The 72,089-nt window shown below is 32.4% G+C and overlaps 4 protein-coding genes and 1 non-coding gene across 5 annotated transcripts; 4 read left to right on the top strand and 1 right to left on the bottom strand.

The window, feature by feature from the left end:
- Positions 1-2,723: 2,723 nt before the first annotated feature.
- Positions 2,724-2,826, bottom strand: LOC131621170 (small nucleolar RNA R71). Its single transcript, XR_009289497.1, has one exon. It is a non-coding gene; the product is annotated as a small nucleolar RNA R71 (small nucleolar RNA).
- A 20,823-nt stretch (positions 2,827-23,649) lies between these two features.
- LOC131618032 (probable polygalacturonase At3g15720) lies at positions 23,650-26,344 on the top strand. The gene is made up of 8 exons (XM_058889300.1): positions 23,650-23,829; positions 23,909-24,040; positions 24,241-24,405; positions 24,873-25,080; positions 25,340-25,421; positions 25,580-25,688; positions 25,778-25,882; positions 26,002-26,344. Exons 1-8 carry the CDS (start codon positions 23,686-23,688, stop codon positions 26,221-26,223), a joined length of 1,167 nt encoding a protein of 388 aa, XP_058745283.1. The 5' UTR covers positions 23,650-23,685; the 3' UTR covers positions 26,224-26,344.
- A 13,740-nt stretch (positions 26,345-40,084) lies between these two features.
- On the top strand, positions 40,085-52,748 carry LOC131619833 (probable polygalacturonase At3g15720). The gene is made up of 8 exons (XM_058890883.1): positions 40,085-40,231; positions 49,048-49,179; positions 50,958-51,122; positions 51,272-51,479; positions 51,675-51,756; positions 51,925-52,033; positions 52,271-52,372; positions 52,518-52,748. The coding sequence occupies exons 1-8, from the start codon at positions 40,085-40,087 to the stop codon at positions 52,746-52,748; spliced, it is 1,176 nt and encodes a 391-aa protein (XP_058746866.1).
- Positions 52,749-59,448: 6,700 nt separating this feature from the next.
- LOC131619832 (probable polygalacturonase At3g15720) lies at positions 59,449-61,715 on the top strand. The gene is made up of 9 exons (XM_058890882.1): positions 59,449-59,595; positions 59,715-59,846; positions 59,957-60,121; positions 60,261-60,468; positions 60,667-60,748; positions 60,943-61,051; positions 61,304-61,405; positions 61,488-61,572; positions 61,633-61,715. The coding sequence occupies exons 1-9, from the start codon at positions 59,449-59,451 to the stop codon at positions 61,713-61,715; spliced, it is 1,113 nt and encodes a 370-aa protein (XP_058746865.1).
- Positions 61,716-67,229: 5,514 nt separating this feature from the next.
- LOC131619831 (probable polygalacturonase At3g15720) lies at positions 67,230-71,051 on the top strand. Its single transcript, XM_058890881.1, has 7 exons — positions 67,230-67,315; positions 69,327-69,420; positions 69,570-69,777; positions 69,973-70,054; positions 70,225-70,333; positions 70,574-70,675; positions 70,821-71,051. The coding sequence occupies exons 1-7, from the start codon at positions 67,230-67,232 to the stop codon at positions 71,049-71,051; spliced, it is 912 nt and encodes a 303-aa protein (XP_058746864.1).
- The last annotated feature ends 1,038 nt before the right edge of the window (positions 71,052-72,089 follow it).

The following is a 72,089-nucleotide window of genomic DNA, read 5'->3' as shown; positions in this document are numbered from 1 at the left end:
TCTTTAACTGGATATTAGACATAAGACATTAGTTTTAAGGATGGCGAAAGCGTATTAAAACTAATTAGAAACTTATTTATTTTCAAAAATTATTTTTACACCCGAGCGGGATGGCGAAAGCGTACGTTAGGGATATTAGCATGTTCTGAGTCAACAGAGCGAAAGTTTGAGATTAGGAGATTTAAATAGATAACAACTTCATAAAACAGGCATTTTATTAATTACGTTGTTTCCAAAAAGCTTTTCTAATATCTAATGGGAAGGCGAAAGCGTAAAGACACGTAAAGTCGCGATCAAGTTTTTGGCGCCGTTGCCGGGGACTATTTAAGTCGATATCGTAACTCACTATTACACCGTAGAGACTAGGGCAATTCTTTCTTTCTTTTTGAACGATTGTATGCCAAATACTCGTTCACAAGGAGGAGATTTAATACAACGAATTAACGAGATCGAACGTTTCATTAACGTCAAACGTCGAGCTCGCAATCTTCCCGAAGTAGCACCAATTCCGATTAATCAGGAATTGACCTTTACTAATCAAATCAATCAAACTATCCCGAAGTTAGAGATGGCTGCTATTCGTCCTCTTAGAGACTATGCCGCTCCTTCACGCGCTGAACCGCACTCAAGTATCGCACCACATGCGATTGAGGCAAACAATTTCGAACTGAAACCTTCGTTGGTCCAAGCTGTTCAACAGAATCAATTCTCTGGAAGCCCTGCAGACGACCCCAACCTCCATTTATCTGTGTTCGTGCAATACGCCGACACTGTCAAAGCTAACAACGTTTGTTCCGAAGCTATTCGATTACGTCTCTTTCCTTTCTCCTTGAGAGATAGAGCAAGAGCGTGGCTTCAATCCCTGCCTTATAATTCCACAACTACATGGGATGAATTGAAGAGAGTATTCTTAGCGAGATACTTTTCGCCTAGCAAAACTGCTATGTTAAGAGGTCAAATCAACGGATTTATGATAACACGATTTTATATCGTATATTTAGCTTGAAATCCGTAGATATTTATAGCATTTTCCGTTTATTATGTTGATTTATTATGATATTACGCGAGTTTTTGCTTTGTTTCAGGTTTTACACTCTTATTACGACTATTTATGAAAAGGAGAGGAAATGGAGCTAAAACGACCACTATTTAGGCCTAAAATATGATAAATGGGTGCTGAAGTGAAAAAGAGGAACAAATAAGGCCCAAATGTACTAAAGAAGATCCTAAGGCCCAAAAGAAACAAGCCAGCCCACTGAGAATCAAATGTGCGTGGCCCAAACCACACAAGCAAGTGGAGACGCACGTCTCCAACGTCTCATTGGCCACGTCAGCAAAAGGGAGACGCACGTCTCCAGTCCCCTACTTTTTCTCCACTTGAGACGCACGTCTCAAGTCATTCAAGGGCACTTCCTGAAGAAGCGGAGACGCACGTCTCCAAGCCCAGTTTGAAAAGCTCCCTATTTTCACGCAACGTCACAGCAAAACCTCCCCTATAAATAGAACCTGCTACCTCAGTTCTAAATGTCCGATTTCCTGCTAACAAAGTGCTGCCAAAATTGTACCGTGCTTTATATTTTCTGCCTTCTTTCAATTCAAACAGTTATTTTCTCACAACGATTTCTACACTGGAAATTGTTGTGAACCTTTTATAAATCTAGCCTTACGTTAGATTTATCGCTTTTATTTTCCTTGTTTTATTTTCCGTCCATTTAAATTCTGAAGAACGATCCAGCCAACCTGTGGTGGAAGTTCAGTACTCGAAGATTCAATTGCAATTTATTTAATTCAGGTTTAATATTTACCGCCTTTATTTATTTATATATTTATTTGCATGATATATTATATGCCAATTAACATGCCTTTTATTATAAGCCAAATTAATTCATGCATGCTTAACTGTATTAATATGTCTGGCTAAATTACTAAGGCATCGGTATGTAAAGTAAGTTAACTGTGGGATCCGAAATAAATTGGCTTAATTATGTTTTGTTAATTATCACTTGTTTTTGGTTTGTATGTCTAATTTAATTAGTAAGTCTTAAAACCAATAGAGCGAAAGTTTGAGGGTTTAAGACGGTCAAAGGTTAAAATCAATAGAGCGAAAGTTTGAGATCTTTAACTGGATAGTAGACATAGGACATTAGTTTTAAGGATGGCGAAAGCGTATTAAAACTAATTGGGACTTATTTATTTTCAAAAATTGTTCTTACACCCGAGCGGGATGGCGAAAGCGTACGTTAGGGATATTAGCATGTTCCGAGTCAACAGAGCGAAAGTTTGAGATTAGGAGATTTAAATAGATAACAACTTCATAAAATAGGCATTTTATTAATTACGTTGTTTCCAAAAAGCTTTTCTAAAATCTAATGGGATGGCGAAAGCGTACATTAGGATTAGGATAGTAATCTAAATCAACAGAGCGAAAGTTTGAGACGAGGATTTTTAACCAATTGAATTAGTAAAGATTTTTAATTAAATTATGCAAAAGCCAATAGACCTTCGGATCACCTTAAGTTAAACGAAATACATACTGATATCTGTCTTCTATTATATTTCTTATTATTCACAATCACTCTCCCTTAGGAACAATCAAAATATTAGTAGCCTTAGCTTTACATAGTAACTTTAGATAACGGTAGATCGATTCATAGTCCCTGTGGATTCGATATCTTTTAAAACTACACGACACGACTGTGCACTTGCAGTCATCAAATTAATAGACACGTAAAGTCGCGATCAATTTACCCAGAAGGATAACGAATCACTCTTCGAAGCTTGGGAACGTTACAAGGACATGCTTAGACTATGCCCTCATCATGGACTCGAACCATGGCTGATCATCCATACTTTCTATGGTGGTCTCCTATATAACACTAAAATGACTATAGATGCCGCTGCTGGCGGAGCATTAATGGACAAACTTCATGATGAAGCATACAACCTCATAGAGAACATGGCACAAAACTATTACCAATGGGGTGGAGAATGAGCCACTCTAGAGAAAACCCAAACCAAAGGAGGAATGTACGAAATAAGTGGTATAGACCTCGTTAACGCTAGAGTAGACGCTTTAACTCAAAAGATCGAAAACCTAACCATCACTCCATCAGCCACCGCTGCTGCTGTAGCACCTAACTGCGAGATTTGTGGATTGAGTGGACACGCAGTCGCCGAATGTCAACTCTTGACTGGAGTCCCATCTGATCAAGTAAACTATGCTCAAGGAAACCCTTATTCTAACATGTACAACCCTGGATGGAAAAACCATCCGAACTTTTCTTATAAAAACAACAACGCGTTGTACGCGCCTGGACAAGCACCTGCTGTGCCTCCTGGCTATCAAAAAGCGCCTGTAGCTGCTCAAAACGCCCCTAGGAAGTCGAATCTTGAAATCATGATGGAAAACTTTATAGCTTCCGAACAACAAACCAATAAGGACTTCCTAAATCAAAACATCCACAATAGCAAGCAACTAAAACAAATGTCGAACAAAGTAGATGCCTTAGCTACGCATAACAAAATGTTAGAAATTCAAATTTCACAAGTAGCTCAACAACAAGCACCTACTGCTGCCCCTGCTGGCACGTTTCCTGCTCAACCACAACCTAATCCTAAAGGACGTGCGAACGCGATAACACTACGAAGTGGAACAAACTACGATGGACCTATTGATCCTAGAACTCAAAACGCACCCATATCCCAACAAGAGCCAAAGGAAACCCAAAAGACATCAACTCATGATCAAACTGCTAAGACTAATGAGAACAATAACGAAGTGGAACCTGAAAAAGAAAAACCTTACGTTCCACCACCACCTTATAAGCCACCAACTCCTTACCCTCAGAGATTAGCTAAATCAAAAACCGAAGCGCAATTTAAAAGATTTGTAGAACTTCTGAAACAATTAAACATAACCATACCGTTCACAGAAGCCATAACCGAAATGCCTTCGTATGCTAAGTTCCTAAAAGAAATCCTATCAAACAAAAAGAAACTCGAGGATAACGAAACTGTAACGCTTACCACTGAATGTAGCGCTATCATCCAAAACAACATGCCTCCCAAACTGAAAGATCCTGGTAGTTTCTCTATACCCTGCGTAATAGGAAAAACCATCATAGAGAAAGCCTTGTGCGACTTAGGAGCCAGTGTTAGTTTGATGCCTCTTTCAACCTGTAAAAAGCTAAATCTAGGTGAGCTTAAGGCAACGAGAATGTCTCTTCAACTAGCCGACCGCTCAGTTAAATATCCTGTAGGAATGTTAGAAAATATCCCTGTTCGTGTAGGCCAATTCTACATCCCGACTGACTTCATCATAATGGATATCCAAGAAGATTCTAACATCCCGATCATATTAGGAAGACCATTCTTAGCAACCGCTGGTGCAATTATAGACGTCAAGCGAGGAAAGCTTACTTTCGAAGTAGGAGAAGAGAAAATAGAATTTATTCTTTCCCAATTCCTAAAAGCACCCTCTATAATTGACACATGCTGCTCTGCCGACATAATCGACGAGTGTGTTAATGAAATAAAATCCGAACCAAATAAGGAAACCGAGATCCTAAAAATTCCTATACCGCCGATCTTTGAAGATGGCAACTGGCGTGAGGAATATCAAGATGACCACCTGAGTGAATGTTTGGCATTAACTCCTGATCCTATACCTGGACCTAAGAAACCTGCTATAGAACTAAAAACACTACCTACCGATCTTAGGTACGAATTCCTAGACGAAGAACAAAACCGACCAGTTATAGTTAACGCCGATTTAGGACGAACCGAGACTGAAAAATTACTTACTGTCCTAAGAAAATACCCGACCGCTTTAGGATATAACATATCAGACCTGAAAGGAATAAGTCCTTCTCTCTGTATGCACCGCATTATGCTCGAAGACGATTGTAAAACCTCTAGGGAACATCAAAGGCGAATAAATCCTATTATGAGCGATGTGGTTAAAAAGGAAATCCAAAAATTGCTAGAAGCCGGAATAATATATCCAATATCCGATAGTAAATGGGTTAGTCCTGTTCATGTCGTACCAAAGAAAGGAGGAGTTACTGTAATCACTAACGCAAAAGGCGAATCTGTAGCACAACGTACCCAAACTGGATGGAGAATGTGCATTGACTATAGGAAGCTAAACAAAGCCACCCGAAAAGACCATTTCCCTTTACCTTTCATAGATCAGATGCTCGAACGCCTAGCTAAACACTCACATTTCTGTTATCTGGATGGATACTCCGGATTTTTCCAAATTCCTATCCACCCTGACGACCAAGAGAAGACCACGTTTACCTGTCCTTATGGTACATTTGCTTATAGACGAATGCCTTTTGGACTTTGCAATGCACCCGCGACCTTCCAAAGATGCATGATGGCAATATTTGCCGACTTCCTGGATGGAATAATGGAGGTCTTTATGGACGACTTCTCGGTCTGTGGAGGAAGTTTTGAAAAATGCTTAGAGAACCTTGAATTAGTACTTAAACGATGCGTAAGCGTAAACCTAGTCCTTAATTGGGAAAAATGCCATTTCATGGTTCGACAAGGAATTGTACTTGGACACATCGTATCCGATAGAGGAATCGAAGTAGATAAAGCCAAAATCAAAATTATCGAAAACCTTCAACCTCCCAAAACTGTTAGAGAAATAAGAAGTTTTCTAGGACACGCTGGTTTTTACCGACGTTTCATTAAGGATTTCTCTAAAATAACCAAACCCTTAATCGAATTACTAATGAAAGACGCCGAATTAATTTTTACCGATAAATGCACTGAAGCATTCCATACGCTTAAACAAGCATTAATCTCTGCGCCAATTATGCAACCTCCCGACTGGAACGAACCTTTCGAAATAATGTGTGACGCAAGCGATTATGCTGTAGGAGCCGTTCTAGGGCAAAGTAGAAGTATCTAACCGCGAAATAAAACAAATATTGGAGAAAACTGTTGCTATATCTAGAAAGGATTGGTCAACCAAGTTAAATGAAGCTTTATGGGCTTATAGAACAGCTTTTAAGACTCCAATAGGAACTACCCCATTCAAACTCGTTTATGGAAAATCATGCCACCTTCCGGTAGAGTTAGAACATAAGGCCTATTGGGCCATTAAGAATTTAAATCTAAACTACACCGCCGCTGGTGAGAAACGACTTCTACACATAAACGAATTAGAAGAACTTAGACAAGACGCTTACGAAAACGCCAAAATTAATAAAGAGAGAACGAAAAAATGGCACGACAAGCGTATATCTAGAAAAAAATTTAGCATAGGCGATAAAGTACTTCTATTTAATTCTAGATTAAAATTATTTCCTGGGAAGTTACGATCTAGATGGTCTGGCCCTTTCGAAATAACTAACATATTTCCGAGTGGAGCGATAGAAATCAAAGGAGAAACCGTCAAACCTTTTATCGTAAATGGGCAACGTCTTAAGTATTACCACCATCTCGAACATGATGAAAACATCGAACTTTTTAAACTTGACGAGCTACCCGCTCATTCGAAAAAATAGTTTTCTATTTTTAAATCGTCGAGCTTACGACATAAAACAAAGCGCTTGGTGGGAGACAACCCACATTTACTTATTCTTTTATTTTATTATTATTTTTATTTTTATTTTTAACTTTTTATTTTTATTTAAATAATCTATTCTATTTTGAATTATTTTTATTTTAATTTTAATCATTTTTATATTTTTCCTACATTTTATAATAATTACAATAATTATAACTGCTATCTTAATTCGAGAAAATATTTCCTTTTTATAATTATATTTATTATTATAATTTGTTACATTTTTATATTATTTTTATTTTTATTCCTTTTAAATCAACACTAGCCTAGTTCTAACTTAATCTTAATATTTTCAACTTCTAGGTTTTCGTAACTACTAACTAATCAAGATGCAAGAAGTCGATAATATGGAAGTTGTGTTCCGTGGTAGAGGACAAGAAGCAAGATTTGATAAGCTGGCTGAAAGACAAATGGATTTGACTTGCTATCCTCACCAACCGACTATGGAAAGACTTGGTATTGAAGAGAGCGTCATGCACTTGCTGAACCAAATCGGTTGGACCGGTTCTCACCTGTTCCGCAAGTTTAGTACCTACCGGAAGCTCACTCTGGAATTCTTGAGTTCCTTGACCTATCTTCCTAACTGTGGACAAGGACTGAAGAAAGGAGTCATCCTCTTTCGACTCTTTGGTATGGAATTTAACTTTTGCATCCGAGATTTTGCTGAAATGCTAGAACTACCTCGTGGATCAGATGCATACACCAAAGTAGCTGAAGACAGTCTTGCATACTGGGAGTTGGAAAGATATTGGGGCAAGATCACTGGAAACGATAACCCTGAAGAGAACGAATTCCAATCTGAGAACATCCACAACCCTGCTTTCAGATACTTTCATAAGATCATTGCTCACTACATCTTTGGTAAACCCGATAATGTCACTGAAGTTTCTAGAGAAGAGTTATTCATCATGTTCTGCTCCTCTCAGAATCGTCCGGTCAACGCCATCGCATTCATGCTAACAAACTTCGAGCGCATCACGCAAGACGAAGTTTTACCTATTAGGATCGGCGGATTTGTCACTATGATTGCTAATGCTATAGGACTGAGAATACCTCTACTTAGATTGACACCTCTGGGTTCCCACAATTCTATGGACGTTCACTTCTGCTTTAACCGAGGTATCATCGGTAACCTTGGACCTGATCAGTTCGATTTACTCATTGATAATAAAGTATTGGATCAGTTCACCTTACCGAGTCCTAGGACGAGTGTGCACAACCCTGCTAACTGGCTTTACTATGGTCAGATCCCTGAGAGAGAATCCTAACCTGAAACCCCACAAGCTTATGAACATTTTGATGAGGAAATGCACGTATCGGAATCTGAACCTGACACTCCTCCCGGATACTATGAACCTCTTCCTGAAGATGAACCCATTTCCGAGTATGAGCCTGAGACTCCTACTGATGATTATACTGTTGATATGACTGATGTCGAGCTTGAACCTCAACAACCCGCTACATCCACCGCATCAGTGAACCAAAGAATGCCTAATCAGAACACACATGAGCAAGCCATCAATGCACTGCAACAAGATGTACAACATGTGCGCAACGAGCTACACACTTTACAAATGCACTTCTTCGATTTCATCGACACCGTCAATGCTCAATTTGACGAAGTTTTCAAACACATTTATTCTAATGTGCACAACAATAGACGTGGCTAGATGTTACCGTTTAGATTATTAGATTTTATTTCTAGTTTTAGCAATTTCTAATTCCTAGTTTAGAATTTTAATTTTTTGCACTTTTACACTCTAATTCTGTCAACATCCAGTACCAGTTTTTAATTTGAAATGCAATATTTTATTCATTACTGCTACTGTGTTATAATATTCTGCTGCCTGACTGCTATATATTTGTGAACGCATATAACTCACTCAGTCTGGTATTCTGCTGTTTATAGTAACATCCCATATTCCAATCTATGTTATTCTCTAATAAATCCTATGTCAGAACTGGTCCACACCCATGCACGCGTGACAGCCACCTGCCTAAGCATGGAGACGCACGTCTCCAATCATGTGGGACCAGCACACTGCACGCAAAGGACAGGAGACGCCCGTCTCCATGCCCTGTCCCCCAGCAGACTGACTGCCTGAGACGCGCGTCTCCCAAGGCTAGCAGTCTGCGTTTGACCAGGCAGCAGAACCACCATAACTCCATTTTGAATTTTGAATTTGAATTTCAAAATTCAAACTTCTTCATACTCCCCATTATTTCTTCCATTTAAACACCATTAACCTCATTCATCCTCCATCATTCACCTCTTTAACTCCACATCATTTCCCATTTCTCCATTCCATTCAAACTTCAAACACCACCATAATTCCATTTTAATTCTCCATTAACCACACCATTTTCAAACCTCACTATAAAACCACACCACCACCACTCTTCTTCTTCACAACCTCCAAACCATTTTCTACTCTTCTACTCTCCATATTATTTTTCTTTTCAAACTCATCATGCCTCCACGTTCAATCATCCGTAGTGTGCGTCCAGAGAGGCCACCTCCTAACCTTGCAAATACTATCTTTCGAGAGGATGACAACGATGCTCAAAGAACCAAATACCTTGCATTCTATGAACGTTCGGTTGTTCCCACAAAATTTGTGAACATCGAATGTCTAGAAAATCTGGGTCTCATTGATGGTGTCACCCGTTTACTCACTAAATCTAGCCTACACCATCTTTGTACCGAACCCGTACCAACTTATGAGCCGCTCGTCTTAGAGTTCTTGAGCTCTTTCAACTATGACACTCCTTCTGATCAACCACTCTTAACCGGTAGCATCCAATTTAGGATGTTCACCCGTGAATTTACTCTGGATCAAGAAGTCGTGGCTACGTACTTGCATTTTAATAAAGCACCCAATGCTCTCCGCACAATCTTTCAAGAACTCAATGGCCGATCTTGGGAAGAACTTGCTTTCGAATTTTGGTTTAATCTTACTGGCGAAGTTCCTACTGGTTGGAGGGCTCTACATGCTTCTCACATTCAAAACCCCGCTATACGTTATTTTCAACGTGTTTTGGGGCACACTATTTTTGCAAGATCCAACAACCACAAGGTAAACCAAAATGAATTATTTTTCCTCTACTGTGCGCTTAACAATATTCGTTTCAATGCCGCACCTTTTATGCTCCAACACATCCAAGGCTGCATCAACGCCCCCGCTACAAACTCCTTTCTGTTTGGCGGAATTATTACTTCCTTGGCCTGTGCCTTAGGTCTTGGTGATGACCTCATCTCCCTCTCTCATCTCATGATGCCTGCTCAATCACTCGACCTCACCTACTTCCGTGACTCCCACTTGGTTTCACCCCGCCATGATGGCCACTACACTTTGGTCGTCAACAAAGTTCTGATTCCTTATGTCATCCTGCCATGCCCAGAACAAATCAACATCCGTTATGTTCAGCGTTGGAGGCTCATTAATGAAAATCCTCAAGAAAACCAACCTGAACATCCTAATGAACCTGTGGATGCAAATGAAGAAGAACTCAACCAAGAACAAGCTGATGTTAACCAACCTCCTCAAAACAACCCTCCGCCTATCACTCTTGATGCCATGTATGCTGCAATTCAACGCCAAGATCAACTCTTTCAAGCTATGCAGACAAATCAAATTGAAACACTAAGGCTCATTCGAGAGATGCAACAAGAGCACCGTGACTATGCTATTAGGAACGAAGGTCAATACACTGAAATTGCTACACAATTGCATGATCTTAACATCCGTGTAAATGGCTCTCCTACTGATAGACGTCGCCGTGTTCGTACAAGAGGCGCGAGCAGTTCTCGCAACCGCAACACTGAGGAGTAGTTGGCATGCATTGAGGACACTGCATCATTTAAGTCTGGGGGAGTCGTATTACTTGTTTTAGTTTTATTTCCTTTTAGTTTATTTCCCTTCCTTTCAGTTTTATTTCCCTTCATTGTAATGTTTTTCTAATTCAATAAAGAATGTTTATGGAATTTCAAGTCTTATATGTATAATTCCGTAGTTATTACAATTTCTTCCATTTTCTTGAGCCATAACAAAATTTTTACTCCAAAACGATAAACGCACAACCCCACACGCTCGAGAAATACGAAGCTACTCAAACACTCAACGCATAGAAATTGATAAAGATTCAAGTCAATATCCTTATTGTCCCAACACTCTAAAACCCCCAAGTATGCGCAACCGATTTGAATACCCTTTATACCGAAACCATCGACTTTAATTTTTGAAGTAACCCTTAGTAGTTTATTCTAGCAGTCGGCACCGTCTTAGATACCAACTACGCAGAGAGTCGATGAATATAAGTGTATGATCCTCATAATAATAATTATGTGCTTAACCGCTAAAAAGAAATGTGCTTACTAAGTAAGGTGATCCTCACAAGATCATTTAACCTAACGGTCACAAATCTCAAATACAAAGAATTTAAAAACTCATTGTTGATTGGTTTAGATGTCATCTGGTACTGAACTTGGTAGGAAGGACTATTGTCCGATTCCCCACAATCTACAAATGAGCGCTAAGGAGTATACCACATAATTGTGCCAGAACTCCATAAGAAGGATCATAGTCACTAACCGACTACTCTGCTATGTGCGTGTCAAGATAAAGGGCTTAATGTGATTGCGCGCGAATGAAAAGGGTAAAACATGATGACGAGTCAAGGTCAAGCTATAATGGCATGATTCGGATTGGTATGCATGCTGGGAGTTGTCTAGTGTCGCTACTATTAGCTTATTGCTAGGATCTGCAACATTATTTTCAAACAAGAACACTATGTAGCTGAGTATGACCGAACGACATGGTGGAAGCATATTTCATTTCGCTGTCCTCCTATCTTTATTTTATTATTTTGCTTGAGGACAAGCAAAGGTTCAAGTCTGGGGGAATTTGATAACACGATTTTATATCGTATATTTAGCTTGAATTCCGTAGATATTGATAGCATTTTCCGTTTATTATGTTGATTTATTATGATATTACGCGAGTTTTTGCTTTGTTTCAGTTTTTACACTCTTATTACGACTATTTATGAAAAGGAGAGGAAATGGAGCTAAAACGACCACTATTTAGGCCTAAAATATGATAAATGGGTGCTGAAGTGAAAAGGAGGTACAAATAAGGCCCAAATGTACTAAAGAAGACCCTAAGGCCCAAAAGAAACAAGCCAGCCCACTGAGAATCAAATGTGCGTGGCCCAAACCACACAAGCAAGTGGAGACGCACGTCTCCAACGTCTCATTGGCCACGTCAGCAAAAGGGAGACGCACGTCTCCAGTCCCCTACATTTTCTCCACTTGAGACGCCCGTCTCAAGTCATTCAAAGGAGCTTCCTGAAGAAATGGAGACGCACGTCTCCAAGTCCAAGTCAGCTGAGCTTCCTCTTTTCACGCATCCCAACTGCAGAAGCTCCCCTATAAATAGAAGCAGTCACCTCAGTTCTCAATGTCCGATTTCCTGCTAACGAAGTGCTGTCGAAATTGTACCGTGCTTTATATTTTCTTCTTGCTTTCATTCAAATAGTCTATTTTTCTCACAACGAATTCTACACCGGAAATTGTTGTGAACCTTTTATAAATCTAGCCTTACGTTAGATTTATCACTTTTATTTCCTTGTTTTAATTTCCGTCCGTTTAAATTCCGAAGAACGATCCAGCCAACCTGTGGTGGAAGTTCAGTACTCGAAGATTCAATTGCAATTTATTTAATTCAGGTTTAATATTTACCGCCTTTATTTATATAGTTATTGCATGATATATTATATGCCTATTAACATGCCTTTTATTATAAGCCAAATTAATTTATGCATGCTTAACCGTATTAATATGTCTGGCTAATTTACTAAGGTATCGGTATGTAAAGTAAGTTAACTGTGGGATCCGAAATAAATTGGCTTAATTATATTTTGTTAATTATCACTTGTTTTTGGTTTGTATGTCTAATTTAATTAGTAAGTCTTAAAACCAATAGAGCGAAAGTTTGAGGGTTTAAGACGGTCAAAGGTTAAAATCAATAGAGCGAAAGTTTGAGATCTTTAACTGGATAGTAGACATTAGACATTAGTTTTAAGGATGGCGAAAGCGTATTAAAACTAATTAGAAACTTATTTATTTTCAAAAATTGTTTTTACTCCCGAGCGGGATGGCGAAAGCGTACGTTAGGGATATTAGCATGTTCCGAGTCAACAGAGCGAAAGTTTGAGATTAGGAGATTTAAATAGATAACAACTTCATAAAACAGGCATTTTATTAATTACGTTGTTTCCAAAAAGCTTTTCTAATATCTAATGGGATGGCGAAAGCGTACATTAAGAGTTAGGATAGTAATCTAAATCAACAGAGCGAAAGTTTGAGATGAGGATTTTTAACCAATTGAATTAGTAAGGATTTTTAATTGAATTATGCATTAGCCAATGGACCTTCGGATCACCTAAAGTTAAACGAAATACATACTGATATCTGTTCATTATTATATTTCTTACTATTCACAATCACTCTCCCTTAGGAACAGTCAAATTATTATCAGCCTTAGCTTTACATAGTAACCTTAGATAACGGTAGATCGATTCATAGTCCCTGTGGATTCGATATCTTTTAAAACTACACGACACGACTGTGCACTTGCAGTCATCAGATTAATAGACACGTAAAGTCGCGATCAAGTTTTTGGCGCCGTTGCCGGGGACTATTTAAGTCGATATCGTAACTCACTATTACACCGTAGAGACTAGGGCAATTCTTTCTTTCTTTTTGAACGATTGTATGCCAAATACTCGTTCACAAGGAGGAGATTTAATACAACAAATTAACGAGATCGAACGATTCATTAACGTCAAACGTCGAGCTCGCAATCTTCCCGAAGTAGCACCAATTCCGATTAATCAGGAATTGACCTTTACTAATCAAATCAATCAAATTATCCCGAAGTTAGAGATGGCTGCTATTCGTCCTCTTAGAGACTATGCCGCTCCTTCACGCGCTGAACCGCACTCAAGTATCGCACCACATGCGATTGAGGCAAACAATTTCGAACTGAAACCTTCGTTGGTCCAAGCTGTTCAACAGAATCAATTCTCTGGAAGCCCTGCAGACGATCCCAACCTCCATTTATCTGTGTTCGTGCAATATGCCGACACTGTCAAAGCTAACAACGTTAGTTCCGAAGCTATTCGATTACGTCTCTTTCCTTTCTCCTTGAGAGATAGAGCAAGAGCGTGGCTTCAATCCCTGCCTTATAATTCCATAACTACATGGGATGAATTGAAGAGAGTATTCTTAGCGAGATACTTTCCGCCTAGCAAAACTGCTATGCTAAGAGGTCAAATCAACGGATTTATGATAACACGATTTTATATCGTATATTTAGCTTGAAATCCGTAGATATTTATAGCATTTTCCGTTTATTATGTTGATTTATTATGATATTACGCGAGTTTTTGCTTTGTTTCAGGCTTTACACTCTTATTACGACTATTTATGAAAAGGAGAGGAAATGGAGCTAAAACGACCACTATTTAGGCCTAAAATATGATAAATGGGTGCTGAAGTGAAAAGGAGGAACAATTAAGGCCCAAATATACTAAAGAAGATCCTAAGGCCCAAAAGAAACAAGCCAGCCCACTGAGAATCAAATGTGCGTGGCCCAAACCACACAAGCAAGTGGAGACGCACGTCTCCAATGTCTCATTGGCCACGTCAGCAAAAGGGAGACGCACGTCTCCAGTCCCCTACATTTTCTCCACTTGAGACGCACGTCTCAAGTTATTCAAAGGAGCTTCCTGAAGAAGTGGAGACGCACGTCTCCAAGTCCAAGTCAGCTGAGCTTCCTCTTTTCACGCATCCCAACTGCAGAAGCTCCCCTATAAATAGAAGCAGTCACCTCAGTTCTCAATGTCCGATTTCCTGCTAACGAAGTGCTGCCGAAATTGTACCGTGCTTTATATTTTCTTCTTGCTTTCATTCAAATAGTCTATTTTTCTCACAACGATTTCTACACCGGAAATTGTTGTGAACCTTTTATAAATCTAGCCTTACGTTAGATTTATCGCTTTTATTTCCTTGTTTTAATTTCCGTCCGTTTAAATTCCGAAGAACGATCCAGCCAACCTGTGGTGGAAGTTCAGTACTCGAAGATTCAATTGCAATTTATTTAATTCAGGTTTAATATTTACCGCCTTTATTTATATAGTTATTGCATGATATATTATATGCTTATTAACATGCCTTTTATTATAAGCCAAATTAATTTATGCATGCTTAACCGTATTAATATGTCTGGCTAATTTACTAAGGTATCGGTATGTAAAGTAAGTTAACTGTGGGATCCGAAATAAATTGGCTTAATTATATTTTGTTAATTATCACTTGTTTTTGGTTTGTATGTCTAATTTAATTAGTAAGTCTTAAAACCAATAGAGCGAAAGTTTGAGGGTTTAAGACGGTCAAAGGTTAAAATCAATAGAGCGAAAGTTTGAGATCTTTAACTGGATAGTAGACATTAGACATTAGTTTTAAGGATGGCGAAAGCGTATTAAAACTAATTAGAAACTTATTTATTTTCAAAAATTGTTTTTACACCCGAGCGGGATGGCGAAAGCGTACGTTAGGGATATTAGCATGTTCCGAGTCAACAGATCGAAAGTTTGAGATTAGGAGATTTAAATAGATAACAACTTCATAAAACAGGCATTTTATTAATTACGTTGTTTCCAAAAAGCTTTTCTAATATCTAATGGGATGGCGAAAGCGTACATTAAGAGTTAGGATAGTAATCTAAATCAACAGAGCGAAAGTTTGAGACGAGGATTTTTAACCAATTGAATTAGTAAGGATTTTTAATTGAATTATGCATTAGCCAATGGACCTTCGGATCACCTAAAGTTAAACGAAATACATACTGATATCTATTCATTATTATATTTCTTACTATTCACAATCACTCTCCCTTAGGAACAGTCAAATTATTAGCAACCTTAGCTTTACATAGTAACCTTAGATAACGGTAGATCGATTCATAGTCCCTGTGGATTCGATATCTTTTAAAACTACACGACACGACTGTGCACTTGCAGTCATCAGATTAATAGACACGTAAAGTCGCGATCATTTACTAAAGTCTCAACACTAGGCAATGTTTATTATATAACCATTGTTGCATGTTTATAAAAGATGTATATTTTTTTTGATGAATCAACTATTATTATTGATCCAAACCAATTGTCTGTAACATCACATCATATTTATAATTCCAAATTATAAATTTTATACCAAAGTTTTTCAGTTTGGCTTATCCAATTTTGTTCCATATGTGCTATTCTATTTTCAGTTCTTCTTTTATTGGTTTCATACAAGCTGTTGGGGTCATCGGTTGTTGATTCCATAGGACTTCATTCCTATTCCTCCATATGTGGTTATATAAATGCAACTATGGGTGACAATTGAATCCATCAAGACAAAATCCATCCAATCCACCCACCACTTAAAAAGTAAGTTAATGGATTTGACAAAGTCCATCCATTTATATACATAGATTAATCCAATCCATCCATCATATTTTAATGATCCAATGAATTATTGTTATGATATATTTTAAATCCATTACATCACTTAAAAACTTGATTTTACTCTATTTTAAAAAAACGTGATTTTAATGTGTTTGAAAAACTTGATTTTACTGTATTTTTTTTTGAAAAACTCAATTTTATTGTATTTTCAAAAAACCTAATTTTACTATATTGTCAAAAAACTCGATTTTACTGTATTTTTAAAAAATCTAGATTTTACTGTATTTAGAAAAACGATATTACTATATTTTTAGAAAAACCCATTTTTACTGTATTTTTGGAAAAACCAGATTTTATTGTATTATCAAAAAACCTGATTTTATTGTATTTTCAAAAAACCTGATTTTAATGTATTTTCAAAAAACCTGATTTTACTGTATTTTCAAAAAACTTGATTTTACTGTATTTTCAAAATACCCGATTTTACTGTATTTATTTTAAAAACTCGATTTTACTTTATTTTCAAAAACCTAATTTTACAGTATTTTCAAAAAACTTGATTTTACTGTATTTAGTTTTAAAAACATGAATTTTCCGTATTTTCAAAAAACTAGATTTTGCTGTATTTAAAAAAACAATTTTACTATATTTTTGGAAAAATCCGATTTAACCTAATTTTTGAAAAAATTGATTTTACTGTAATTTAAAAAAAACTCAATTTTGTAGAATTTTCGAAAAATTAGATTTTATAGTATTTTTAAAAACTTGATTTTACTGTATTTTAGGAAAAATTCAATTTTACTGTATTTTCAAAAAACACAATTTTACTGTCTTTTCAAACAACTTGATTTTTCTATAATTTTAGAAAAACTTGATTTTACTGTCATTTTGAAACAAATTAATTTTACTATATTTTCAAAAAATATGATCTTACTGTAATTTTGAAAAAACTTGATTTCACTATATTTTCAAAAAACATGATCTTACCGTTTTTTTAAAAACCAGATTTTAATGTATTTTCCAAAAAAATTGATTTTTGTGTATTTTCAAGAAACTTGATTTCAATGTATTTTCAAAAACAACATTTTACTGTATTTTCTACAAATAGAGTTTTTCTCAAAATATAGTAAAATCAAGTTTTTTCCCAATTACGATAAAATCCTGTCTCTCCAAAAATATAGTAAAATCATGTTTTTTTAAATACCATAAAATCAGGTTTTTTGAAAAACAGTAAAATCGGGTTTTTTGAAAATACATTAAAATTGAGATTTTCTCAAATACAGTAAAATCATTCTTTTTGAAAATATAGTAAAATCGAGTTTTTCTAAAATTACAATAAAATCAAGTTATTCCAAAATTAAAGTAAAATCAAGTTTTTTAAAAACACAGTAAAATTAGGGTTTTTGAAAATACATTAAGATTGAATTTTTTGAAAATACAGTTAAATCGAGTTTTTCCAAAATTACAGTAAAATCAAGATTTTTGAAAATACAATAAAATCGAGTTTTTCTAAAATTACAGTCAAATCTAGTTTTTCCAAAATTACAGTGAAATCAAGTTGTGTGAAAATACAGTAAAATCGAGTTTTTTAAAAGACAGTAAAATCTAGTTTTTGAAAATACAGTTAAGTTGAGTTTTTTTTTCAAAAATACTGTAAAAGAGTTTAATGGACTCAAGTGCCACCCATAGTGTTTTCTCTTGCATCCCACAATGGAGACAACAAGACTCCTCTATAATCCCCATCTTTTTTAGTTTATCTTTGATCTTCAATCATGCACTTCCAGCCAAGCTATGAAACTATGTTTTGGCACATTTGTGGTTGCCCAAGTAATTTTCGTCCAATGCATCTTCTCCATCTCACCTGTTAACAAGCTTGTTGTCATCTTGATGCTATACTCATGACTTGTAAAATTCTGCCAATCAATTTTACTTTTGATCTTTTCTTTGGCCTCAACTATCTTCTTCTTATAATCCCACCAATTATTATTTTTTAAGTAAACATGGTGGACCCACTTGACCCACAAATTTTCTATGTGAATTGCTATAGACCATAAATGTTTTCCAATTGCAACGATATTTTACCCATAGCTATTTTTGTAACCAATGCCTCCATTATGTTTTGGTCTACACATGGACTCCCATGCAATGCTACTTGAACTCCAAGAGGTTGTTTTGCATGTCTAGAGGTATGCCCTACAGATGGAATTTATGTCTTTCAACACTCTTTTAAGAATGATGCAGATTTGACACCAGTAAGTGTGTATTGTGAGGAGTACAACATTCACCAAAATTGACCTGCCTGCAAAGGATAAAGTTCTAGAACTCCAAGTCCTTATTCTAGCAGTCATTTTCTCAACAAGTACTTGTCAATCTATATCAGTTATTCTCTTAGAATTTATTGGCATAACTAGATATTTGAAAGGCAGATGACTTTTCTTGAAACTAGATGCTTCTGTTATTCTTTGAATTTTTTGGTCCTTCATTCCACTACAATATATTTCTAATTTTCCTTTGTTAGGTTGGAGCCCTGATGTTTTGGGGAAGAGGGTTAGGCCTTGCATCACGGTATATATTGAGGTGAAGTCTCCCTTGCAGAATAACAAGACATCATCAGCAAAGCTCAGATGATTGAGCTTTAAATCTTCACATCTCTCATGGAACTTGAAAGTGTCTATGTCACCAATTTTCTTTATAATTTTAGATAAGTACTCCATACCAATCACAAACAAGAGAGTGGACATGGGGTCCCATTGCCTTAATCTTTTCTTGGTATTGAAGAAGTCATTCATGGTTCCATTTATCATTATGGAGAATTTTGGGGTTCTAACATATTGTGTGATGAGAGCTATGAATCTTCTAGGGAAATTGAGTCCATGTAATAAAGTCCCATATCAGTGTCTTAAGCTTTCCTGAAATCCAGTTTAATCATGCAATTAAGTTTACTATTTATTTTATTTTTTATTTGTAAACTAAATGATCTATCCATTATGTTTTTGTAATAATCGAGGGATAAGATAATCATATCTTACTATAAAAGCACTCATTAAACAAATTTTACTATAATCCCAACTTATATTTAGTCGTTCCAAACTCGTATGCATCATTCTTTGGGATGAATTGCAAGTCAAAAAAATCTTTAATGTTCAATGTTCTTCTATCTTGTACAAAATATCTTTTTGTCCTTGCATTCTATCTCACGTAATAGTGCTGATGTTGTTGTATTTTTAGAATAACCTTCATTTGTTGTCAATCAAAGAAAACATCATTGCTTTTCTCGGTTGACAACATTGAGAAATTTATTCCTAAACATGCTGTAAATTGCAAAAAAAATGGTGAATGGTAAAAAATTAAAATGGAAACATGATATGTTACTTTCAATTTTTTATCATTCACCATTTTTTTGTTGAAATTTATTACCTCTGTTCTTTACTAAAACTAAAAGATTTCCTTATTTTATTTTTTAATTAAAAATGAAAATACCCTTCCCCTCAGTTTTAAGACAGAACCGAGGGGTTTTGTTACACAGCTACAACAACGAATCTATACCACATATTCATAAAGGAACAACGCTCGAGATATTGCCAAGACATCAATCCACAACAAACTACCTACATCCACCATTTGCTCAAGATAATAAATTCTTGGATCTTAAAGAAACTTGAAAAAGTTTTGTATGATGATTGCAAGTGCAGAAAAAACATTTTTTAATAGTTAGAACAAATAACTAATCAAAAGTTGTATGCATTCAATTCATTGAACTTTAAACAAATGATATGCAACAAAATCTAGATAACAACAAAGATTTGTTGTACTCCAAGAATAACAACGACGATGATGAATCTGGATTTGTTGTAATCAATGTATTTTAACATTTTGTATAAACAATGTAATTTTTAAAAAATAAAAATAAAAGAAAAGCTTATTCACCTCGATTATATTAACTGAAACTGAGGGGTATGTGAAAAGAAATACTTTTTACCTTGGTTTTTGTCATAACCGAGGGAATATTTAAGCGTGTTTATTGAAGATATTCACCATCGTTAAACAAATATTTGTCGTCCATTTAATAAGTATTAACGCTCAAGACAATGTCATTAATTATTCGCGTGAAACATGAAGCGTAAAGACGCTTGGAAAAGTATTTGATTTTATTTGGTTTTAAGGTTTATGTTTTTAAATATTTGGTTTTAATGTTTATGTTCTTAAATATTTATTAGAGTAGAAAATCATATAACTTGAATATTTATTTTATTTATCTAATTTTTTTTGTTTTATATCAGAAACAAATGCAAACAAAAGTCATTGAGAATATACTCACATCCAACATTTTTTTTGATAAGCAAATGATTCAAATGAGACTACTAGGGATACTCCAAGCCGAGTATAAAGATAGTCTACGACTCCCACCGACTAAATTATTTTAGATAATCAAGTGGGCATTTGCACCACTCATAGAAATTACAATGAAACATACTTTTGGTACCTAGAACCAGCCACCTCCAAGATAATAATTTAATCCTAAAAACTAAATCATCAACATCTAGTATTCCTTCGTTGAAAACCACCTCATTCCTTGCTGTCCAAATACACTAGTACACAGCCAAGCTAATCATCCCAACCATATCTTTTCTCACTTTTTCTCGAAATCTAAATATACATAACAAAAAGTTTTTGCAACAATCATCACCTACCATAAATACCGTATCAAGCCATGCTTGAACTATCTCCCATATCCTCATAGTAACTTGACAATTTAACATCAAATGCTCCAAATCTTCAGCATGATCATAGCAAAAGTAACACACCAAATCAGGATCGTTATGAATGATTTTCCTTCGTGCTAGTTGGTTCTTAGTAGGAAGCCTGTCATTAAAATTAAGATTCATTGATTCGAAGATCCAACATATTACCTTCACTAACAAATTATTTTTACTTTAATATTTTGTGTAAATAATATAATTTGTAAGTAAATTAACTTATTAATATTTTGTGTAAACAATCTAATGAGTATTTAAAAAAAAGAATTTATTTTTACCCTCGATTTTGTGCATAAATCAAGTGAGTTTTGAAAATATAAAAAAGTTTTTGCTGAGGATCAATTCATGTGCATAAAATTTCCCCCCTAGATTTTTTATAATCGATGGGTAAAGTGAAAGCTTTTTATGACGCCTTTTGTTACCTTGCTTTTGTAGTCGACGTAAAATTCATTTTGCGTTCGAGGTTAAATGTATTTTTCGTAGTAGTGAAAATAATATCTAAGACAAATTAAAAGTATTAACACAACCACAATCATGTCTTATTCCACTAGTCGACTAAATGGATCAACTTTCGGCATGATATTCTATTCAATACAATGTTTCTATCAAAATCACTAATCTTGAGATCTTTTTTAATAACTTCTCTTATAATATTTTAAACTCTTCTTTTTCCTCTATTTGTTTGAATTCACTCCATCTATTATACTCTTCTAACAACAAAATCTACTAATCTTTTCTCTACCTATCCTAACTATCTAAATCTAAGTCTATTTTTCAACATTCTCTACTAATAAATAAATATTAAAAAAGAAAATTAAATTACATCATACTAATACATGGGGTAGAAAACTATGGTAATTTAAAGATATTTGTTCCTTTTCAACGTTAGATAAATGTCCTCCAATATCTTATTTATTTATTTTATATCTTTAAATAAATATTTAACTTTAAAAAAAGTTAAAAACAAATATAGAAAACAAGGACACCAAAAAAGATTATATATTTTCCATAGTATAGTAATTTAAATGATTATAAAAATAATTAAAATTTCACACATTAAATATTTTCTATCTATTATTGAGTTTTTCAATAACTCAAATAATTTTTTCGATTACTTTTTTCCTTGTCTTTTATATTCTTAGTAAAATTTAGTCCCTGCATTTTCTATTTTACCCCCACACCACTACGCTATTTTCATCACAAATAATCATGCAACTCATAATCTTGGTAGATTTATTTTCCACCCCAATCAACATGCAAAGATTCATTACTTATATTTTGATTCTTTGTTTTATTTCATCTAGTCTAAGTACACTATCAAATGTTGGAACCACAAATGATATTTATAATGTGATGGAGTATGGTGCAGTTGGTGATGGCAAAACTGATGATACACAAGTATATATTCCTGCATTTTTAAAAATAATTTAAATAGGGTTTATATATATTAATACGTGTTTAGAATACTACAAAATATTTCTTTACTAAATTATATAATTTTTTAAAATGGGAAGAATTAAATATGAATTTTTTAAAATTTCAAAAGATAATGAAAAAATAATGCAATTCTCGACTTAAAAATCAATTTTGAGTTTCTTTTTTTTCGAGGAACATTTTATAACTTTTTAAACATGTCTGTAAAATAATCATTCCAAAATACACATCGGTTTAACAGTATAAACTAAAACTACGTGCATAATAATTTTGTGGGGACCAAAACATGTCTTTTTTTATTAGGGACGAAAAACAAAATTTGGTAATTTTATAGGGACCAAAAACATATTTAACACTAATTTTTAAACAAATTAATTTATTGATATTTTGTGTAAACAATCTAACGAGTTTTTAAATTTTTTTCTTTGCCCTCAGTTTTGTGCATAAGTTAAGCGAGTTTTGAGAATATAAGTTTTTTTTGCTAAGGATCAAACCCATGTACATATAATTTTATCCCTAGATTTTTTATAATCGATGGGCTAAGTGAAAGCTTTTTATGACGTCTTTCGCTACATTACTTCTGTAATCGAGATTAAATGTGTTTTTTGTAGTAGTGAAAGTAATGTCTAAGACAAATTAAAAATATCAACACAACCACAATCAAGTCTTATTCCACTAGTCGACTAAATGGATCAACTTTCGGCATGATATTCTATTCAATACAATATTTCTATCAAAATCATTAATCTCAAGATCTTTTTTAATAATTTCTCTTATAATATTTTTAACTCTTCTTTTTCCTCTAATTGATTGAATTCACTCCATCTATTCTACTCTTCTAACAATAAAATTTACAAATCTTTTCTCTACCTATCCGAACTATCTAAATCTATTTTTCACAATTCTCTACTAATAAAAAAATATTGAAAAAGAAAATTAAATTACATCATACTAATACAAGGAATCATACTAATACAAGGGGTAGAAAATTATGGTAATTTAAAGATATTTGTTCCTTTTCAACGTTAGATAAATGTCCTCCAATATCTTATTTATTTATTTTATATCTTTAAATAAATATTTAACTTTAAAAAAAGTTAAAAACAAATATAGAAAACAAGGACTCCGAAAAAGATTATATATTTTCCTTATTATAGTAATTTAAATGATTATAAAAATAATTAAAATTTCATACATTAAATATTTTCTATCTATTATTGAGTTTTTCAATAACTCAAATAATTTTTTCGATTACTTTTTTCCTTGTCTTTTATATTCTTAGTAAAATTTATTCCCTGCATTTTCTATTTAACCCCCACAACACTATGCTATTTTCATCACAAATAATCATAGTAACTCATAATCTTGGTAAATTTATTTTCCACCCCAATCAACATGCAAAGATTCATTACTTATATTTTGATTCTTTGTTTTATTTCACCTTGTCTAAGTACACTATCAAATGTTGGAACCACAAATGATATTTATAATGTGATGGAGTATGGTGCAGTTGGTGATGGAAAAACTGATGATACACAAGTATATATTCCTGCATTTTTTAAAATAATTTAAATAGGGTTTAGATATATATATTTTTTAATTGTATGTTGAATTGTAGGCATTTGCAAGTGCATGGAGTAAAGCGTGTAATGGAGGAGGGATGTCAACATTAGTTATACCATCAGGAAAGTCATTTTTGGTGACAACAGTAGACTTTAATGGTCCTTGCAATGCCAAAATTCTCATTCAGGTATATATTATCTAACATTTAATTCAACCTTGATCCAACATTTATTAACAATGTTTGTGCATGTGATTCTTTAAAGAAAAATATATATCATTATCAAAATATATTATCTTTTCTCATTTGGTGTTTTTTTATTTTAAAATTGTATATATTCTAAAATATTTGCTATAATATAATAAATCACATTCATTTTTTTGGGTCAGTTTGAAGGACAAATAGTTGCACCTCCTAAAGATGGGTGGAAAGGTGGGGAGCATTTCATTACCATTGAACGTGTAAATGGACTTACAATTGATGGTAATGATCAAGGAGGAATCGATGGAGATGGATCTACTTGGTGGGATTGTATAAGTTGCAATCGACCTGGGGTAATTTGTAATTTTATTATTCACTTTGGCATATTATTATTATTATTATTATTATTATTATTATTATTATTATTAGAATTTAATTTGTATGCACCAATACTGTAAAGTAGTTTTACACCCTCAGGGGATTGTGATCGTTAAATACTTATTAAAATTTAAGTTTTTTTTTTATTATTTATAAAATAATATTTGTGAATGGTTGTGATGCACTGTCGGTGTAAAGAACTTTACACTCACAATGCATAGTAATTAATCTATTATTATTATTAGTATTATTATTATTATTATTATTTTTAAATGAAAAATAATATATTAATAAAGAGATGAAAATCCGGAAAATACAAAATATAGATATGTTAACAGGTGCTAAAACAAATCACCACAAAAGAAAAAAGGAGTAATTAATATTTTGAAGTGATTGATTGTGAATATATTTTGTAATTTTTTTTCTTCTGATGATGATACAGTTATTGGCTTTTCATGCATGCAATGATCTCAGTGTTAATAAACTGAAAATCAGTAATAGTCCAAAAGCTCATGTATCTGTTAATGAATGCAATCATGCAACATTCTCTGGTATATCCATTGATTCACCTGCTACGAGTCCCAACACAGATGGATTTGATATTTCTTTATCCACTTATGTCTTGATACAAGATTCCAACATAAAAGCTGGTAATTAGTTTTTATGTATTATCTTTCATATTTTAAACTTTTATTTTGTCTTAAAAAAATTAAGTTTTTTCATCAAAATTACAAACATGATTTTGTTATGAAAAAAGAGGAATAGTCAATTATAAGTAAATATTATAAATGAGTAAAAAATGAAAAAATAAAAGTATTTTTTTATAGATTATTCTTAAAATGATTACATTTGTAAAAAAATTTATTTATGAATGCTTTTTTTTTTTAACTTTGTATTTTTTTTATATAGGTGATGATTGTATTGCCATAAATGGTGGCTCATCTTTTATCAATGCTACTGGAGTTTATTGTGGACCGGGACATGGGATAAGGTTTATAAAAATTATCTCTTTTAAGTTAAATGCTCAAATTGCCATAAGAAGATATCATACAATTCACGACCTAAAATTTATTTTTAATCTCATTTTTAATATTAAAATTCTATTCTTTTTGACTAAACCTGTTTTATTTGATATGATAATTTAAATAGTGTTGGTAGCCTTGGAAAAAAGAGACCTAATGATCAAGTTTCAAATGTTTATGTACGAAACTGCACTTTCACGGAAACTCAAAATGGAGCAAGAATCAAGACAGTTCCGGTGAGTACGTAACTAATTAAGTTAAATATTTTAATAGTTGATAAAAAACATGAATCTTTCAATTTTACATGCAAATGATTTTTTTATAGGGTGGAACAGGCTATGCGAAAAATATTACATATGAGCAAATCATCCTTCAAAATGTTAGGAACCCAATATATATAGATCAAGGATACAATGCTCGTCTCGACGATGTATATATTTCACTCTACTCTATTTTATCGCTTACTACTTTTATTTACATAATATATATACTAATTCCAAGCTTAGTTTGCTATCTTTGTTTTGATCTTTTTTACCTTCTAATTATTAGGAGACATCGATACCCGTGAGTTCTGTGACATATCGAGGATTTACCGGAACTTCTAGTTGTGTGTTCGCTATTAATTTAAATTGCAGTTCATCTGGATGTTATGACATTTTATTGGATCAAAACAATATTGTATCACCTGGGAAGACGGCTTCTGCATTTTGTAGAAATGCTCATGGAACTGCTACAAATACTGTTCCAAATGTTGGTTGTCTTTCTCAATAATGTGTTATTGGTCTTCATATGTGGATGAATAATGAGTCTATTAGTTGCTAGACCTGCAATTTTGTAGTTGATGTAGCTATATTATGCAATAGCTTATACAAAGTATAATTTAGCTTCATCATTGGAATCAATAAAAAATATATAATCTTCTTCTTCTTCTTTTATCTGGAATTTCTTCCTCTAAATTATAGAATGCGACTCTTTAAATGGTATATCATTTTTCTTTGTTCTTATCGACATTCTAAATCTATAAAATTTAGGTATTTTCACGCAATTACGCAATCACCCAATTGTTTTTGACAAATGCATTAAATAAGTGATTATCTAACTATACGTTTTTTTATATTTTATTCAAACACATATGTTGGTTTAAAAGTTTTAAAAAGTTCAAATCAATTTGTAAAAATGAATAGATAAAAATGATCATACCTCTTTTCAACGATGTATGATCTTGTCCTAAAGCAATCAATTACCTATTTTTGTAGCACAATTAATTCGTTTAGAATCCTTTAAGTTTAACTATTTAAAAAAAATCTCGGTTAAATAAAAGATAATTTTTTAGACCCAATTTAATCGTTTGGTCTTTTTAGTTCAAATATCAATGATATCATTTCTGTATATCATTGATAACTATAAATATATTTACTTTCATAGAGATATATACATTAATACATAAAACCAAAAACCCGAGATGGTTGGCCCAGCGGAAGGGAGCTCGGGTCCCAAGGGTTTACTCCTTTTAAGGTCTTTTCAATAATTAGTAGAGAGCCTACACGAGGTCTGTCATTTGGACAATCCTCATGATTAAAAATCTAAAGTAATACCTAAGCATATTTGAAAGTAAACACAAGAATAGTTTTAGAGGTAACCAATGCTTTAAAGTACCAAAGTTGGTGTTTGAGAGAGAGAGAGAGAGAGAGAGAGACCAATGCTTTAAAGTACCAAAGTTGGTGTTTGAGAGAGAGAGAGAGAGAGAGAGAGAGAGAGAGAGAGAGAGAGAGAGAGAGAGAGAGAGAGAGAGAGAGAGAGAGAAAATGACATTTGAAAAATTTGAGCCAATATGACTCGAGTTACCAAATTTTGTGACTCGTAGCATGTTTCTCAAATACTAAGGAAAATCGAGTAACTCGAGTCATGATCCTTATCAAGAATACATATTTAGTTTTAACTCAAGTCATGATTCGATAATAAAAACAAAATTCAATTTTCCCCCTTTTGACACTCCTAATCCACCCCAAATCAAAATACCCCCTTCCCCTCTTAAACTTTCCAAATATTCAAGAAGCCATTGAATCAAATTAAACACACTTTATTAAAAGGATTGAATCAAATAAATGAACTACTAAAAATATAATTTTTAATAGTAAAGCATATCCAATGTTTTTTTACCAACATCAATTAATACCTTAATCATAGAATTCTTAGAAACCCACCTTATTATTGTCAAGAAAATGACTAGCTTCCAAAAGATGAAGGTTTACAAAGGTTTGATGAGGAAAATTTTTAGAAATGAAGGATTGTCTTCCTTATAGTATGCCTCTAGCAACCAAACTCCTTTCTTATTCCTTGATTCATTACTTCATTTCATTCCAAAATGGAGAATGAGTAATTCCCTTAATTGTAATGATATCTCACATTGTGAAAAGAATTATCTTTACCATTAGGTTAGTTTTAAGTGCTATAAATTCTTCGTCAACTCAATTGAATACTCCTAGTACCTGAGAGGTTGCTTCTGGCAAAGAGGATTACTTTGCAAAAGATACTTAGTTCTATGCTAAGTTGTCCGGGCCTCCTATTATAGATTCGGTCGTAAAAGCTGCGTTGTTCTTGTGGAAGGTAAATACTTCCTCAAATTTCCTTTTCTTTGGCTAAAGAATAATTCATAACAGAATTGCTACCAAAGACCAATTGTACAAAAGAGGAATTTTAGAGGCCAACAATTTACTTTGTGTGTTTTGTTCGACGACGGAGGAAAGTTTACTTCATCTTTTAGGTGGCTTCCGTGTGTTGAAGGACATTTGGTCGAAGGTTTTCGCGTGGATAGGAGCGATAGTAGATTTCTCTTTGGAGGACTTCTTGCTTTTTCCCTTCTTCTTTGACAAAGTAAGGAATTTAGCCAAAAGGAGGATAATGAGTGTTATTTGGCTTGCAACGTGTTGGAGTGTTTGGACGAGCCACAACAACATCATTTTCAACAATGGTTGTTTTAGTTTTCTTGATTGTATGTCGGAGTTAGTGTTTCGCTCTTGGAAGTGGTTACAATCAAGTCTTAAGCTTGCTTCAAGTTATAATTTTCATGTTTGCCACGTTCTTCCGCTTTGTTGTTTTGAGTAGCGGGTTTCTTCTTTTGACTTTGTATTTGGGTAGAACAACCCTTTTGATCTAGTTCAATTCAATTGCCTATAAAAAAAATTATCTGGGAGGTTGGAATGTTGTTAAATTGTGTTTTATGAAAAAGTATTCTTATTTACATGTTATAAAACATTCACTAGTTGCAATTAGATACTCCATATACCAAAGAGGTTTATACAGACAAAGCAGGTTGGCTTGTTATTAGATACTCCTTAACCTGGGAGGTGTGGGGTTGTAAAATCGTATTTTTAAAAGGTCATAATTTAAATAGAGTCATTATAGGTTTCACTCATGAGATATCTCACTTATATAGTTGATGATTCGAAAGGGAACTTGGTTATTTTTTAAATAAAACTGTTAATCGTTAATTTAGCTTTAGTTATATAAAATGCACAGAAACCAATCAATTGCGCTTTGAGCATCCCTCGTTAAATTTTATTTCAACTTGTGAAAACTACGCTCACATTCCCAATTCCAACTGAAGGGAACTTCCTTGCAAATATGCCTTGTCAAAGGCAACCCCAACTGAGAGAATCCCTTGATGAATATTTGATAAACCTGGCTAACCCTAAGAAACTCCTAACTCCAGAAGCATTCTTAGGTCTTTCATAATTTATTACTGCTTCTACCTTTGATGGATCTACTGCCACACCAACTTGAGAAATAACATGCCTAAGGAACATGACTTTCGACATCAAGAATTTACCTAAAATGAATTTTGCAAAGAGGTTTTTTTCTTGCAAAATGGATAACACAATCCTAAGATACTACTCGTGTTCTTGTGGAGTACGAGAGTAAATCAGGATATCATTTATGAAGATTACCACAAACTGATCTTAAACCTTTGTATGGGGAAATCTCTTACCATATGTCCTCCCTCATAGGGAATGATAGCATCTTAATACTCCAGATTGACATCTCCTAAAATGAGGCCTCTTGCACGTTTGTAACTGCAGTGGTTACACCGGTCTCACACCCCGGGGTTCATTTACTTTAGTCGATGAACCTTTAGGATTCAATTGCTGACTACCTGAATCCTTCTTACCTTGCCTTGATTTATCTCTTTCTGCCTGAATCTTTTTGAAACTATTCTCCGCAACATAACATTGTTGCAACATATTGACATAACTGTTGAACTGTTGTTGTGCACCACTATGCTCAATATCCCCTCACAACCTAAACATAAATTGGTTAATCTTCCACCTTTCATCCAGATCATACAATGCTTTATTAGAATAAGGAGCCATATCTTCAAACTTTTCAGCAAACTCAGCCACAAACATATTTCTTTGACATAATTGCCAAAATTCGAATTCTTTCTATGCTCTTAAATTGTCGGGAAAATAATTATTTGGAAACAGTGCCTTGAAGTGATCACAGTCCTTCGGAAGTTAACTTTCCCCTAACTTAAACTTGTTTGTCCCTAAACAAGAATCAACTAACTCAAGGAAACAAATGCAAAAATTCAAAAATCACGAGTCAATAAGTTTTGAAAAACAGAAACAAATGTATGGCTCAAATGAAAAACGGTACACACAAAGAAACATACTTACCACTAACTACGACAACAACATAAATATGACACAAATTCTAAATACAAAGTATATACCAAACATTTTAAAACAACACTAATTCACAAATGAATCACACCTAGCACACAATCATCAGTAGATGAAAAACACATGAAAGTGGAGTATTTTCACTCATCCAACAATCTTGCAATCAATAGATGAAATTATGCAACCATCCAAAAATTATGTTGAAAACACAAAGGTAAGAATCATAAGGATTTTTCAAGGTTGTAATGTGGCTTGGTTAACAAAAAAGGGATAATTCCTATGGCTAATTGAAACAAAAACTTGCCCAAACCTAAGGGGGTGATCAACTCACAAAAGTTCAAACACAAAATTCCAACCAAACTTCTTCATAATCCCAAATTTCTCAAACCAATCAAATACCTATTAACAAAATATTATTCCATACTATTTTCTTTTTCTTTTTCAAAACTTTTCTCTTTTTTCTTTCTTTTTCTTTTCACTTCTTTTCCACATTTTTTCTTTTCTTTTTCTTTTCTAAACCTCATAGCAGCCACAATATAAATGAGCAAAAAAATTTTCTTCCCAACTTGAATATAACCATAATCATAATATGAATACTCTGTACTTTCTAAGGCAAGGCAAACACTCAAACTATAAATCATAGTTGATGGTTCGAGAAAACAAAGAATCAACAATCATACAAAAATGAGAACCAAACACTCATAGACAAGTATTTAGCAAAAACAACATGGACATTGACAAAAACGCTCAAAAGGGATACTAATGATCACACACTCACAAGGTGAATTGACTACTAGACCAAGGTAGTTATGCTCAAAATGAAACAAAAATTCCTTGATCCTTTTCATGCTTTCATATAATCAACACAAACAAATTACTAAGCATAATAAAATCTAGTTAGAATAAGAGTTGTGATCTCTAGCATATGTGAACAATGAAAATCTACCTCAAGGTGGAAACTAAAGTGATTCACGAATGAACAAATAAACAAAATAATGAATGGCATAAAAGTTGTAAAAGCCTAAATATCATGAATATGCTATAGTCTAGAAAGCGATAAACACATACCTTGGACGTGTACAAAACATTAACAAAGTAATTACCATACACTCGCAAGTTGAAACAATCAAACTTGGAAAATCACCTCAAATTCCTCGAATACTCAAAACAAACTCAAAGGCAAACACACAACTATTAATATACACAAACTAAAAGACCAGACAAAATTGTCTAAACAAATTTAAAAGTGAGATTTGAAATTTAAGAACTGGTCCGATCTAAATTTGTTTAGCCAATTGCATCACACTACCTAAACTAAACAAAAAACTAAAAAGAATAAACATGTTTGTTTTATGTCGTAAGCTCGATGCTTATTATTTAAGAACATTCCTTCAAGTTACTTCCGCCCGGAAATTTCTATCCACACACAAGAAAATGTAAAAGGAAATAAACAATAATATAAAAAATTCACAAGTATAAGTATAAATATAAACAAGTAAGAATATATAATATGTGCGATATATACATAACTCAAAACCAAAGAGACTATTGCGATGCAAGTTAATAAACACCAATCCCCGACAACATCGTCATTTTGTTGAAGTGCTATAGCGGCAAGCAACAAAAGTTTTGGAAATATTTATCCGGGAAATTTATCGTCTCCACATGGATCAGTGGCATTGAACTGCCATTAAAAAATTTCTAAAGTTATGAGTTTGGATCGAATGGTTAAAGCATAAAAACGGAAAAGTAAATATTAACACAAAGATAATTCATTCCTCAGAGAGAAGCAACTTATAAGGCATTGCATATAATCTACTTCTCACAAGCTTAAACTTATCGATCAGTTATACTCAACCTACAATAATCGTCAGTATCATCCAGTGTCACTCAAACCCTAAGTCATTTCTAACCCAAAGTAGAGAGAACTACTATATCATCTCGTCAACGATCTCTCAGCTAACCTCAACAACATAGCAGGCCTCCATATCATTTATATCGACGATCTCTCAACTGACACAAATAACACATAAGAATTAAACTTCGGCACTCATAAAGATTGTTAGCTCTAAATCTATCTCTAGAATCCAGAAACTAACAGATGATCATCCTATATAAGGATTCGAGCAGTATATGTCTATAACAACCCAAACCCTGAGTACAGAGCAAAAATCTAAGACAATAATCTACACAAATTTGTAAAGCACATTTTATATAACGCCATCGACGACAAATATACATGAATTCAAAGTAAATACATAGAGAGAAAGAGAGAAAAACCACAAATCTTCCGGGTTGTCAGCGTCGGTCAATGAGCAATCTACCTCCGAATCATCAAGTGAAAGATCATAAGTAGTTTTCTAAGCTAATCTAACAAAGGAATGAGGTTGATGAAGTTGGGATAACAAGAATCATCCCCAAACAATATAACCCTAACAAATGAAATATATACAAAATCTGTCTCGACGCGTTCGCCCAACGAAGTGAAGCTTCGCCTGGCAAATTCTTATTCACTCGCTTGGCGGTTAAGAGGCAAACCAATTCAGTAGCCAAGGGAAACTTTCATCTTCACGTTTGCCCGACGACTCACACTAGAAGCAGTAGATTCACCCGGCGAAGGAGAGCTTTGCCCACTGACTGACACCAGTATGTAACTTCTTCTTTTCTTCATTCTATTGATTTATTTCTTTGCCTTATTTCTTTGTTGACCCAAAATGCATCCTTAAAGATTTATTCCTCAATGTTTCATACATGCCCAAATACCTACAAAATGAATGAAAAACTATTAGTCGGTACATAAATGAATCAAAATACGATTATAAACAAACTAAACGTATTTATACACTACGCTGGGAGTATTCAATGGAAATACAAAAAAAAAACACGATAAGTGCCCCAAAACTATATATACAAAACACTACAAATTGACACTTAGCAAAGACCCTGACAGCGTTTTGAATGGAATATGGTGGTTTTGGTAGCGGCGGTTCATTCAGATATGGCAACACGTTTTCGAGGAGAGGGAGGCACAACTGAGCATGGTTTTTCTTGCAATGGTCGGGGTAGAGGTCACCGAAATGGCTGTGTTCAAATGGTGGTCGTGAAGTGCGTTTTCGAGAAGTGATTTCTCGTGCTTCCGGTGAGATTCCGGCAAGCCTGATTCTCACTTCTTATTTTTTGTTTGGTTTGATTTCTGTGTTGTGATTGAAGTTGTGTATTTTTTTTATTATGAATTATTATTGATGAATGGTGATAAATATATTATGATGTGTTGAAGAAGTATGATTTGGTGTTGACCAAATGCTAATGTGAATGTTTAGTTGAAAGAGGAATTTATTTTTGTGTTGTATGATTATGGAATTGAGGTTTATGTTTGATGATGGATACTTGTTTGGAGGAAGGTGATTGTGATTACGGTTGAGGAGGGAGGAGAGTGAAGGTGATTAGAGGGTGTAGGTTTATGTGGTTAATGGTGATGAAGGTAGGAGGAAGTTGATGAAGATATGAACTGTGGAGGTTTGGTTACGGTGAAGGGAGTTATAAATGGTTGTTAGTGGTAAGGGAGTTGGTAGAAAGGCTGGTGGATTGTGGTTATATGATGATGAGGATGATGTTGATGGTTTCTATGTGTGAACTCTCCCCACTCTTCTATGTATGATGTTATCCTTTATTTATAGAATGTGTAACTGAGGTAAGTGTGAGAGAGGTGTAAGAGTGTATGTGTAGTGAGAATGAGGGAAGAAAAGTGTGATTAGGAGTGTGTGAGTGAGGGTGTGTGAGAATGAGGGAAGAGAAATGTGATTAGAGTGTGAAGAAAAAACTTGGAAGACTGAGCAAAATAAGGAGATAATTTGAGAAGATATTTTGCCTAGTTTGTCATCTAGTGCATTTTAGATGTTTTTTTAAAATTAGTGCAAATGATAAAAAATAAATTAAAGGATGAATTATTCATTATGTTTATATTTTAATTGTTTTGATCACTAATTAAAAAAACTCGAATGAAAAGGAATTCAGGTAGAAAAAAGGAAGTTGAAGGGCACGGTTCCATTGAAACAGTATGGGGATATATCTAAAACAGGGCATGTGGATGGAGCTGTTTCTAACAGAATTTTAGACAGGAGGGATAGTAGTTCGGACGCCATCAAGAGTTTCAATTCTTCTGACGATGCTGCCTCGGTGAATGGATCTGGCCCAGTTTCGGTTTGTTACGGAGAGCTATCGGCAGCGTCGGACATTATCAGGTGCAACCAAAGAATTATCGGGAACTTTGGTGTGGAGGCGGGTGAGAAATTATGGAGGGCGATAAACAATTTAGGAGTTATTATGGAGGACACTAGGAGTGATTGCTGCACGGTATTACAGGAAGCGGAGAAGAATGGGGGAAAGAGTAAGGACGGTGGGGTGGAGATTAAAAAGTTTTTGAAATGATCGTCGGTTCTTTTAATATAAGGGGCGGAGGTAGCAGAGTTAAGAGGAACCGTATTAGTAATATTATTCAAAAGGGAAGGGCAGATTTATTTTTCATTCAAGAAACAAAGTTGAAGGATATTTCAGAAACGTTAGCTAGAAGCTTTTGGGGGAAGGAGGACATAGATTTCTCGTTCTCGGAATCGGAAGGTATGTCAGGAGGTATGCTTATTCTTTGGAAGGTGAGTTCTATGTCGGTTATCTGTAGTTTCAGAGGTCAAGGTTTCTTGGGGGTCAAAGCTTGTAGGAATAACAATGTGTATTACTTTGTCAATGTTTACTCGTCGTGCTCGAGTTCTTCTAAGCGTACTCTTTGGAAAACTTTGGTAGAATTGAAAGATAAATTTTGTGATGGCCAATGGCTTATAGGGGGAGATTTCAACGCTACTAAGGAGAGAAGTGAAAGGGTAGGGCTTTCCTCGTCGAACAATCATTCGGAGTGGAGGAATTTTTCCAACTTTATCGATGAGTGCGGTTTAGTGGATGTCCCGTGTAAGGGAAAAAAGTATAGTTGGTTTAGTAGTGATGGGAAGACGAAGAGTAGATTAGATCAGTTTCTTGTAGATGGTAACATCGTTTCTTCGTGGGGAGTGGTGGGTCAATTAATTGGGCGGAGAGAAATTTCGGACCATTGTCCGGTTTGGTTGGTTGTGGATGTTGAAGATTGGGGGCCTAAACCATTCAATTTCAACAATGAGTGGTTTAATAATAGATATTTTCTTCCTTTTCTTGAACGTGAGTGGAAGGAGCTTAAGGTGTTTGGAAGAGGCGATTTTGTGTTAAAGGAGAAACTTCGTTTATTAAAAGAAAGGATAAAATGGTGGAATTTGACGGTGTTTGGCAAGTTCGACTTAGAGGTGGAAGAGGGTGTTAGAGACTTAAATGAGGCGGATGATATCGATGTTTTTAGCGAGGAGTTAAGGGCTATTAAGAGTAATGCTAGTAGTAGGATTTGGTTGAATCTCAAAATTAAGGAGAATATGCTCATTCAAAAATCTAGACTAAAATGGTTCAACGATGGAGATTCGAATAGCAAGTACTTCCATAGAGTGATGAAAGAAAGGAGGAGGAGGAACCATATTAGTGCAATCTCTACGAGAAACGGTATCATCATGAAAGCGGAGGAGGTTAAGGAAGAAGTGAGAGATCATTTTCAAGGGAAATTTAAGGAGATTTGCCAAAGAAGACCAATCTTGGATGAGGTTTCGTTCCATTCTTTGAGTGAGGATGATAGTTCCTCTCTTGAGGTTCCGTTTTCCGAGGAGGAAATAAGGGAAGCGGTGTGGAATTGTGATGGTTCGAAGAGTCCTGGACCGGACGGTTTCTCCATTCTTTTCATTAAAAAGAGTTGCAATTTCATTAAAGAGGACTTCTTAGCTTGCTTTAAGGATCTTCACTCGGGTTATTTTCTTTCTAAGGCTATAACCTCCTCCTTTCTTACTTTGATTCCTAAGTCCTCCAATCCTTTAGGTTTGGACGACTATAGACCTATATGCTTGGTGGGGTGTATTTACAAAGTTATTTCTAAAGTTTTGGCCGGTAGAATTAAAAGAGTACTATCTTCTGTTATTTCTCAATGCCAAAGTGCTTTTGTCCCGGGCGTCAATTGCTTGACGGGGTCCTTATTGCTAATGAGTTGGTGGATTTCGCGTCTAAGGAAGGGAGGGAGTGTCTACTTTTTAAAGTAGACTTTGAAAAAGCTTACAATAAGGTTAATTGGAACTTTCTTAGCTTCATGATGAGAAAGATGGGATTTGGGGAGAGGTGGATAGAGGTTCTTGTTTTCTCTAGCAAAATGTTGGTTTTAGTGAACGGTAGCCCCACTAAGGAGTTCGTTGTGGACAGAGGTTTACATCAAGGGGATCCGTTATCTCCCTTTCTCTTTGTTATAGTGGCGGAAGGTTTGAAAACCTTAGTTAACAAGGCGGTGGATATCGGGGAGTTTGTTGGGTTTAATGTAAAAGGTAATTGTTTCGTGGATGTCTTACAATTCACGGATGACACCTTACTTGTGGGAGATGGGAGTTGGAGGCATTTGTGGGCTATCAAATCGGTGTTGCATGGTTTTGAAATTGTTTCGGGTCTTGGTATCAACTTTACCAAGAGTAAGCTCATTGGTATAAATATTAATTCTCATTTCTTGGAGGTGGCGACTTCTTTCCTTTCTTGCAAGTTGGAATCTAAGGAGTTCTCTTTTCTCGGGATTCGCATCGGATATAATCCTAGAAGGATTGATTTTTGGAGACCCGTAGTGGAGAAAATTAGGAAGAAGCTTTGTTCTTGGAAAGGAAGATGGCTTAGTTTCGGAGGAAGAATTACCTTATTAAAATCTGTGCTTGGTAGTTTACCCATTTTTACTTTATCTTTTTATTTGGCTCCGAAGAAGGTCACTCGGGAGATTAACACAATTCAAAGCAATTTTTTGTGGGGAGGAACGAAGGATAAGAGGTGTGTTCATTGGGTGAAGTGGGAAGATGTTTGCTTACTGGTGGATAGAGGTGGTTTAGGGTTGAGAAGCTTGGAAGATTTCAATTTGGCCCTCCTCCTCAAGTGGAAGTGGAGAATTTTGGAGGCATCTAACTCTCTTTGGTATAGGATGTTGAAAGCGAGATATGGGGATGTGAAGATTCGGGTGACTTTAGAAGGAGGAAGGAGAGATAATTATAGTTCTTATTCGGTGTGGTGGTCGGACATCATTTCTTCGAAGAAGAGATTACCGGTGTATTTTTTTGTTAATAATTGTTTTTTTGATATAGGTGATGGATATTCTACTTCTTTTTGGCATGCTCATTGGATGGAAGAGGGAATTCTTAGGAATCTGTTTCCGTCTCTGTTTGATCTTTCTTTGTTACAGGATGCTTCTATAGCCGGAATGGGAGGTTGGCGGAATGGCGAGTGGATTTGGCTTGATTTCGGTATTCCGGTTTAGCCGGGGGCAGCAGCTATTGCGGAGACAGCTGAGCTGCGCAACCTGCTCCGGCTTCATCTTCCTTGGCCGGACAGCAGGCGTCGAGACGGAGTGGCATGGAGGCCTTCGGGTAATGACTGTTACACTGTTTCTTCTTGTTATGCTTCCATTCGGGACAGTTTTTGGATGTACGGCCCGCATAATCGTTTGGATTATATTGTTCCTCTTATTTGGAAGATTGAGGCTCCTTGTAAAGCGAAAGCCTTTGCATGGAGATGTTTCAAGAATAGGATTGCCACGAAGGATTTATTAGCTATTCGAGGTATTCTCCCTCTTACATCTAATCTTTCTTGCGTTTTTTGCGGGGCTGTTGTCGAATCATCTCTTCATTCCCTTCTTTTATGTCGGTGTGTCATTGATGTTTGGAAGGAATTGGCTCATTGGATTGGAATGCCTTTTTTGTTAGTTGAGGATTTTAAGGAAAGTTATAGATGTTGGAGCTCCTTTTGTAAATCTAAAAAAGTAAGGAGAGGTAAGGAGGGTTGTATTTGGTTGGCTATTATTTGGAGTTTATGGTTGGTCAGGAGTGGTATTATTTTTAGAAATACTGAGTGGGCCACTCGGGACGTGGTTTGGGGGATTAAGGCGGTTATTTGGCGTTGGTCTTTTATAGGGAATATTTCTCACACCAAATGTAATTTTTATGAGTTCGACAAAAACCCCGCTTCTTGCTGTTTAAAAAAAAATGTGAACACGCAAATGCTAAAGAATTAAACAAGAACACAAAATCCACCTATGCACAATATCATTTAATAAAAAATACAATCGCAGGCCGAAACCTAAAAATGAAGTTCAGTGATTCTACGCACAATTGGAAATTGCACTTATTCAACCTGTCTGCAAAAATTTACTATTACTTTGAGCTAAATAAAACAACTTAATAAAACAAAGTTGGTTGTTTGAAAAATTAAAATATTCGGACAAAATTAGGATATGACATAAATGATAACAACTAAAGCTATCAATCTTGCTCATATATTTTCAATTTTTAGATACCTAAAAAAGTAAGGTTGAATTCACCTTTGTTTTAGCGGTTGAATTCATGTGCTTCTAATTCCTATTGCCGATGTGTTCCTTATATCATGTGAGTTACTGTTGCTGTAAAAATAAATGTTATTTTTCGTTTTAAACTCTTAAATTTAGGGGCCGTTTGTTTTGACTTTTTTAAAATTGAATTTTACAGCGTAATATAATTTTGTGAAAAAAAAAATTTACAAAAAACTTTTCATAAAAGCTTCTGATAAAAATTTGGTTCAAATAGCTATTCTTAAAATGTTATTTTAGATATTTCATCGAAACTTTTTTTAGATATCAAAATTTTAAAAAATCACTTAATAATATAAGTCTATGTTATAAGAAGTCAAAATTACTCTTTCAATTTAAAAAAACGAATATAAAAAATTTGAAAATACAACTTTTTAAAAAAATTGTGATTTCGACTATATTTTAATCTTTAATAATATAAATTTATGTTATAAGAAGTCAAAATTACTCTTTCAATTTTAAAAAAACGAATATAAAAAAAACTTGTAATATTTTAAAAAACAGTGTAAAATTTAATTTTGAAAATACAAAGAAAAATTCAATTTTTTAAAGCTAAAACAAATATTTTATTTTGACGTTTGGAGGAAAAATGAGATAAGAACTATAGAAAGTTTGTTTTTCTCATAACACATAATCTACCTAATTTAAAAAAGTTTTAAAAATTCCTTTAATAGATAATTATCCATATTCGTACTTGTACTCATTTTACGAATTTTTCCCTACCTACTATGAGCATTTTTTTTTTTTTGCAGTATTCATAAGGTATGAGTCAAATTACCAACCCTAAATTCACGTGCTTCGTCTTTCTCTTCCCTTAAAATTTAAACTCTTACATTTTATTATTGAGTTTCGAGAAAAAGATGAGACATGGACTTAAAAAAAAAAAAGAGAAAGATTAAGTGAATTGAATTTTGAAGTTTTAGAGTGGAGGACTTTAGAAAGTTTACTTTTCTCATAACACAAAATCTACCTAATTTAATAAAGTTAAAAAAATTCCTTTATAACACAAAACTAGGAGAATTTATTTTACTTAAAATAAAATCTACCTAAAAAATTATATTAAAAATTAGAAAGTCTACCTAATATTTTATTTATTATGAATATAGTAAAGGCTACCATATATTATAATAGAAGTAAATTTTTTTTAATAAAAAAGCAAATATGTTAAAAAAAATTGTTTTTATATTTGAATATAATTTTTTTGATTTATTGACTTTTCAACATATTCTATTCTATTTTATTTTATTTTTCCTTACAGAAATAATTTTTTTCATTATATTTTATTTTCATTTTAAACACAAATCTGTTTCCATTTTTTATACTTAAATTTATTATTTATAAATTTAAATAAAAAAGTTGCATGCATGTAATTTTCTATTTAACCTCCAAACCGGCCAGAACTATACTTCCATCACAAATCATCATAGTAAAACTTAGTTATTATCATTTGTTTCATTTCACTCTAGTCAACATGCAAGGATTCATTGTCTGTGTTTTAGTTCTTTATTTTATTTCACCTTGTCTGTGTATAAGGTTCAATGTTATAACCACATCTGATACTACTTATAATGTGATGCAATATGGTGCAACTGGCGATGGCAAATCTGATGATACAAAAGTATATGTTTTTATATTTTATCTATATAATTTTAATTTATATATACTTCATATGATTTTATAAATAATTAATGACCCTAACAATATTTATTATGTATTATATTTATATATTAAATAGAAAAAAAATTAAAATAACCAGGTTTAATAAATAAAATACAGAAAAAACCACCTTTTCAGGGTATTTACCAAACTGTCTAGGTTTGGGACATACTGGAAGAGAATGCGCCAAATGAAATGGCGCATGCATGTCACACAAGCCAAACCATTTGGCGCATAAGAAGGAAAATTAGGGCAAGAAATTGCAAGCCATTTGAAATGGCGCATGTGGCCATGTATTAACACATAGGCGCCAAACCAATTGGCTCCTATGTGTGGGCCATTTTTTTTTTCAAAATTAACCCGTTTCGGGTATTTTCGCGTACCGTTTTCGATTTCGGTCTATTATTTTCGTAAAAACGTCTAATAAATCAAGTTTGTAAAATCTTATTAACCCTAAATAATGTAATGTATGCGTTATCGATATCGGTTTTTTATTAAAGCTCAATTTATTGATGAAAGACCGATGAACGGTTACAAGAGGTGAACGGTTACAAGAGGTGGTAAGCGAAACTGATACATTGCATTAAAAAAAATACAGATTATACTAAACTTGCGACGATGTCGTGCCACGATTAGGGCATCTCTTTATATTGTGCCCCACCTGACGGCAAATGCTGCATTTTCGTTCCATTTTGTCGCGGACGTCCATTTCGGTCCTAATCCGTGTACTATTGGGACGCCCTTTTTTCTTTCGCCGCATTGCGTCGTTGTGCCAAACTACCTCTCCATCATACTCAGGCCAGTAATCCTCCTTGGCCACCACAGGAAACGCAACACTGTAAACTCTGAGCAACGTCTGAGTCTTGTAAATCGGAGACAGTAGTGATATAGCGTCGCGGTGGGCATACGCACATGCAGCTATGACGTGTGAGCAAGGCATACGAAAAGCTTGAAACCTTCCACAGTCGCACCAATCTTCGTCAAGAAGAACCCTATATTGTTGCCTTGGCAGTCCCTCATTGTGGTCAATTGTCTCGCGCACACTGAACGTGCGATTGAATCGGTCGAAAGAAGTCACTTGATGAGTGTTCGCTTTTGCCGACTGCTGTTGCATAAATTTCATGCAACTATCGCTTAATAGTTGACCAGCTTGCCTAACATCACCCCATCTCCTGCCTCTTGTTGAGAAGAGTGAAGCCATCCTAAAGTATGTGGCTTCCACCAGTGCTGTGATTGGTAGGTTACGGATGCCTTTGAAAACGCCATTCATGGATTCCACGAGATTAGTTGTCATATGGCCCCATCGCACGCCATTGTCGTAAGCCCTTGTCCATTTGTCCCTGGAAAGATTATCTACCCAAGTACCTGCCTCTGGATTTGTCATTACAATCTCACTCCGATAATGCTGGAATGTGGGTTGGGTCAACGCATAACCAGCATTGACTAGGGCCTTTCTTAGATGTCTGTCCTTGATCTCCCGCATGAAGTTTTGGGCGATGTGGCGAATACAATATACGTGTTTTGAAGGGGGGTCATGCCATCCGTTCGCTGGATTGTTGTAAGCACTCTCTATGGAAGCGTGCCTATCAGAGATTAAACATATGTCAGGCTGGGGAGCAACATGTTCCCGGAGGTTCCTTAGAAAGAAACTCCAAGCCGCTGCAGTTTCACCTTCGACGATAGCAAATGCCACTGGAAATATGTTGCTGTTACCGTCTTGTGCAACCGCCATGAGCATGGTTCCTTTGTATTTGCCGTATAACCATGTCCCATCAATTTGAAGTATGGGTTTACAGTGTGCAAAACCTCGGACGCAAGGTTTGAACGCCCAAAAAAGCCGATGGAATATTCCGTTTCCCTGGACAGGGTTTCCATCCGGGGCATGCGCGGGCAGTGTCTCTAGAATCGTAACAGTGCCAGGTGCGTAACTGTGTAGCGCATTGAGGTATCGGGGAAGAATTTTGTATGACTCCTCCCAGTTGCCGTAGACTGTCTCAATTGCCTTTGTTTTTGCAACCCACGCCTTTCTGTAAGATGGAGTGTAGTTGAAGGTTGTGACGATGTGGGATATTATATTTTTAACCTTCAGAGACGGATCAGAGCTTATGAGAGGCAAGATCTCCTGGCACATAAGATCGGCACTGAGTTTTGTATGATCCTGGGAATTGTTAGGGTTGACACACGTGTGTTTCTGCGTAATCGACCCTATTTTCCATGCATTACTTCTCTTCCTATAAGAGGCCAACAGTCTGAACCCGCACTCTGGATTTTTACAAGTGATTACATACCGTTCCAGGTTTGAACGGTCTACTTCAAAATCAACGTTGTTCGCCATGTGCCATTTTTTTATTCTTCTCAGACATGCCTCCTTAGACGGAAACTTGTCTCCTTCCTTTAATTCTTCGTCGTTTTGGATGTAGGGCGTGAAGAAGATGTCAGATGATGGTTCGTCACCTTGGAGGTTCAAGTTACCCATATGTGCTGGAGGTGCGTACGCATGAGCTGGAGGCACCAAGGTTTGCTGCTCGTCGTCGGATTCCTCGTTGAACATGTCGTCAAATTCGGTTTCCAGATCGTCTTCTTCCTCGTCAATGACGTCAACCTCGTCTTGCTCGTTGACTGGTGGGTCAATAACCTGTGACTGGACAACATTAGTTTCTTGTGTCTCAGCCTGAAGAGTGACGTACAGCTCGATGGAATCCAACCCACAGTATTCGTGGGTGGTGAACATATCTTGCAAGTCTTCGTCATTGGCAATCTCCATTTCATAAAACTTGACGGTGTTGTCTTCATTGAAATTGGGACATTGGTAAAAAACGCTTGCAATAGGACCCATTGCAATCTTAGAGTACAGTCGTTGAATGAAGTACGAAAATGTTGCTCTTTTGCTCAACAACAATGGTACAACCTGAGTGTTTCTCATCACAAAACCGGCTATCTCATGAGAGTAGGTCTCACCGTTTAGATGGGCATGGACAAGATACTGGGTTGATGAAGTCATTTTTGGAGGGGAAAGTGTGCGGGTGTTGTAATCTCAGGTCAGATTAGGTAAAATTGTTGGTGTGAGTTGTAATGTTCAGTATATGTTGGATGTCTTATAAATTGAGGTTCATATGTCCTTGCATTATCTCAACACATAGACACGCTGATCTATGTCCTGTACCCCATCACGCGTCTGAAATGATTCCTGATAAGATTCCTGTAACGATTCCCCTAGGCAGAGCATGCATGCAACCCTATCTGGCAGCTAGTTCTGCAATAATTATATATATATATATTTATATATATATATAAATAAATAAATAAATAAATATATACATATATATATATATATATATATATATATATATAAATAAATATATATATATATATATATATATATTTATATATATATATATATATATATAAATAAATAAATAAATAAATATATACATATATATATATATATATATATATATATAATTATATATATATATATATATATATAAATAAATAAATATATATATAAATAAATATATATATATATATAAATAAATATATATATATATATTTATTTTTATATATATATATATATATATATATAATTATATATAAATATAGATTAATATATATATATATATATATATATATATATATATATATATATATATATATATATATATATATATATATATATATATATATATATATATATATATATATATATATAAATATAGATATATATATATATGGTGGTTCTTACAGACCCACTAGTATAGGTCTGCCACTATCTTCCGAATTGATTATAAAAGACAGGCACACTGATCTAGGTCTGCAACAGGATTCCGTATTGACTGTAAAAGACAGACACACTGATCTATGCCTGCCACCAGATTCCGAATTGATTAAAAAAGGACAGTCACACTGATCTAGGTCTGTTCATATATATTTTATTTAATAAACAAATAAATTTGTAATTAATAATTATTTGTATTTTAATAATATATTTTACTAATTATAACTATAGTTAATAATTACGTATATAAATTATCAATTATATGTATGTTAATTATTGTACCCGTCCACTAGGTTAAATATTGTCCAGACGAAAACAACTAACACAACAACCACATTTTTTTTAATTCCATGACCATGCGTTGACAACACAAAACCATCGGTAAATCACGATGTTACGTTGCAGAATACAAAAGAAGAGAAAAGAACACAGAACAACTAGTACTCTTTGCAACAAATAAAACAACAGTTAATCTAAACTACTCTAGTGTCACTGCAATAACAAGGGGATCTTCAACGCCTCGGTTAACTTCTCCACTGTGTGTCCAAAACATTAGATCCACGTCCACATCGTCTTTTACACGATCCCAATAATACATGTAGGTGCCTTCAGGGTTATTATCGGTCAACGTAATGTATGGACACCGGTATTCTAGCTGTTTAACTTTTCTGGTTGGACCATCGAGTTGACGAAACCCAGTGTTGATGGCTCTAACAACTCTCTGGAAATTCCAGTGAGGGTTGAGGCAAACCCGCATGTGACTACCTTCCTCATAGAAGACCACCGCCCAAACAGAGTTCATTTTTAAGTGTTTACACTATGACTGAAAGAAGGGTTGGGACTTCAACTCCACACAGACACTGCTATTTATAGCGGGTGGAAGGCAGAGGGAAATTTTATTGTTAATTATTAATAACTTTAATAAAATATCATTTCATTGAAATATGTTAACAACATTTAATTGAAAGGTACAGATATGCTAAGAGCATTTAATTGAACAATACAGAAGTTACTGAAATGATATAGAAATAGTAGCGCCTAGGATATAACAACGGTTAAAACAATGTCTTCTCTGTCCTCCATCATTAGAGTGCATTGGATGTCGTCTTCCATAGTCTCCCACCAACGCTGCCTTTCGAGAAAAACACCTCCCCTTGTTCGAAGTCTCTTGATAGATCGGATTTGTTCGCCTGGAACGAACTCCCCGTCCAGAAACCTGAGGATGTTTCTCTTAAGCTGCTCCATGGTTTGGATATTCCAGAACATCACTTGCATGGGAGGTTTGACTGCCGAGAAGATAACGTAGCCGTTCCTTCTACGAACGTCCGGTTGATAATTCAGACGCCTAACAGGAGGTGGAGGCTCAGAAGTCCGGTGCGAACCATCTGGCCTTATTCGAGTTCTCATTTTTCAGTGTGGGTATTAGTGCGCCCGAAACCCTAATTTATAGAGGCATAGACGTCTTGCCGTTGCCTCATTTTCTCATTAGGGTTTCTTCTGGGAAGACCAAGTAGGTAACAGTACCAAAACCCTAATTCATAAACGGAAACCCTAATTTAGAAGAATTTTTTAAAAAAAATGCCAATTGATTTGGCGCATGCCTTGTTGGTGTGGACCACCACCTGGCCCCACATGGTCCCCACATGCATGTGCTGAAACGATTCCAGGAGTTACTGTAAACCAGCATGGAGTTACTGTTAACAAGCATGCGACTGTAAAAATTTCTGCTAAGATTCCTGATCAGATTCCTGCCAGGATTCCTCCTACTCCTGCATGCATGCTACCCGAGCTGTCACATAGACCTGAGCTGCATGCATCTAACCATGCCTTGTCACCGATACTTTGACTGCATGCATGCCAACACATCCTGCAGAAGCAACACCAAACAATTATGGCTGTGTTGACATGTCAAGCATGCATGATGTTACCGTTTTTCCCTCATCAATATATATAGCACTTGGAATTCTGCAGATACATCACCATTGTAACTCATCTACTCTTAGAACAATCCTTTTGCAATCAGCTTACGAATTTTCAGCCTTCAACCATGTCTCTCCTAACCATGGGCGAAACACACAGAGGAACCCCCCAGAACATCGCTACCTTCGTAAGTGTATTAGTGTTACTTTAAAATCACGCCTTGCTAACTGATAAACTAACTGTTTTTTTTGGCATTCTTACTCTTTTCAGAACGTTCAACGCTTTCGCACTCGTAGTAAACATACCATCGCCCCGGACGAACGCATTATACCATACCTGAACATTGCTGGTTTCGGTCCGATTAGCAGGATCGCCGAGTCTTCTATTGACCACAAGTTTGTTCTTGCTTTGCTAGAACGTTGGAGGCCAGAAACACACACCTTCCATCTTCCGACAGGGGAGTGCACCATCACCCTTGAAGACGTCCATATGCTACTAGGCCTTCCTGTTGATGGTAAGGCAATTAATGGTTGTGTTATGCAGGCGAATAGCTTATGCCAAGAGGCACTTGGAATAGACTTGATAGAAGGAGCCGTTGGTGCTAGGGGGCAAGGTGTTAACCTCAAGAGGTTAAAGGATTATTATAAAATTTTTCACTTGAATGATGCGTCTCCCCAAGAGACCATACTGCAGAAAACTAGGTGTTACGTATTGTTGCTTATAGGAAACGTTTTGTTCCCAGATAGCACTGGTAACACGGTTAAATTTATGTATCTTCGTTTGCTAATGGATTTTAGTAGAGTTGGTCTGTACAGCTGGGGGTCTGCGGTACTGGCTACCTTGTACCAGTCACTATGCAAAAACGCGGTTGCTGAGTCCTGCACATTCTACGGATGCGCCCTGTTGGTGCAGGTGTGGGGGTGGTGGAGGATGCCCATACTGGCCCCGGTTAACAACGGTAGTTGGGACTTTCCGTATGCCTTGAGGTAAGTTTGTAGTATACCATTTTCTCTTTACACAATCTACTCCATTCTAACTAAATCATTATATTTTTGTTGTAGATATTGTGTGAAAAAAATTGACTTCACACGTAATCCTCGATCAAACATAACAATGTACCGATCTCTAATTGATCACCTTGGTCCCCATCAGGTATTATCTCTAATTCTTTTCTTCTGTTTTATAAGTATTTTCCGTAAATATTTTTTCCCAAAGTAATGTATAAATCTCATGCATGCAGTTCATATGGCGACCGTATCTCGAGTGCGAGTATGAGCCTAGAGCGCAGGATGCAGAAATTTGGACGACAAAGTGCTGCTTAATCCGGTACAACATAATAGAAATGCATCACAGCGACCGGGTAATGCTTCAGTTTGGGATGCGTCAACGGATACCCGACCCTCCTGTTGACTTGGGAGTGTGGCACCTAAAAAGAGTGAACCATCAATGGACACACCAACACTGGAAGGATTTTGCACCCGATCATCGGCAGATGTGGAAGAACCGTCGCCAGTATGTCCTGAACTTCCCCGTTAGTGACCATGAAATGAAACCATCTCCTGAATACATGAATTGGTATCGTACAGCCACAACCCCAAACTTGTTTCTTGCAGCTCCGTTCTATTTAATTGATCCCCGTGCACAAAACTACATCTTGCCACAACAACAACAACCAGAAGAAGAACCACAACAACAACAACAACAACAACATGAACAACAACAACTCCGACAACAACAACGACTTCAGCAGCGACAACAAGAAAGCCTGCAACACCGCCAACAACAACTCCTACAACAACAAAGACAACAACAACTCCAAGAACAACAACAACTCCAGCAACAACAACAAAACATTTTCAGTACTCCATCCCGTTCCGCACGCAACATCCGCCAATCAACTATGTTCCAATCCCAATCTCAACCATTACAAGGGTATGAAGACCGTCATCCTTCCTCTGACCAATATCAGACCCACTCGCAACCATTCGGATTTTCAACATTTGTTGGGTCATCAAGGGGATTCGGCCAAAACCTAACCCCTGGTACATCTAGCCTTCATCTTAGTCCCGACGATGGGCCTCATGGCGAATCCTCTTACCGTGGCGCCCCCTCCGGCTTCGCAACGCCTTCAAACCAATTCGGATTTAATCAAGGTAGTTCTAGTGCTGTTGGATGCTATGAACCCGAAGTCTTTTCCCAACCAACACCACCGCCACGACTAAACACATTTGAGGGAATGGGTAACCGACTTTACAACAGCGGTTTTCCGGATAATTATGGGGGCATCGACGAATTCATAGACAGCGATCCACGTGACATCCCAGTACCAGCCCCGGTGACACAAACCCAACAAGAAGCACAAAGGGGCAGGGGTAGGGCTAGGGCAAGAGGCGGTGTCAATATTCGCGGCGGAATCAACGATCGCGGTAAACGGCTCATTACAAGACCAGGTTGCGGAACGGATGGCTATCTTGGTGATGGCCGTCATTGATCATTTTGTTGTACTTTTCATTAGTCTTCTGTGTCGTTTCTGAATTTGATTGTAACCGATGTTTAGCTTTTAAATTATATTGTAATCGATGTTCAGTTTTTAAAAAATATTGTAATCGATGTTTAGTTTTTAATTTATATTGCAATCGATGTTACACTTTTGATTATCGTTTTCTGCATTTCATTTTAAAGCCGAAAAAAATATTCTACTAATTTTTTTAAGTAAACATCATAACAAATAAAAAAATAAAAAATAAAATTATCATTTTCCCAATTTAAAATGAATTAAAAAAAATTGAAAAAAAAAAATAAAAAAAAAGGCCCTAGAACTATGGCGCCAAATGGTTTGGCTTCTAGGGCAAAACCCTAGACTTATGAGCCATTCCATTTGGCGCATGCAATGGGAATTTTAGGGCAAGCCATTTCATTTGGCGCATGCACCCAAAATATACACCTATGCGCCATTTCATTTGGCGCATTCAGTGTTCTGGTATGTCAAACCTAGACAGTTTGGTAAATACCCCGAAAACATGGTTTTTTTCGTATTTTTTTTATGAAACCTAGATATTTAAATTTTTTTTTCTATTAAATAGGCATTTTCAAGTGCATGGAGCAGTGCATGTAAAGCAGAAGGAAAGGCAACATTAGTCATACCATCTGGAAAATCATTCTTGGTGAAGAAAGTAGATTTTAGCGGTCCATGCAATGCTGAAATTCTCATTCAGGTATATAATAATATGTATAATAATATTATATATATATATATATATATATATATATAGGGAGCGTATCCGGTGAGAACTGATATCTTTTATGAGAAATGAGAACTATTGATATCAGCCGTCAGATTTAATTAACGTTTAAGATTTATTGATTCCATATTAAGAACACCTTACTGAATTTTTATCAATTATGATCGATATTTAAAAACTTCCATAAATAAAATATCTTTTCAAAAGAATATTTTTATTTTTTAATTATTAAAATATGATCAAAATAAGAGAATCTTTTTTAGAATTATTATGCTTAATATTTAAATGTTGTCGCAATTTTTTTACTAATACTATTATTACATGGAATTAATAAATCTTATGAGTGATAAATAAGATTAAACTTTATGCGCTTTTTTTATCAAATAAAATTAAAATATTGGTGATAAATATATTTTAATCTTATGAATGAATAAACAATATTTTAATCATATTTATCACTCATAATATTTATTAGTTCCATACAAGTAGTACAGATTGTCTTTTTATCTATTATGCTCAGAATTTAAATTTTTCATAAAAAATATATTATTTCCGGAATTTATTTCTTGTTTTAATTATTAAAAATTTAACACAATAATATAATTTATTTTAAATATTGATGATTGTTAAAATTTAAAAAAAAAATTACCGAGCTTACAAATTAATAATTCAACCAAATCTATATATATCTAATAATTTTAGATTATTAATACTTTTAATCAAATTAAAATATATTTGATAAATCAAAAATGTGTTTTAATTTAAAATAATTGCAATAATAAATTGCAAAAACAAAATATTCCGAACTTTAAAATAAAAAAATCAACCAAATTAAAATATAAGTAATAATTTCGTTTTCTTCAATATTTTTTATCAAATAAAAATATTAAAAATAAAATTAAAATATAAGTAATAAATTTCATTTTCTCCCGTATAGAATTCAAAAGAAAAAATTAAATCATCCGAATCAAAATATAAGTAATAAATTTACATTCTTAAATTTTTTAAATTAAAGGAAAATATAAGTGCCAAATTAATAATAAGTTATATTCATAATTTTGTGAAGAATAAAATTATATGAATTCTAAAGTATAAATTAAATTTTATATTCATAGTATTATTCAAAATGAAATAGTTAACAAATCAATATCAATTATGAAGAATAAGTTTTTTTTAATTATAAATAAAATAATTTATTTCATTCAAAATAAATTATAGATCAAAATTAAAATGGAGTTAGAATAATAGTGAAAATAAAAAATTATTGTGATTACATTTGAATATTAAGCATAATAATTCTTATAATGATTATCTCATTTTGAGAATATTATAATAATTAAAAAAATAAAAATATTTTTGAAAAGATACTTTATTTATGGAATTTTTAAATATTGATCATAATGGATAAAAATTCAATAAGGTATTCTTAATATGGAATCAATAAATCTTAAACGTTAATTAAATCTGACGGTTGATATTAATAGTTCTCATTTCTCATAATAGTATCAGTTCTCACTGGATACGCTCCCTATATATATATATATATATATATATATATATATATATATATATATATATATATATATATATATATATATATATATATATATATATATATATATATATATATATATATACACTAGTATGAACCTTTAAAGAATATGTATATATATGTAATAAAAATATTTTTAGGAGCTCTATAAGATAATTAAATAAATCTCGTTTAATTTTTTTTCTATATTAAATTGCAGTTTGAAGGAAAAATAGTTGCACCTTCTAAAGACGCATGGGAAGCTAGACCATATTTGATTGAGATCAATAGTGTAAATGCACTCACAATTGATGGCAATAATGTAGGAGAAATAGATGGAAATGGTGCTACTTGGTGGGATTGTTCAGATTGTAAAAGACCAGGGGTATGTATATATTGTAATAATTCACATTAATTATATTCTTAAGAAACTCAAGAGTTATACTATAATATTTATAAAATAAATTTTTATAAATTTTTATCGCAAGTAATTGAGCTCTAAATTAAGACATGTATTTCTAATGTTAATTACAGGTGTTCCATTTTCATAAATGCGACAAACTTAATGTTAGTAATCTTGCGATTAGTAATAGTCCAAGATCTCATGTATCTGTTAATGAGTGTAATGGTGCAACAATCTCTAAAATATCCATTGATGCACCTGATTCAAGTCCTAACACTGATGGAATTGATGTTTCTGATTCCACTAATATCTTGATACAAGATTCCGACATAAAATCAGGTTATTAATATTATGATATTTTATTCTTTTAATATGTCTTAAAAAAGGATTGTGCTAGAAAAAATCATTTAAATATTTTTGAAAATTGTTGAAAAATTATTTTCAATATCAACAACCATTATCCTTAAAATTATCTGGATTTTGTGTGTGTAATAGATCTGTATCTCTTTTATAAGCTTTCTTTCATTTAAACAGGTGACGATTGTATCGCTATCAATGGTGGCACCTCTTTCTTGGACGCTAAGAGGATTACTTGTGGACCAGGCCATGGGATAAGGTTAAAAATATTGTTTCTAAATTTCATTTTTAATGTTAATATGATTTATTAGTAGCTAGAGTTTGAATTCATGACATCTCCAAAAAAAATTGTGTGCTTAAATTTTATATTGTTCATGTATTCATATTTTCACTGATATATCTTATATGTATTTTATGAACTCATCAGTGTTGGTAGCCTTGGTAAAGATGGAGCTAGTGATCAAGTTTCTAATATTTATGTACAAAATTGCACCTTTAAAGAAACTACCAATGGAGCAAGAATCAAAACATTTCCGGTGAGTATAATAATTTAAATTTAAATATATTTATATAAATTTAAGAAATTTTGTCCATATTAAAATTTTATTTAATTCTTTTTGTACAAAATTCGAGTCCTTTTGTGTCTTTTGTTTTAAAAATTTTAGAAACTATAGATAAATAACTTTTTATAAAGACTAAATTAAAAGAATAATGAAATTTATAATAATTTAACACATATTTAACACCTTCATTGTGTCTTTTTTTTTTTACAGGGTGGATCAGGTTATGCAAAAAATATTACATATGACCAAATCATCCTTGAAAATGTTAAGAACCCAATAATCATAAATCAAGAATACAATAATTATCTGCAGGTACATATTTCACTCATAATATTTTTATCTTGTCATTTCAAAAAAAAAGTTTTATTATTTAATTTACTAATTTTATTTTCATAATATACTAATTATAATACCAAAGTTATCTATTGTTTTAATTTCATTTTATTGTAATTATCAGGAAACATCTGTAACGGTGAGTTCTGTAACATTTCGAGGATTTAGCGGAACTTATGCTGGCAAAGTTGCTATTAATTTAGATTGTAGTTCATCCGGTTGTTTTGACATTACATTGGATCAAAACAACATTTTACCTGCTGAGGACGAAAACAACAGTGATTCTGTTATTTGTAAAAATGCACATGGAAAAGTTGCAGATACAATTCCAAATGTCCCTTGCTTGTCTCAATAATGTTGTAATGTAATTCAAAAACTTCTTTATTGGATCTTTTAGGGGCTAAGACAATAAAGATTGAGTCACGATTTTACACTTAATGTTTAGCCTCATCGCTGTAGTCAATCAAAAATAATATAAATTTGTACTTTGTTTCATTGTTCATTTATCTTTTCCTTGTTCCTCTAAACTATAGAGTATATCTCTATTTTATTTCAATTGTATATTATTATAATTCTTGATAGAAACTATGAATGAATAATTATAATAAAAAATATATCAAAAAATGAAAGAATGTTTTGATACACAAAAAGTATTAGAATTATATAATTCTTTTTTTAAAGATAAAATAATATTTTAATAAAGAAAAAAATTACAACTAATTAAGTAGACGATTGGAAAAAAAAACATCCAACTAATTTAAGTAATTGACTAATTAGCTTAAGAACAATTATTAACTAATCCAATTTTATCTCTAACATTATCTTATAAACTAAAATATATGTATTACTCTTCTAACTTGGAATTTTTGAAAATATTGGACATGATACAGTTTTCTATTTATACTTTCTTAAATTTTTTTTTATAAGCAATATATATGTCTCATGAGTACAAGGGGTACTCAACCTATATACAACAACCAAAAAGACTAAATCTCCAATCAAAGCCTAAGAGAGAAAGTCTAATGGGCTTTTGCACCAATCATAAAAAGAGCGCAAAATGTTGTAATGTAATTCAAAAACTTCTTTATTGGATCTTTTAGGGGCTAAGATAAGACAATAAAGACTGACTCACGATTTTACACTTAATGTTTAGCCTCATCTTTGCAGTCAATAAAAAATAATATAAATTTAAATTTGTACTTTGTTTCATTGTTCGTTTATCTTTACTTTGTTCCTTTAAATTATAGAGTATAACTCTACTTTAATTCAATTGTATATTATTATAATTCTTGATAAAAATTATAAATGGATAAGTATAATAAATAATATATCAAAAACTGAATGAATGTTTTGGTACATAAAATGTATTAGAATTATATAATTCTTTTTCAAAAGATAAAATAATATTTTAATTTTAACTTAAGAACAATTATTAACTACTCTAATTTTATCTCTAACATTATCTTTTAAACTAAAGTATATGTATTACGCTTCTAATTTGGAAATTTTGAAAATATTGGACATGGCAAATTTTTCTATTTATATTTTCTTAAATTGTGTTCCATTAATCTTCATAAGAATTATCATGCATTCCAGTAAATACACCCATTTGAGTACACAACCTAAGTACCCAACATTAAACATTAGGTGTGCTCATAGACACGAGGTTTTGCATGTTATTGGGTCATCCATGATATTGTTGAAGTTTTTTTTATAAGCAAGGATATATTAACGGAAGACCTAAAGATATTGTTGAAGTGATAACTGGATAGAAGAACGGTAAAAAACTGATTTGGAAAATAATTACTATACACTCGCAAGTTGAAACAATCAAACTTGGAAAATCACCTCAAATTCCTCGAGTTAGTAAAAACAAGCTCAAAGGCAAACACACAACTATTAATATACACAAAATAAAAGACCTGATGAAATTTTCTAAACAAATTTAAAAGTGAGATTTGAAATTTAACAACTGGTCCTATCTAAATTTGTTTAGACAATTGCATCACACTACCTAAACTAAACAAAAAATAAAAAAGAATAAACATGCTTGTTTTATGTCGTAAGCTCGATGCCTGTTATTTAAGAACATTCCTTCAAGTTACTTCTGTTCAGAAATTCCTTACCACACACAAGAAAACGTAAAAGGAAATAAACAATAATATAAAAAATTCAGAAGTATAAGTATAAATATAAACAAGTAAGAATACACAATATCTGCGATATATAAAACTCAAAACCAAAGAGACTATTACGATGCAAGTTAATAAACACCAATCCCCGACAACATTGTCATTTTGTTGAAGCGCTATAGCGGTAAGCAACAAAAATTTTGAAAATATTTATCTGGGAAACTTATCGTCTCCACAGAAATCTGTGGCATTGAACTGCCATTCAAAAATTTCCAAAGTTATGAGTTTGGATTGAATGGTTAAAGCATAAAAATGGAAAAGTAAATATTAACACAAAGATAATTCATTCCTCAAAGAGAAGTAAATAATAAGACATTGCATATAATAATCTACTTCTCACAAGTTTAAAATTATCGACCAGTTATACTCAACCTACAATACTCATCAGTATCATCCAGTGTTGCTCAAACCTAAATAATATTTCAAAAGAACAATTATTAACTACTCTAATTTTATCTCTAACATTATCTTTTAAACTAAAGTATATGTATTACTCTTCTAATTTGGAATTTTTGAAAATACTGGACATGACAAATTTTTCTATTTATATTTTCTTAAATTGTGTTTCATTAATCTTCGTAAGAATTATCATGCATTCCAGTAAATACACCCATTTGAGTACACAACCTAAGTACCCAGCATTAAACATTAGGTGTGCTCATAGACAGGAGGTTTTGCATGTTATTGGGTCATCCACGATATTGTTGAAGTTTTTTTTTTTATAAGCAAGGATATATTAACCGGAGACCTAAAAATATTGTTTAAGTAATAACTGGATAGAAAAACGATAAAAAACTTATTTGGGTTGTTTGTAAATAACACATACTCAAGGCTGATATATATGTCACTGATATATGTAACCCATGGAGTATTATATTATCCTTAAATATTGAGAGTCGACACTTAAGCTAACAAATATTTTAATTTATGGGTGAAAATGAGAAAAACATGCATGTTGCCTATCTGTCGTTTGTAATATCCTTATATTTTTATATATAATAAATTTATTATTTTAAATAATTTTAATATTTATTAATAATTTGTTTTATGTATAAACTGATATTTTAATCATTTATTTTATAATGAATTTGTTTGCTAAATTAGTAATAGTATGATTTATTCTAATTATTTGTGTATTTATTATTTATGGCTGTTATATATATATATATATATATATATATATATATATATATATATATATATATATATATATATATATATATATATATATATATATATATATATATATATATATATATATATATATATATATATATATATATATATATATATATATATATATATATATATTCTTAAGAAGGTTTATTTTAATAACATGCACATGAGTGTGCATTTAACTATTTTTTTAGTTAAAATTTACTAAATCACACTTTCATAAAAATAAGTGTGTGGGGTTTGCTATAATACATCAACTTATTAAGATGCATTTAACTGTTTTATTGTTAAAGCTTGCTATAATAAACTTTCATAAAAATAAGTGGGTCTACGTTATCAAATCTTTATATATATATATATATATATATATATATATATATATATATATATATATATATATATATATATGTATGAGGAGGGATATTCTTAGTCCAAGAGTAAGTTATCAAGACTTACTCCACATCTTGACCATTAATTCTACTCAATCTAATGGCTAAAAATAATAAACAATTAAATGTGGAAAGAGAAAATAATACTCATTAATTTTAACCATTTTTGTGTTAATATTTACTTTTCCATTTTTATGCTTTAACCATTCAATCTGAACAATTTTCATTTAAGTGAACTGGTGAGAAAAGAGAACACCGTTGAAAAAGATAAGATGGAAGAATTAAGTATTTTGGGTTCGTCATCTCGAAGTATGAGAATGGAAGTGGAGATTGAACAAGAACACAAATGTAATTTAATAAGTAGCATGAACTTATAAATTATCATCAAAGAAGATAAATCTTTGTTTTTCTTAAATCTTGTTTTTCAAGAATTTCTTAAATTACAAGAAATGGTTAATAGTGGCGCCCATTCAAAGCACTACGACGCTATCAAGTGTAAGAGATAAAGCAGAGCACTTATAAGCCAACGCCGATATCCAAACGTTCTTCTAGATTTTGAAAAACAAAATAAACCTCCAATTGTGGCACGGTTAAATGTAAGTACGACACGATCTTGCAATTTTAGAATTGTTTCTATAAATTAAAAAGACGTGTTTAGTCAATAGGATTTCTTTTTTAGAGAGTCTACAACCTATTCTTATACCAACGATATGGGAAAACGAAGCCTACCATTTAGGTATGTTTCTAAATGTTAGAAGTCTTTATGTTTTCTTTTTAATTGTTAAAGTAAAAAATTCAATAAGGATGAATGGTTGGTTCTCTTATATTTGGTTCTCTTTAGATTATTCAACGTTAAACATGTGATCTATGTAATTCTTCATGATTTTTATTGTAATGAATCTCAATTAAAAAATTATATAATTTTATTTGCGTTTTATGCTTTCTTCTGTCTATGAAATTGGGAAAATTGATTTAGATGTCAATTGAGTCCTAACACATAGATTCACACATCTGATTGATAAACATGTGATCTATGTAATTCTAATGATTGCTCACACTGTGACATGAATAGTCTCAACTATTAGTCTAGTTTTAAGCGTTGTAAAACCTTCTTCAGTTGCGATTGCATACTCCAATTACCTTGGAGGTTGCCTCCAACAAAGCAGGTTTTATTGCGATTAAATACTCCTAATATTTGGGAGGTTGCAAAGTTGTAAAATCACATTTTATAATTTTTTTTATTTACGTGATGTAAAATCATCCTTTGTTACAATTGGATATTCCCATAAACTAGGAGGCAGCGAGGCTATAAAATGATGTTTTGTAAAAGATTATAATTAAATAAGTCATTTTCGGTTTCAGTAATGAAATTTCTCACGTATAGGAGTAGATGATTCAAAATGGAACTTAACCATTTTTATAATTATATTTGTTACTTGACAGTATACATTTTTAGTTATATAAATTGCACAAAAACCAATCAATCGCACTCTGTGCATGCCCCATTACTCATAAGTACATTTACACTGTCCTTATACAAAGCTAACACAATATCTTAGATATCATAATGATTGTTTGGTTCTGTGTCCAATAACCTCTAACGCGCGTTTAGGGACTCTTTGGCCGTGATTTCCACCGCGATTTTGAACTTTTTAACACCCATCTACTCATATGCATAGTCTCTCTGGTTTATAGTCTTTGGACACAGTATAATCTCTTTGGCTACTTAGTTACTACTCATATGCAAACTTTTGTTTCGCCTTTGTTTTAGAGGTTGAATTCATTTGCTTCTAATTCTTATTGCCGATGTGTTCCTTATATCATGTGAATTACTGCTGCTTTATAAATAAATGTTATTTTTCGTTTTAAACTCTAAAACTTAGGGTCCGTTTGTTTTGACTTTTTTTAAAAATGAATTTTATAGCATAATATAATTTTGTGAAAAAAAATAATTTACAAAAAAGTTTTCATAAAAGCTTCTCATAAAAATTTGGTTTGAATAACTATTCTTAAAATGTTATTTTAGATATTTCATCGAACCTTTTTTTGGATATCAAAATTTTAAAAAATCACTTAATTTTGAAGTTATTTCAAATAGACTTATATAAAAATCATTTTTGAAATACAACTTAAAATAAAAGTGATTTCGACTATATTTTAATCTTCAATAATATAAGTTTATGTTATAAGAAGTCAAAATTACTCTTTCAATTTTTAAAAAATGAATATAAAAAAACTTGTAATATTTAAAAAACTGTGTAAAATTTAATTTTGACAATACAAAGAAAAATTCATTTTTTTAAAGCTAAAACAAATATTTTATTTTGACGTTTGGAGGAAAAATGAGATTCTTTAGAAAGTTTGCTTTTCTCATAACACAAAATCTACCTAATTTAAAAAAAGTTTAAAAAATTCCTTTAATAGATAATTATCCATACCCGTACCTCTACTCATTTTACGAGTTTTTATCCTACCTACTATGAGATTTTTTTTGCGGGATTCATAAGATATGAGTCAAATTACCAACTCTAAATTCACGTGCTTCGTCTTCTTCTTCCCCTTAAAATTTAAACTCTTAAATTTTTTTATTGAGTTTCGAGAAAAAGATGAGGCATGGACTTAAAAAAAAAAAGAAAGATTAAGCCCTTAAAATTTAAACTCTTAAATTTTATTATTGAGTTTCGAGAAAAAGATGAGACATGGCCTTAAAAAAAAAAAGAGAAAGATTAAGTGAATTGAATTGTGAAGTTTTAGAGTGGAGGACTTTAGAAAGTTTACTTTTCTCATAACACAACATCTACCTAATTTAATAAAGTTAAAAAAATTCCTTTATAACACAAAACTAGGAGAATTTATTTTTCTTAACATAAAATCTACCTAAAAAATTATATTAAAAATTAGAAAGTCTACCTAATTTTTTATTTATTATGAATATAGTAAAGGCTACCATATATTGTAATAGAAGTAAAATTTTTTTAATAAAAAAGCAAATATGTTAAAAAAAATTTGTTTTTATATTTGAATATAATTTTTTTGATTTATTGACTTTTCAACATATTCTATTTTATTTTATTTTTACTTACATAAATAATTTGTTTCATTTTATTTTATTTTCATTTTAAACACAAATCTGTTTCCATTTTTTATACTTAAATTTATTATTTATATATTTAAATAAAAAAGTTGCATGCATGTAATTTTCTATTTAACCTCCAAACCGGCCAGAACTATACTTCCATCACAAATCATCATAGTAAAACTTAGTTATTATCATTTGTTTCATTTCACTCTAGTCAACATGCAAGGATTCATTGTCTGTGTTTTAGTTCTTTATTTTATTTCACCTTGTCTGTGTATAAGGTTCAATGTTAGAACCACATCTGATACTACTTATAATGTGATGCAATATGGTGCAACTGGCGATGGCAAATCTGATGATACAAAAGTATATGTTTTTATATTTTATCTATATAATTTTAATTTATATTATACTTCATATAGTTTTATAAATAATTGAATGACCTTAACAATATTTATTATGTATTATATTTATATATTAAATAGGCATTTTCAAGTGCATGGAGCAATGCATGTAAAGCAGAAGGAAAGACAACATTAGTTATACCATCTGGAAAATCATTCTTGGTGAAGAAAGTAGATTTTATCGGTCCATGCAATGCTGAAATTCTCATTCAGGTATATAATAATATGTATAATAATATTATTTATATAATAAAATTAATTTTAGGAGCTCTTTAAGATAATTAAATAAATCTCGTTTAATTTTTTTCTATATTAAATTGCAGTTTGAAGGAAAAATAGTTGCACCTTCTAAAGACGCATGGGAAGCTAGACCATATTTGATTGAGATCGATAGTGTAAATGGACTCACAATTGATGGCAATAATGTAGGAGAAATCGATGGAAATGGTGCTACTTGGTGGGATTGTTCAGATTGTAAAAGACCAGGGGTATGTATATATTGTAATAATTCACATTAATTATATTCTTAAGAAAATCAAGAGTTATACTTTAATATTTATAAAATAAATTTTTATCTTAAGTAATTGAGCTCTAAATTAAGACATGTATTTCTAATGTTAATTACAGGTGTTCCATTTTCATAAATGCGACAAACTTAATGTTAGTAATCTTGCGATTAGTAATAGTCCAAGATCTCATGTATCTGTTAATGAGTGTAATGGTGCAACAATCTCTAAAATATCCATTGATGCACCTGATTCAAGTCCTAACACTGATGGAATTGATGTTTCTGATTCCATTAATATCTTGATACAAGATTCCAACATAAAATCAGGTTATTAATATTATGATATTTTATTCTTTTAATATGTCTTAAAAGATTATGCTAGAAAAAATTATTTAAATATTTTTGAAAATTGTTGAAAAATTATTTTCAATATCAACAACCATTATCCTTAAAATTAAATTTATCTGGATTTTGTGTGTGTAATAGATCTGTAACTCTTTTATAAGTTTTGTTTCATTTAAACAGGCGACGATTGTATCGCTATCAATGGTGGCACCTCTTTCTTGGATGCTAAGAGGATTACTTGTGGACCAGGCCATGGGATAAGGTTAAAAATATTGTTTCTAAATTTCAACCTTAATATGTATATTTGATAACAATTTTTTTTTTTTCATTTTTAATGTTAATATGATGTATTAGTAGCTAGAGTTTGAATTCATGACATCTCCAAAAAAATTTTGTGTGCTTAAATTTTATATTGTTCATGTATTCATATTCATATGTATTTTATGAACTCATTAGTGTTGGTAGCCTTGGTAAAGATGGAGCTAGTGATCAAGTTTCTAATATTTATGTACAAAATTGCACCTTTAAAGAAACTACCAATGGAGCAAGAATCAAAACATTTCCGGTGAGTATGATAATTTAAATTTAAATATATTTATACAGTTGATATACAAATATAAATTTAAGAAATTTTGTCCATATTAAAATTTTATTTAATTCCTTTTGTACAAAAATTCGAGTCCTTTTGTGTCTTTTGTTTAAAAAAATTTAGAAACTATAAATAAATAACTTTTTATAGAGACTAAATTAAAAGAAAAATGAAATTTATAATAATTTAACACATATTTAACACCTTCATTGTGTCTTTTTTTTATAGGGTGGATCAGGTTATGCAAAAAATATTACATATGAACAAATCATCCTTGAAAATGTTAAGAACCCAATAATCATAGATCAAGAATACAATAATTATCTGCAGGTACATATTTCACTCATATTATTTTTATCTTGTCATTTCAAAAAATATGTTTTAATTTCATTTTTTTTTTTGTAAATATCAGGAAACATCTGTATCGGTGAGTTCCGTAACATTTCGAGGATTTAGCGGAACTTATACTGGCAAAGTAGCTATTAATTTAGATTGTAGTTCATCCGGTTGTTTTGACATTATATTGGATCAAAACAACATTGTATCTGCTGAGAAAGAAAACGATGCTTCTGTTATTTGTAAAAATGCACATGGAAAAGCTACAGATACTATTCCAAATGTCCCTTGCCTGTCTAATTAATGTGTTATATGTTATAATGTAGTTCAAAAACTTCTTTATTGGATCTTTTAGGGGCTAAGATAAGACAATAAAGACTGAGTCACGATTTTACACTTAATGTTTAGCCTCATCTTTGCAGTCAATAAAAAATAATATAAATTTAAATTTATACTTTGTTTCATTGTTCGTTTATCTTTACTTTGTTCCTTTAAATTATAGAGTTTTTTTTTTTTAATAAGCAACTGATATTAAGAAAGGAGTATTATAGATACTCCAACCGTCAAAAACAAGGCGGAACGCTCCTCCTTCTCAAAATAATTGAGAAGAAGGATATTCCAGACATGAAAATTACAGTTATCCGAAAGAACATAATAAGATTGAAGCCAAGACCAAAATAAATAAACTACTCCCGACATACACTCGGTGAAGCTATGCAGGTCATTTCTAAAAATGATCGCATTACGCCTAATCCAAATGTACCAAATCGTAGCAAGCCAAATGACCACTATAGTAGTCCTCTTGGCTTTAATCTTCACCCTTTTAGAAAAACCAAAGAACCCCACAAACTTCTCCAAAGATAAACCGTCTAATGAACCAATCCAATTGAACACTTTCCTCCATGTTCTAATGAAAACATTGCAGCCCCCTAAAAGATGTCCTAAACTTGCGTCCGTCACAAAACTCTACTTTAATTCAATTGTATATTATTATAAGGGTTAAATACGTTTTTAGTCCTTATAAATATGCGACCCTGCATTTTTAGTCCCTATAAAATTTTCCTTCAATGAATGGTCTTTATAAAATTTTTATGCATGCAATTTCAATCCCTACTATTTTCTAAAATTTTAAAAACTGTTTAATTACCCTTTAATTTTTAAATTTTTGAATAATTTTTTTTATATATGTTTAGAATACTGTAAAATATTTATTTAACAAGTTTTAGAATTTTTAAAAACGAGAAGAATTAAATATGAATTTTTCAAATTTTGAAAAATAATGATAAAAGTAATGAAAATCTCAACTTAGAAATTAAATTTTGAGTTTCTTTTTTTTCCAAGAACTTTTTAAAACATTATGAACATGTCTGCAAAATAATCATTCTAAAATGCACATTGGTTTGACAGTAGGGACTGAAACTAGGTGCATGATAATTTTATAAGGACCATTCATTGAAGGAAAATTTTATAGGGACTAAAAATGCATGGTCGCATATTTATAGGGACTAAAAATGTATTTAACCCTTATTATAATTCTTGATAGAAATTATAAATGGATAATTATAATAAAAAATATATCAAAAAATGAAAAATGTTTTGGTACATAAAATGTATTAGAATTATATAATTCTTTCTCAAAAGATAAAATAATATTTCAATTTTAACTTAAGAACAATTATTAACTACTCTAATTTTATCTCTAACATCATCTTTTAAACTAAAGTATATGTATTACTCTTCTAATTTGGAAAATTTGAAAATATTGGACATGATAAATTTTTCTATTTATATTTTCTTAAATTGTGTTCCATTAATCTTCATAAGAATTATTATGCATTCCAATAAATACACCCATTTGAGTACACAACCTAAGTACCCAGCATTAAACATTAGGTGTGCTCGACGATATTGTTGAAGTTTTTGTTTTTGTTTTTGTGTAAGCCTAAAGATATCATTGCAAGTGATAACTGGATAGAAGAACGGTGAAAAATTTATTTGGGTTGTTTGTAAATAACACATACTCAAAGCTAATATATATGTCACTGATATATGTATCATATGGAGTATTATATTATTCTTAAATATTTATTTATGATTTTTTTAATTTTTTATTGATGAGGTTGTTCTATTTGACGAAATGATATATTTTAGTAGGTCGGAGTATTTGTGAAGAAAAGATGTCTGCAAATTTTTTTACTAACCCATAAAGAGAGTCGACACTTAAGCTAGCAAATATTTTAATGTATGGGTGAAAATGAGAAAAACATGAATGTTGCCTATTTGTTTTTTTCAATAGGCAATGAAATTAAAACCGGAGTATAAGGGATACTCCAACCACTTACATGAGTTCTACACCTCAAAACAAATGAGCGGTAAAATATTTCACACGTGGAAATTACAATTTTCCGTTAGCTTATAACTAGATAGAAGCCAATTCCAAGCATTAAAAATTACATCCGACATACATTTGGTAAAACTAAACAAATAATTTTTAAAAATAATAGTGTTTCGTCTAATCCAAATGCTCCACACCGTTGCTAACCAAATTACCGCAGTTAAGGATCTTTTGGCTAGACTCCTCACCTTCTCAAACACAAAAACAAAACCTTCGAACTCCTCCAAAGATAGATCGTCGACGGGACCAATCCACTCAAACACCTTTCTCCAAATACCCGCCACTACACAACAACCTCCTATTTGTCGTTCGTAACATCCTTATATTTTTATATATATAATAAATTTATCATTTTAATTGACTTTAACATTTATTTAATAATTTGTCTTATGTATAAAGTGATATTTTAATCATTTATTTTATTAGGAATTTGTTTGCTAAATTAGTAATAGTATGATTTATTCTAATTATTTGTGTATTTATTATTTATGATTGTTATATTTCAAGAGTAAGTTATCAAGATTTATTCCACATCCTCACCATTGATTCTATTCAATCTAATGGCTAAAAATAATAAACAATTAAATATGGAGAGAGAAAATAATACACATTAATTTTAACCATTAGATTGAAAAGAATTAATGGTGAAGATGTGGAGTAAGTCTTGATAACTTACTCTTGGAGTAAGAATATCCCTCCTATATATGTATAATTTATTGATGAATAATTATATATCTAGTGCTACTAAAATAAGTGGTTGATATTTATAAATAAATAATTTTTAAAATAATAATATTGTTAATAATAAAAATAACAGCTTAGTTAAAAAAATGAAGAATACAAAAAATATTATTTTATACCACAAAGAATTGAAGAACTTGTGTGTGTGTGTGTGTGTGTGTGTATATATATATATATATATATATATATATATATATATATATATATATATATATATATATATATATATATATATATATGTATATATAATTTTAAGAAGGTCTATTTTAACAACATGCACCTGAGGGTACATTTAACTATATTTTTAGTATCAGACTTTCATAAAAATAAGTGTGTGGGATTTGCTATATTACATCAACTTATTAAGCTGCATTTAACTGTTTTGTAGTTAAAGCTAACTAAAATAAACTTTTACAAAAATAATTGAGTCTACGTTATCAAATATATATATATATATATATATATATATATATATATATATATATATATATATATATATATATATATATATATATATATATATGTCAGTGTTATTTTTGTTAACTTTTATTCTTTAAGTATGAAATTGTTTTAATATAACTATTTTAAGAAATAATACTTTTATTTTATTTTTATTTTAACAAAAAAATCCATAAATTCAAAGAAGGAAAAGGAAATAAAAGAGGAGGGATTAGACCAAAACCCTTTTAGAGATTAACAAAACGATAACGAGGAGGTCCCAATTTGTTATGAATCACTAAAAGAATCAGGACCCTTGAAGACTCATCTTAAGATAGAGGCAAAGTAGAATTGATAGCCAAAGATGCTAACAAATTTTTAAATTGATTCCCTTCTCTGTATATATGAGATAAATAAAATCTAAAATGCCTCATTTTAGCTAAACAATTAAGTCAAATGCTATAAAAATTCCAAGGGACAAACTTAGCCTCATGAACAACCAACATCATAAAATAGGAGTTTGTTTCAAGCCAAATACTATTCTAGCCGAAATGATAAGCAAATTCATTGGCTTTAATAACCCCACAAAGCTCAACATGAATAAATGATTATCAATTAAACTTTTCAGCAAAGCCGAAAACAAAATCACCCAAAGAGTTTCTGAACAAACTACAAATGAATCTGAATCAATGGAGAAAGAGCCATTTGTATTGCATTTAAACCAACCCTGTGTTGGGTGCTTCCAAATAACTTCAATAATTTTCAGAGTCTTGGGCAGGTGTAACTTAACATTGAAGGCTTTGATGATCAAGAACTCATGAATGGAGGAGCTAGCCATCCTGTAAGTAATGTTTCCTATGAAGGCCACCTCATTAAGAATTTGATTGAAAGTCTTCTTCTAATGCCTAAAGCCACTGCTTAGTCAAACATGATTATGGGTCATCCAAATGTCATTGACAATGTGAACAATGGAAGCTTGAATAATGACTTTGGCTTTACGACTCCAAATCTTTCCACAAATATCAAGAATACTTAAGATGTTAGACATAAGTGGAATCTTTTTCAGATTGAAAAACCACTGGAATTGATTCATGACGAGAGTTATAAAACGAAGGGATGTGACAACCACGCAACAAAATATTATCATTGGTTGGAAAATAATTATGAAAGAGCCTCCAGACAATGGAAGCCTTCGATGGGGGGATATCAATTTTCCATATCTGCTTGGGCCACAAAATAGGAGAAGTGATATCATCCTTGATGTAGGCATCTTTCAGAGTAAATTCACCAAAGTCATAATATATTCAAACTTTGTTATCTGTAATATTATCAAGAGGGATAGTAACTTGTTCAACAATAAAAAAACAAATTAGGAATCATGTTGGTTATATGAGTAGGAAAATTCCAAGAACCATTATGTAAGAAATTAAAAACTAGAGTCTTAGTATTAATAATGTCTTAATCTTGAATGAGATTCAATAGGGGGAATGCACCGAGAATCCAGCCAAAAATAAGTGTTGCAACCATTAACCAAAACAATTATAGAATCAGAAGTAACACAGTCAATCTCACTTTTAATACTATGCCAAATAGAAAAAGCAACATGGTATTTTATGGGGATTCAATCTCTAAGCACTCAGGCCTTTACCAAGATAGCCTAATTTTTGCAAGAATTTAAAAGATCCCAGCATAATTTCATGTTGAAAGCTTCATTGAAGGTAAAAAGGGGCCTAAGACCTAAACCATCCTGCTCAAGAGGTTTGCACATTTTAGGCCAAGCCACGGTAATAAGCTTAGTCTTACTAATATCTCAGGACCTAATGAAATTCTTAATGCTTATCTCTAAATATTTAATTAGAGACTGAAGCCAAGAATAGATAGTGAAGTTGTGAACAAGCATTGAAGCAATGAAGGATTTAACCATTTGAATTCTACCAGCAAAGATAAAAAGAGAAATCTTTCACTTGGCTAACTTAGACTTAACCTTGTCAAGAATGGGTTTAAGATTCCTAGCTTTAGGTTTTCCCTTAAAGATGGGGACCTCCAAATAATAAAAGGGAAGGTGCCCAATCTTAAACCCCAACTGATTAGCAATGTGATGGATATGGCTTTTCTAGGGAATAAATTAGAAGAAAAAATATGTGAGATTTTTTAGGGTTAACAATTTAACCAGAAGACGTGGCTTTTCTATAGAATAAATTAATAACGGAGCCATTTGTTCTTTTATCACCTCTATAAAACACCATGGCATCATCCGCAAACAAGCAGAGAGTTGACACTTCCAAAGCTCTGGGACCATGGATAAGCTTGATTTTCTTATCAATGACAAGGTTTGTTAAGATCCTGCTAAGGACCTCTTCAGGAATGAAAAAAGAGAGGAGAAAGAGAATCTCCCTATGTCACACCTCTTGCACACTCAAAGAACCCATGAAGCTTTCCGTTGAAATAAACTGAGATCTTAGAGGAATTTAGGATGATCCAAATCCAGTTGTTGAAAGTATCATTGAAAGCAAATTTTCCAAGAACCTGCATCAGAAAAAACCATTTAATAGAATCAAAAGCGTTTTTAATGTCCATTTTCATAACTAGATTACCACCATAGGATTTCTTGTGTATCAAATTAACAACTTTCGAGAAAAGCACAATACAATCTTTGATGCATCTTCCTTGAACAAATATTTTCTGCTCCATGAAAATGATTGTTGACATAATGGGGGAAAGTCTATCTAGAATAACCTTAAATATAATTTTAAACTTAAAGTTAGCTAAAGCAATAAGCCTAATAAGCTCAATAGAGTCAGTTAGGGCTGACAATGAACCAAACTAACTCGAAAATAGTTCGAAACTCGATTTGAAAATTAAATTGTTGAAATAGGTTCATGAACCAAATGAGTTGAGTATGAGCTAAAAACTAAGTTCGTTAACTAAATGAGCTGAACTTGAACTATACATAGTTCGACTCGTTAGGTTCATGAGTCAATTCGATTATATATGAGATGGATGAGATTGTCTTTAAAAGTAGGTTTAAAGATTTGCTCTAAATCTTAGTATTATATTTTATTTTAATCTAACAATTTTAATTGATAATTTATATTCTCAAGTGAGAAAAAAATTTCTACAAATAATTATACAAATAAAATTAACATCGTATGAATTCCAATCTTATAACTTTTATTTTATTTTTATTTTTTTTATTTAAAAAATATTAATTTAAAATGTCAAATATATATATATATATATATATATATATATATATATATATATATATATATATATATATATATATATATATATATATATATATATATATATATGGAACATATCAAATGAGAACTTTGGTTATTATGAGAACTAAGAACTTTTAATAATAACCATAATTTAAAATCAATGTCTAACAAGAGTCCGTGAAATAAGCGAGTTGAACCTAACAAGAGTAACCAAACGAGTTGAACCGAGATGTTCGTGCACTTCTAACAAGTCGAGTTTGAGATGAAAAAAAGTCCGTGATAAACTCGAACTCGAACTCAAACTCGATCAATTCTTAACGATTCGAGTTTGAGCTAAAAAAAGTCTATCTTGAACTCGAACTCGAACTCAAACTTGGCCAATTCTTAACGAGTCGAACTGAGTTGAGGCGAGTTCGACTCGACTCGACTCATTTCCAGCCCTAGAGTCGGTATTAGAAAATTTAGGAAGGAGAATCAGGGTATTAGCATTATAGTTAGGCATATTTCAAGAAGAGATAAAGAATTGTTTAACCGCCACAATAACATCCTGATGAATGATTGCCTAGTCATGCTGAAAGAAGAATGCTCCAAAACCATATGACCCTGGAACACCATATTGTTATTTAGATTGAAAATAGCTTCTTTGATTTCAAGGTCAGAGGAAACTTTGTGAGCATTTGATTAACTTCATGGCTGATGAGATTATGTATGTTATTTTTAAGGAAGTCCACACCAATATTAGTACCCATAGGAGAGGAGAATAAATTCTTGAAATGATCAACACATGAGAGCTAATGGCTTCTTGATTAGAAACAAGATCCCATCAATGATAAGAGTCGAGATATTCTTAGTAGCATTTTTTATCTTAGCAATCCTATGGAAGTACTTTGTTTTTCTATCCCCTACCAAATTTAATTTAACTTTAGCTATTTATTTCCAAAACAAGTTTTCCTTATGCAAAGCTTCCTCAAGATTATTCATGCAATTTTTTTCCTCAAACCTGAGAGTTTCAGAGTAACCATCAACTTGAATCTTGAGCAACACAAAATTCAACTTCTCTTCTACATTACTAACTAAGTGATGGACATTGCCAATATTTGATTGAGATCAATAGTGTAAATGCACTCACAATTGATGGCAATAATGTAGGAGAAATAGATGGAAATGGTGCTACTTGGTGGGATTGTTCAGATTGTAAAAGACCAGGGGTATGTATATATTGTAATAATTCACATTAATTATATTCTTAAGAAACTCAAGAGTTATACTATAATATTTATAAAATAAATTTTTATAAATTTTTATCGCAAGTAATTGAGCTCTAAATTAAGACATGTATTTCTAATGTTAATTACAGGTGTTCCATTTTCATAAATGCGACAAACTTAATGTTAGTAATCTTGCGATTAGTAATAGTCCAAGATCTCATGTATCTGTTAATGAGTGTAATAGTGCAACAATCTCTAAAATATCCATTGATGCACCTGATTCAAGTCCTAACACTGATGGAATTGATGTTTCTGATTCCACTAATATCTTGATACAAGATTCCGACATAAAATCAGGTTATTAATATTATGATATTTTATTCTTTTAATATGTCTTAAAAAAGGATTGTGCTAGAAAAAATCATTTAAATATTTTTGAAAATTGTTGAAAAATTATTTTCAATATCAACAACCATTATCCTTAAAATTATCTGGATTTTGTGTGTGTAATAGATCTGTATCTCTTTTATAAGCTTTCTTTCATTTAAACAGGTGACGATTGTATCGCTATCAATGGTGGCACCTCTTTCTTGGACGCTAAGAGGATTACTTGTGGACCAGGCCATGGGATAAGGTTAAAAATATTGTTTCTAAATTTCATTTTTAATGTTAATATGATTTATTAGTAGCTAGAGTTTGAATTCATGACATCTCCAAAAAAAATTTTGTGTGCTTAAATTTTATATTGTTCATGTATTCATATTTTCACTGATATATCTTATATGTATTTTATGAACTCATCAGTGTTGGTAGCCTTGGTAAAGATGGAGCTAGTGATCAAGTTTCTAATATTTATGTACAAAATTGCACCTTTAAAGAAACTACCAATGGAGCAAGAATCAAAACATTTCCGGTGAGTATAATAATTTAAATTTAAATATATTTATATAAATTTAAGAAATTTTGTCCATATTAAAATTTTATTTAATTCTTTTTGTACAAAATTCGAGTCCTTTTGTGTCTTTTGTTTTAAAAATTTTAGAAACTATAGATAAATAACTTTTTATAAAGACTAAATTAAAAGAATAATGAAATTTATAATAATTTAACACATATTTAACACCTTCATTGTGTCTTTTTTTTTTTTTTACAGGGTGGATCAGGTTATGCAAAAAATATTACATATGACCAAATCATCCTTGAAAATGTTAAGAACCCAATAATCATAAATCAAGAATACAATAATTATCTGCAGGTACATATTTCACTCATAATATTTTTATCTTGTCATTTCAAAAAAAAAGTTTTATTATTTAATTTACTAATTTTATTTTCATAATATACTAATTATAATACCAAAGTTATCTATTGTTTTAATTTCATTTTATTGTAATTATCAGGAAACATCTGTAACGGTGAGTTCTGTAACATTTCGAGGATTTAGCGGAACTTATGCTGGCAAAGTTGCTATTAATTTAGATTGTAGTTCATCCGGTTGTTTTGACATTACATTGGATCAAAACAACATTTTACCTGCTGAGGACGAAAACAACAGTGATTCTGTTATTTGTAAAAATGCACATGGAAAAGTTGCAGATACAATTCCAAATGTCCCTTGCTTGTCTCAATAATGTTGTAATGTAATTCAAAAACTTCTTTATTGGATCTTTTAGGGGCTAAGACAATAAAGATTGAGTCACGATTTTACACTTAATGTTTAGCCTCATCGCTGTAGTCAATCAAAAATAATATAAATTTGTACTTTGTTTCATTGTTCATTTATCTTTTCCTTGTTCCTCTAAATTATAGAGTATATCTCTATTTTATTTCAATTGTATATTATTATAATTCTTGATAGAAACTATGAATGAATAATTATAATAAAAAATATATCAAAAAATGAAAGAATGTTTTGATACACAAAAAGTATTAGAATTATATAATTCTTTTTTTAAAGATAAAATAATATTTTAATAAAGAAAAAAATTACAACTAATTAAGTAGACGATTGGAAAAAAGAACATCCAACTAATTTAAGTAATTGACTATTTAGCTTAAGAACAATTATTAACTAATCTAATTTTATCTCTAACATTACCTTATAAACTAAAATATATGTATTACTCTTCTAACTTGGAATTTTTGAAAATATTGGACATGATACATTTTTCTATTTATACTTAAATTTTTTTTTATAAGCAATATATATGTCTCATGAGTACAAGGGGTACTCAACCCATATACAACAACCAAAAATACTAAATCTCCAATCAAAGCCTAAGAGAGAAAGTCTAATGGGCTTTTGCACCAATCATAAAAAGAGTACAAAATGTTGTAATGTAATTCAAAGACTTCTTTATTGGATCTTTTAGGGGCTAACATAAGACAATAAAGACTGAGTCAGGATTTTACACTTAATGTTTAGCCTCATCTTTGCAGTCAATAAAAAATAATATAAATTTACATTTGTACTTTGTTTCATTGTTCGTTTATCTTTACTTTGTTCCTTTAAATTATAGAGTATAACTCTAGTTTAATTCAATTGTATATTATTATAATTCTTGATAGAAATTATAAATGGATAATTATAATAAAAAATATATCAAAAAATGAATGAATGTTTTGGTACATAAAATGTATTAGAATTATATAATTCTTTTTCAAAAGAT

This window comes from Vicia villosa, linkage group LG7, assembly GCF_029867415.1.
Source record: "Vicia villosa cultivar HV-30 ecotype Madison, WI linkage group LG7, Vvil1.0, whole genome shotgun sequence".
NCBI lineage: Eukaryota > Viridiplantae > Streptophyta > Magnoliopsida > Fabales > Fabaceae > Vicia > Vicia villosa.
This window is presented reverse-complemented; position numbering and strand designations above follow the sequence as displayed.

Excerpts from the sequence above, each read along its gene's own strand:
- LOC131619832 (XM_058890882.1), top strand. The coding sequence starts at position 59,449 with ATGCAAGGATTCATTGTCTGTGTTTTAGTTCTTTATTTTATTTCACCT. Across the intron at positions 60,469-60,666 it reads AGATTCCAACATAAAATCAG|GCGACGATTGTATCGCTATC; the intron begins GTTATTAATATT and ends TCATTTAAACAG. Across the intron at positions 61,052-61,303 it reads CAAGAATCAAAACATTTCCG|GGTGGATCAGGTTATGCAAA; the intron begins GTGAGTATGATA and ends TTTTTTTTATAG.
- LOC131619831 (XM_058890881.1), top strand. The coding sequence starts at position 67,230 with ATGGCATCATCCGCAAACAAGCAGAGAGTTGACACTTCCAAAGCTCTG. Across the intron at positions 69,778-69,972 it reads AGATTCCGACATAAAATCAG|GTGACGATTGTATCGCTATC; the intron begins GTTATTAATATT and ends TCATTTAAACAG. Across the intron at positions 70,334-70,573 it reads CAAGAATCAAAACATTTCCG|GGTGGATCAGGTTATGCAAA; the intron begins GTGAGTATAATA and ends TTTTTTTTACAG.
- LOC131618032 (XM_058889300.1), top strand. The coding sequence starts at position 23,686 with ATGCAAAGATTCATTACTTATATTTTGATTCTTTGTTTTATTTCACCT. Across the intron at positions 23,830-23,908 it reads GAAAAACTGATGATACACAA|GCATTTGCAAGTGCATGGAG; the intron begins GTATATATTCCT and ends GTTGAATTGTAG. Across the intron at positions 24,041-24,240 it reads ATGCCAAAATTCTCATTCAG|TTTGAAGGACAAATAGTTGC; the intron begins GTATATATTATC and ends TTTTTGGGTCAG.
- LOC131619833 (XM_058890883.1), top strand. The coding sequence starts at position 40,085 with ATGCAAGGATTCATTGTCTGTGTTTTAGTTCTTTATTTTATTTCACCT. Across the intron at positions 40,232-49,047 it reads GCAAATCTGATGATACAAAA|GCATTTTCAAGTGCATGGAG; the intron begins GTATATGTTTTT and ends TCTATTAAATAG. Across the intron at positions 51,123-51,271 it reads CAGATTGTAAAAGACCAGGG|GTGTTCCATTTTCATAAATG; the intron begins GTATGTATATAT and ends TGTTAATTACAG.